This window comes from Nicotiana tomentosiformis, chromosome 4 (assembly GCF_000390325.3).
Source record: "Nicotiana tomentosiformis chromosome 4, ASM39032v3, whole genome shotgun sequence".
Lineage (NCBI taxonomy): Eukaryota > Viridiplantae > Streptophyta > Magnoliopsida > Solanales > Solanaceae > Nicotiana > Nicotiana tomentosiformis.
In genome coordinates this window covers 77,171,348-77,243,436 of record NC_090815.1, presented here as the reverse complement: position 1 = coordinate 77,243,436, position 72,089 = coordinate 77,171,348, and the positions used below count along the sequence as shown (strand labels likewise).

At 36.5% G+C, this 72,089-nt stretch overlaps 1 protein-coding gene and 1 long non-coding RNA gene across 2 annotated transcripts; one reads left to right on the top strand and one right to left on the bottom strand.

Moving 5' to 3' along the window:
- Window positions 1–42,193: 42,193 nt before the first annotated feature.
- Window positions 42,194–52,954, bottom strand: LOC138908987 (uncharacterized). Its single transcript, XR_011415475.1, has 2 exons — window positions 52,499–52,954; window positions 42,194–45,663 (listed from the first exon to the last, which is right to left on the bottom strand). It is a non-coding gene; the product is annotated as an uncharacterized lncRNA (long non-coding RNA).
- A 1,254-nt stretch (window positions 52,955–54,208) lies between these two features.
- On the top strand, window positions 54,209–57,543 carry LOC104118204 (probable eukaryotic translation initiation factor 5-1). The gene is made up of 2 exons (XM_009629403.4): window positions 54,209–54,348; window positions 55,516–57,543. The coding sequence occupies exon 2, from the start codon at window positions 55,828–55,830 to the stop codon at window positions 57,217–57,219; it is 1,392 nt and encodes a 463-aa protein (XP_009627698.1). The 5' UTR covers window positions 54,209–54,348; window positions 55,516–55,827; the 3' UTR covers window positions 57,220–57,543.
- The last annotated feature ends 14,546 nt before the right edge of the window (window positions 57,544–72,089 follow it).

Sequence of the window (72,089 nt, the reverse complement as noted above, 5' to 3'; positions counted from 1 at the left end):
TATTCACCATATGTTCAATCATTTTTTATAGCACTTCCATGCAAAGGATAAAAATATAGGGGGACATAGGGTCACCTATCTAATACCTCTAGATAGGCAAATGAGACGGATTTAGCTCCATTTACCAGTATGGTAAAGTTGGAGGAACTAACACAGGACATAATTAATTTGGTCATATTTGGAGAAAATTTAAAATATCTAAGGGTCCTATGTATGAAGGACCATTCTAATTTATCAAAAGCTTTTTCAAGTTCAATTTTAAGAATCATATTCGTGCATTTATTTTTAGAGCTCTTGAGGTAGTTTATAACTTTTTGGACTATTATTACATTATCATAGGCCCTTCTACCTTTGATAAAGCTAGCTTGCTGGGGGCTATTAACTTAATTAAGAAATAGTTTATCCTTCGGCAATTATCTTGGTAATAACCTTGTAAATAATGCTACATGGACTAATTGGTGTAAAAGTTTTTAGGTTATTGGCATTTAATTTAGGGATTAGGCAAATGTAGGTGTCGTTGATTTCTTTTGGTATTTCATTTTCTTGTAACACTTTATGACAAAAATCTTTAACTCTTAAACTAATAGTGTTCCAAAATTTCTAGAAGAAGAAAGAGTGTAATCCATCAGGACCAGGGGCCTTATAAGGTTTAAAGGAAAGATTGATTTTGTAATCTCAATATTCGATAATGGAGATTCTAGGCATGTGGGTCAATCGTGTGGAAATTTGGTGTATCACTTGTTTTGTTATGCCAAGTAGAATATGCGTGGAAGGTTTTGAACAAATTTTGGAAGAATTTGCATGTATGGGAAATAATAGATTTGTGGTCACCTAGCCAATTTCCCATGTCGTCTTTGAAATAGTTTATTTTATTAACTCTTCTCCTATTGATGGCCATTATATAAAAGAATTTAGTGTTTGCATCACCACCGTTAATCCACATGACTCTAGATCTAAGCTTTCAGTAACCTTCATCTAATTTAAGTATGTCATTATACTATTGTTGAAGGGATTCCTCTAGTTGTTGTAGGAATATACTATTGTGGTAATATGGGGAGTTTTGGATCCCTCCTAGCCTAGCCATGATTTGCCTTTTTTCTTATATATGTTGCCAAAGGTCTCCCTACTCCAAATTTTAACCTCATCCTTAAAGTTAGATGTTGCAATTAGCAGGTCATTGTTATTCCAACTACTTTTGATCATATTTATGAAATCAGGGTGGGTGCACCATATTGTTTTCAATCGAAAGGGTTTGTCTATGTTGACATTTGCATTACCCTTAAGTGTGACAAGAATTGGATTATGGTCCGAGTGGATTTTTGGTAGGTGCATTACTGAGGCATTGGGGTAAATATCTAACCATTGAACATTTGCATAAACTCTATCTAGGCGTTCCATGATCAGACCTTTTCCTTTTCTCATATGGTTTGACCAGGTGAATTTACACCCTTTGAACCTAGGTGGACTAACTTACAATAATTTAGGCTAGCCATTATTTTCTTAGCCATGGATTGATTATAGCCTTTCCTCTAAGTTTGTCTTGTGACATTATAACATCATTGAAGTCCCCTCCTACAAATCAGGAACCCTTGTAGCTATTATAGATATCTTAAATATTACGCTAGAGAATGTCTCTATTAGTCTTCTCTATGCTAGCATATATAAAACTAAAAAGCCAGTTTTTATGATTTGGTTTTACCTCAATCGTGGCGTAAATTTTTTGATTCCTCCTAGTGAAGTTGTTGATTGTTACCCTTGCATGGTTCCAAAGGATAACAAGACCTCCAGATTTTCCCTCTGCTGGTACCTCTATCATCTCTGTAAAGTCATATTCCTCAAGGATTGAGATGTGGTTTGCCATTCTGGTTTCTAGTAGAGCTACCATACTAGACCTATGTATATGTAAGTTCTCTAAAGTTCCTTTTGAAATTAACATTGTTAGCATCTCGTACGTTCCAAATGATAAAGTTAATGGGTTGATTTATCATTAATGGATTGGTTGTGTGGTGTTTGTTTCCTCTCATTGAAGGAACATTGTTCCTCCTGATTGAAGGTACTAGAATCACTATATTCTTTCCTTCGTTGGGTCGTGTGCTGCCTTATATCTATTGAGCACTTGAACAGTGTCAGTGGACAACTGATGATACATTTCTTGTCTAGCATCTTCTTGAAGATTAGTATTTTTACCTCACTTAGCTTTGAGAATGCCACCCTAAGCTCTCTATGGTGTGGTAGGATTTCCATATCTTCCTCCTCCTGGTTTTCTTCCTGGTTTTGCATGCATGTTTGTTATGCATGGGCTTCCATTAGTGTTGGAGAATTCTGTGAAACAATTTGTTGGGTTGGTGTCTGAGCTGCAACCCACCTGAAGAATATAGGGTTCGTTATGGATATCTCCTCCAGTGCAAAGAAGGGAAAGTCCAGTGGAATATTTTATGGCATCTGAGTATTGGGATTGCCCGCGACATTCCACATGTGTTGCATGGTGTGAGCGAGGTTCTGGTTCATGGAGGGAACTAGTGGTTGAAATATATTGTGCATCTACATCTAGTTGATGTATTTGTTCATAGCTAGATGCATTCTATCCGATATCAGTTGTGGTAAGTAGTTTGTGTTTTGGATTATTAGGATTGTGTCTTGTCCATTGATATCTAGGTTGAAGGATATTGCATGGCCATCAAACCCAGCTCTATCCATGATTGTGGCTAGTGATTCGGGGGACCTTGGTGGTTGTGCGTATATGACTGGTTGTGTTGGGAGGGGTAGAAGGTTGTCCATTGGGTATGGCCTTTGAAGATGGGGTAGTAGGACAAGCCTGCATCGCCTTGTCAACGTGAACGGGGCTCGTGGCATGGTTTGTACTGTGTTTATTTAATATAGGAATGTGTGTATTAGGGAGTGTGGCTCCGGATAGTGGAATATGGAGGTTTATAATGATGGAGTCTATTTTCACGGAGGAGGAATGGTCTTGCATGAAGGTTTTAACTTGAATTTCCATAGATAATATGTCCGACATTTGTTCATTAGTTTCTGCCAAGTGTTCCTCATGTGGGAGGTCATTTGATGGCATGCAAACTTGATTAGTATGATTTTCGAGGCAGGTCTTGGTAGTTAAGAGGGGATGTTATTGGGTGGGGACATTTGTTTTATTGTTAATTGATGGTAGGATATAGTCCTGTATTTTAGTCGCTTATTGCACTCTAATTCACTTCACTTTACTTGTGTTTGAGCTTTAACTAGTAGTGTTTTGTATTGATTATGTTTTTATGCTTCGTAGGAGATGATGCCAAGTTAAGAAGATGTTCTGGAGCTAAATCGAATAATTGAAGCTTTGAAGTCTGAGTAAAAGCCAAGGAACTAAACCGGGACCGCGTCCGGGGCTCGTGGACCGACGTAGCATACCAAAGTTGGAAGAAAGAGCAAGGGCTAGAGCAAAAAAGTACGTGCGCGTGGCATTAGGCATGGCATTAAGTGTCGCATTAGTACAAAATTTTGTCAGAAGTTTGAGAAGTTCTTATACTTGAAGTTTTTGGGTCTGACAGAAAAATACACTAATGTTAGGCATAGTGGCATAGTGCGTAGCATCAGTACAGAATTTTTTCAGACAAGCTAAGTTCAGAGAGTTTACAACCGAGTACATTGCACTAATGCTACGCACCTTGCGTAGCATCATGCGATGCATGAAGTGTAAAAAGTTTGTAGGTTTTCCCACTTCGGCTCAAAGAGGGTAGTTTCGTCCGGGTTCGTTCCTACTTGGTATAAATACACTAGAAACACATTTTTGAGAGGACTTTTGACATACTTTCGACCTAAGGAAGCTAAGGAGGAGTTGGAAGAACACAAGCACAAGGATTTCATCATTCCTTCCTCACTCAAGACCCGAGTTTAGATCGAATCTATGTTTTTCTATACTCTAATTATATTTGTGATGTATTTCTCCATGTCTATGGAGTAGTTCCCTTTAAGGTTTGATGGATTTGGTGTTAGGATTGTTTGTGGATTATAACTCTAGTTTTATGTATTGAATCATTTTGGAATATTTAATTATTGTATTTATATTCACTAGTTCATGTAATCGAGAGAGACATAACTTGTGATATTTTCGCATTATATTGTTGGTTGAGTTCATAGATTCTTCTAAGTAATCGAAAGAGGCTAGTTGAATTATTGATTAAACCTAGTTAGGATAATAATCGAAAGAGGTTTTTCTAAAGACCAATCCACGACGCATTCTTTCATATCTTTACAGTGCTTAATTTGGTTCGTCTCGTGAGGTTAAGGCTTAATCGAGAGAGGAGTTTCTGCTGAACGTTTGAACCAATAACTAAGTGAATTCGAGAGACTCACTTGAACACTAGAAGTGAATTATCTAGAGTTAGATCCCGAACAATTATCTTACACCTATCCTATCAAAACCCTACCTTCTCCCACTGATAACCTTATTTGTTTATTCCTTGTCTCGATAATCACTAGTCAATAGCTTTAGATTCTTAGTTAATTTTAATTATTAATCATTTAAATCTCAATTGTTGATCCGCCTGGATAGCAATCAAGCTAGAAACTATGAGAATACTGTTTAAATCCAATCCATGTGAATACAATATTATACTATACTATCTTTAATTAGCGAGCGTAATTTAAGTGTGTGTTTTACGCTCGCCATTAATGCTTTATTGTGAACCATTTAGTGATTGATTAAGCTCTTGCTTATTAGTGTTAAGAAGCTGATAAGTACTAGTAGAAGGGTTTTCTGTTATGGACACGTTAGTGCCACTTGTTTGAAAGGGGGAATTATTTTCATGCACACTATTGGTGGTATTGTTGGCACCACTATTTAGTGTTAAAACCGTATGCTCTTCAATTAGTTCCATAAAATTATTATCATTTTTGTTAATATTTTTGTTATTATCCTTAATTTGATCCAAAATAATTTTTTGGATAAGTTTTGGATTTTCTAAGTGTAACGACCCGACAAGTCATTTTGGATATTTGCATTCCATTCAAGTGTTTGAAATCTCGAGTAGCTTAATATGATGTATTATGACTTGTTTGAATCATCGATTTTAGTCTTTAGGTGATTCGAGATTGATTTGGAAGAATGATTCTCAACTAGGAAACTTTAAGTTGGACGAGTTGACCAAATTTGACTTTTATGTATTTGATCTCGGATTGGAGTTTTGATGGATCCGTTAGATCCGGATAGTGATTTTGGACTTGAACATATGCCCGGATTTACATTTGGATGTTTCTAGAACGTTCTGGCACTATTTGGCAATAGTTGGCAATTTAAAGCTTTGAAAAATTCATAGGTTTGACCGGGAGTTCATTTTGATGATATCGGGTTCAGATTGTGATTTCGGGGATTGGAATAGATTCTTTATGTCATTTAGGACTTGTATGAAAAAATTAAAATCACTCCGGGTTGCTTTGATATGGTTCGGCACGAATTTTAGAAATCGAAAGTTCAAAAGTTCATAAAATTTGATTTGAGGTGTCATTCGTGATTTTTATGTTGTTATGTGTGATTTGAGGCTTCGTGTAGGTCCTATTTATGTTTTGGGACTTGATGGTATGGTTGGACGAGGTCCCAAGGGACACGAGTGAGTTTCAGAGTAGAATCAGACCGTTTTTCCTTCATGTTTGATTGCTGGTGTGTTCTGGACTGCTGGTGATGTTTTTCCTTCTACGCTATCGCAGGTGGAGCAACGCGATAGCGATGTACAAAGTTGGTGCTGGGGCACTTTTCTCTAAGCGTTCGCTATTGGAGGACCGCTATCACGACCCGAAATTCTCACCATCGGGACCGTGATGGCGCCTAACATTTCACTTGCTAGGCAAGCCAATGTTAGAATAATATAAGTCATTTTAAAGCAATTTTAAATTTATTTATAACAAAGAAACAAATGCGGAAGTAAGGTCTGAAATGTAGTGAATAATCCATAAAAATAACGGAGTCTAAATACCATCCCAGAATTGGTGTCACAAGTGCACGAGCTTCTAGAAAAATACAAATAAAGGTCTGAATAAATAAAGTTGTCTGAAAACAAATATACAGCTAAAGTAAAGTAGACGGGGACTTCAGAACTGCGGACGCCGTGCAGTTATACCTCAAGTCTTCTCTGGTAGCTGAAATCCGAGCAAGTCTATGGTACGCCGCTAGGACTAACTCCGAAATCTGCACAAGAAGTGCAGAGTATAATATCAGTACAACCGACCCCATGTACTGGTAAGTGCTGAACCTAACCTCGATGAAGTAGTGACGACGTTAAGGCATGTTACTTACATTAACCTGTACGTAACATTAGTAATAACAACAATAGTAGAAATAAATCAAGTAACTCAATTTTTAATAGTTGAAGCCAACTCAATAGTCATAACAAATTATTATTTCAACCAATTTTTGTTGCAGCGTGCAAACCGCTCCCACAATATATTCATTTCAATCCTCCAATATATTTATTTTAATCAAGTGTGTGTGTATATATATATATATATATATATATATATATATATATATATAAACTTTTAAATAAGTCTGTTGCGGCGTGAAACCCCTGATCCCCCAATATGGACTTCTTAATAAGTCTGTTGCGGCGTGCAACCCGATCCCCCAATATGAACTTTTAATAAAGTCTATTGCGGTGTGCAACCCGATCCCCCAATATATTCATTTCAATCAATTCTGTTGCGGCATGCAACCCACTCCTACAATATATTTATTTACCAATTCTTATAGAAGAAATTGCCCCAATAAATGCAACCATTAATATAAAATTATAATACAACAAGCATATATTAATTATGATTTAATTATGAAACAAACAATGACAAATAGCAATTTATTATGGAAATCTAGGAGAAAATAGGCAGTTTAATATTTAATATGTTAAATATCAAGTAGCAATTAATGCACATAAATCAAATAAGCATGTAGCAATTATTGCAGGAATTCAAGAACTAATATTTGACAAAGAATAGGAGAGAAACAATTATTATAACAATTAATTCATGATTTAAAATGATTTATGATTTTTCAAGTAATTATTCAAACAATTAATCTGACGAAGTATAGACACTCGTCACCTCGCCTATACGTCGTTCACATGCATTTCACATAACAAATAGTTTAAGGGTTCTATTCTCTCAAGTCTAGGTTAACCACGACACTTACCTCGCTTTGCAAATTCCAATCAATTACTCGACCACACCTTTTCCTTTTGAATTTGTCTCCAAATGCTTCAAATCTATTCACAAACAATTCGATATACTCAATTCCGATGTCAAATGGACCTTCAAATCTTAAATTTTCGTTTTTGGAAGATTTTATAAAAATATGATTTTTCTCCCAAAATTTCACGGATTCATGATATAAATGAGTATGGAATCATAAAATATAATCAATATAGGATAAGGAACACTTACCCAAATATTTTTCAGTAAAAATCGCTCAAGAATCGCCTTACCCGAGCTCAAAAATGAAAAATGATTGAAAATGGGACGAATCCCATTTTCCAGAACTTAAGTTCTGTTTCTCGGATTTTTACCTTATACGATCGCGTACAATTCTTCGCGATCGCGAAACACATTTTTGGCTGCCCAGCTTTTTGCTCTACGCAAACGCGGAAGGGCTCATGCGAACGCGAAGCACAGGTTCTCAGCCTTCCGCGATCGCGGACCACCTTGTGCGATCGCATAGCACAAACTTTGTGCTTCAGCTTCTGCCTCATTCCTTCTACGCGAACGCGGCTTTTCCTACGCGTTCGCGATGCCTTAGCTTCCCTAACTGTGCGATTGCATACAATACTATGCGATCACATAGTACAAATTTTCATCAGTGTTCAACAAGCCTTCGTGATTGCCGATGTAGCCACGCGATCACATAGAAGGAAACCAGATGACAGTTGAAGCTCAAAAACTAGATTTTCTAAGTTCAAAATCATCTCGTAGCCTATCCGAAACTCACCCGAGCCCTCGGGGCTCCAAACTAAACATGCACACAAGTCCTAAAATATCATACGAACTTATTTGCGTGATCAAATCGCCAAAATAAGACCTAGAATCACGAATTGAACCCCAAATCGAATGAAATTTTCAAGAAAACTTTAAAACTTATATTTTCACAATCGGACGTCCGAATCACGTCAAATCAACTTCGATTCTGACCAAATTCAGCAGACAAGTCATAAATATTATAGTGGACCTATACCGGACTCCGGAACCAAAATACGAATCCGGTGTCAATAAATCCAACATCAGTAATTTCTTAAAAATCATTAAGCTTTCAAGCTTTTATTTTTTCATCAAAATTCTATATCGCGGGCTAGGGACCTCGGAATTCAATTTCGGGCATACGCTCAAGTCCTAAATCACGATACGGACCTACCGGAGCTGTCAAAACATCGATTCGAGTCCGTTTGCTCAAAATGTTGGCCGAAGTCAACTCAGATGAGTTTTAAGGCTCTATTTCACATTTTAATCCATTGTTCACATAAAAACTTTCCGAAAAATTATACGGACTGCGCACGCAAGTAGAGAAATAATAAATAGTGCTTTTCGAGGTCTTAGAACACATAATTAATAATTAAATTTAAAAATGACATTTTGGGTCATCACATTCTCCACCTCTAAAACAAATGTTCGTCCTCAAACGAAGTTAGAAAAACGTACCTGAGCTGGTGAATAAGTGTGGATATTTACTTCGCACGTTCCACTCGGACTCCCAGGTAGATGCCTCTACCGGCTGACCTCTCCAGTGCATCCTAACTGAAGGATAACTCTTAGACCTCAACTATCGGACCTGCCGGGCTAGAATAGCTACCAGCTCCTCCTCATAAGTCAAATCTTTGTCTAATTGGACTGAGCTGAAATCTAACACATAGGACGGATCACCATAATATTTTTGGAGCATAGACACATGGATCACCGGATGAACCGCTGATAAACTAGGTGGTAATGTAAGCATGTAGGCTACTTCACCCACCCTTGCAAGAATTTCAAAGGGTCCAATATACCTAGGGCTCAACTTGCCCTTCTTTCCGAACCTCATTACACCTTTCATAGATGAAACCCGGAGTAATATTCTTTCTCCAACCATGAATGCAATATCATGAACTTTACGGTCTGCATAACTCTTTTACCTAGACTGATCTGTACGAAGCCGACCCTGAATAACTTTGACCTTATCCAAAGCATCCTGTACCAAATCGGTACCCAACAACCGAGCCTCTCCCGGTTCAAACCAACCAACTGGCGATCAGCATCGCCTTCCGTATAATGCCTCATATGGAGCCATACGAATGCTTGACTGGTAGCTATTATAATAAGCAAACTCAGCAAGTGGCAAGAATTGATCCCATGAACCTCCAAAGTCTATAACATAAGCACGAAGCACATCTTCCAATATCTGAATGGTGCGCTCCGACTGTCCGCCTGTCTGTGGATGAAATGTTGTACTCAACTCAACCCGCGTGCCTAACTCACATTGTACAGCTCTCCATAAGTGTGAGGTAAACTGCGTACCTCGATCTGAAATAATAGAAACGGGAACACCATGAAGACGGACAATCTCACGAATGTAAATTTCAGCTAATCTCTCTGAAAAATAGGTAACTGCCACTGGAATGAAATGTGCTAAAATTTACATTCGTGAGATTGTCTGCCATCATGGTGTGCCCGTGTCTATTATTTCATATCGAGGTACCCGAAATTCCCACCATCGGGACCGTGATGGCGCCTAACATTTCACTTGCTAGGCAAGCCAATGTTAGATTAATATAAGCCATTTTAAAACTATTTTAAATTTATTAATAACAAAGCAATAAATGCGGAAGTAAGGTATGAAATATAGTGAATAATCCATAAAAATAATAGAGTCTAAATACCATCCCAGAATTGGTGTCATAAGTGTACGAGCTTCTAGAATAATACAAATAAAGGTCTGAATAAAATAAAATTGTCTGGAAACAAACACATAGCTAAAGTAAAGAAGACGGGGACTTCAAAACTGCAGACACCGTGCAGTTATACCTCAAGTCTCCTCTAGTAGCTGAAATCCGAACAAGTCTATGGTATGCCGCTAGGACCAACTTCGAAATCTGCACAAGAAGTGCAGAGTATAGTATCAGTACAACTGATCCCATGTATTGGTAAGTGTTGAGCCTAACCTCGACGAAGTAGTGACGAGGCTAAGGCAGGTCACTTACATTAACATGTACGCAATATTAGTAACAATAACAATAATAGAAATAAATCAAGTAACTCAATTTCTAATAGTTAAAGCTAACTCAGCAGTCATACATAACCAATTATTATTTCAATCAATTTCCGTTGCAGCGTGCAAATCGCTCCCACAATTTTCAATCCTCCAATATATTTATTTTAATCAAGTATATATATAGACTTTTAAATAAGTCTGTTGTGGTGTGCAACTCGATCCCCCGATATGGACTTCTTAATAAGTCTGTTGCGGCGTGCAACCCGATCTCCCAATATGGACTTTTAATAAAGTCTGTTGCGGCGTGTAACCCGATCCCCCAATATATTCATTTCAATCAATTCTGTTGCGGCATGCAACCCGCTCTTCCAATATATTCATTTACCAATTCTTATAGAAGAAATTGCCCCAAAATGCAACCATTAATATAAAATTATAATACAACAAGCATACATTAATTATGATTTAATTATGAAACAAACAATGACAAATAGAAATTTATTATGAAAATCAGGGAGAAAATAGGCAGTTTAATATTTAATATGTTAAATGTCAAATAGCAATTAATGCACATAAATCAAATAAGCATGTAGCAATTATTGGAGGAATTCAAGAGCCTAGTATTTGACAAAGAATATGAGAGAAATAATTATTATAACAATTAATTCATGATTTAAAATGATTTATGATTTTTTAAGTAATTATTCAAACAATTAATGTGACGAAGTATAGACACTCGTCACCTCGCCTATACGTCGTTCACATGCATTTCACATAACAAATAGTTTAAGGGTTCTATTCCCTCAAGTCTAGGTTAACCACGACACTTACCTCGCTTTGCAAATTCCAATCAATTACTCGACCACACCTTTTCCTTTTGAATTTGTATCCAAAAGCTTCGAATCTATTCATAAATAATTCGATATACTCAATACGAATCATAGGAATAAATTCCATATGAATTTACTAATTTTCCAGATAAAAATCCAAAATTCACTTTAAAAATTGACAGTGGGCCCATGTCTCGAATCTCGAAAAAACTTATGAAATCCGAACACCCACTCCGATACGAGTTCAACCATATAAAATTTATCCAATTCTGATGTCAAATGGACCTTCAAATCTTAAATTTTTGTTTTTGGAAAATTTTATAAAAATCTGATTTTTCTCCCAAAATTTTACGGATTCATGATATAAATGAGTATGGAATCATGAAATATAATCAATATAGGATAAGGAAAACTTACCCCAATAGTTTTCCGTGAAAATCGCCCAAGAATCGCCTTACCCGAGCTCAAAAATGAAAAATAGTTGAAAGTGGGACGAATCCCATTTTCTAGAACTTAAGTTCTGTTTCTCGGATTTTTACTTTATGCGATCGTGTACAATGCTTCGTGATCGCAAAGCACATTTTTGGCTGCCTAGCTTTATGCTCTACGCGAACGCGGAAGGGCTTATGCAAACGCGAAGCACAGTTTCTCAGCCTTCCGCGATCGCGGACCACCTTGTGCGATCGCATAGCACAAACTTTGTGCTTCAGCTTCTACCTCATTCCTTCTACGCGAATGTGGCTTTGCCCACACATTCGCGATGCCTTAGCTTTTCCAACTGTATGATCGCGTACAATACTATACGATCGCATAGTAAAAATTTCCATCAGTGTTCAACAAGCTTTTGCGATCGCCGATGTAGCCACGCAATCGCATAGAAGGAAACCAAATGACAGCTGAAGCTCAAAAACCAGATTTTCTAAGTTTAAAATTATCCTGTAGCCTATCCGAAACTCACCCGAACCCTCGGGGCTCAAAACCAAACATGCACATAAGTCCTAAAACATCATACAAACTTGCTTGCGCAATCAAATTGCCAAAATAACACCTAGAACTACGAATTGAACCCCAAATCGAATGAAATTTTTAAGAAAACTTTAAAACTTATATTTTCATAACCGGACATCTGAATCACATCAAATCAACTCCGATTCTCACCAAATTCAGCAGACAAGTCATAAATATTATAGTGGACCTATACCGGGCTCTAAAACTAAAATACGGACCCGTGTCAATAAATCCAACATCAATAATTTCTTAAAAATCATTAAGCTTTCAAGCTTTTAATGTTTCATCAAAATTTCATATCTCCGGCTAGGGACCTCAGAATTCAATTCCGGGCATACGCCCAAGTCCTAAATCATGATACAAATCTATCGGAACTATGAAAATGCCGATCCAAGTCTGTTTGCTCAAAATATTGACCGAAGTCAACTCAGTTGAGTTTTAAGGCTCTATTTCACATTTTAATCCATTTTTCACATAAAAACTTTCCGAAAAATTATACGGACTGCGCACGCAAGTTGAGGAATAATAAATAGTGCTTTTTAAGGTCTTAGAACATAGAATTAATAATTAAATTTAAAGATGACATTTTGGGTCATCAGAACCGCGTTCGCGGAGTTTGAGGGGTTTGTATATCGCGGTCGCGTGAGTGGGATCGCGATTGCGGATCAGCGTGGGTGCTGGGCGAAGGTTTCTTTTCGTCCGCCTGTATCTAGGTGCGTTCGGATTGTTTCGCAAACGTGATGAGTATTTTGAGCAGTGCCATTTTATCTTCTTCGCGATCGCGTGGATTGTTCTGCGATCGCGATGCATATGATTGTCCAGTGATTATAAGCACTCTATTTCGAAGGTTTCAGACATTTTATCATATATTGAGCTATAGATCTTGGATTGGGGCGATTTTGGAGGGAACATTAACCTCATGGATTGGGATAATTATTTTCTACTCGATTTTGATTATATTTCATGAATCTATCTTCGATTTTGGCATTAGGATTATGAATTTTTAAGAGAAAATGAGGGGTTTTGTCTAAACTTTCCTAAAGTGAATTTTAAGTTTTGAACATCGATTCGGAGTCGGATTTCAGTCAAATTAGTCTGGTTGGACTCGTAATTGAATGTGTTATCGAAATTTATAAGTTTTGACGGGTTTTGAGGTGCAAACCTAGGTTTGACTTTTTGATTGACTTTGAGTAATTAATCAAAGATTCGATCTTTATCATTTGGGTTGGTCTCATACGGCATTATTTGATATTTTTTAATTGCATTTGGCTAGTTTCGAGTTGTTCGTAGGTCAATTTGTGCAGCTTATAGTGTATTGTTTGGCTTGCTCGGTATTTGATTTGGCTTGTTGAGGTAAGTATCTTATCTAGACTTGGTTGAAGCACTAGTTTCATGAATTATATGTGATAGCTACGTGCTATGGGTGCACATATGTGTGGGGTTTGAGTCTATGTGTGAGCACTGAGGTATTTATCCATGATCGGGTTATGCTTAGGCTATGATATGCCTAGAATTGGTTGTTAAGCTTTTAGCTATGATGTTTCTCATATTTGTAACATTATTGTGAACTATTTGAGCCATGTTTGAGGCTACATAGAGGTTAAATCCCTAGATGAACTTGATAAATGCTATTCTGTAATAAAATTGACGATTTGAGCTATGATAGCACACTTTGCACATGCCTACACTTTAGCATGTCATTTATACCAGTCCAAGAGCATGAGATCTGTTTTTCATTCACCACATACATGTGTTCTTGTTTATTTTCTCCTGTGTGATATGATTGGACTGGATGCCTTTGACCACGCCGGGTGGACTGTGTTGTTATGCATATGACCATGCCGTATAGATTGTGTTGTTATGCATGTGACCATGCTTGGCGGATTGTGTTGTTGTGCATGTGACCACGGGGGGCGGACTGTGTTGTTATGCATGTGACCATGCCGGGCGGATTGTGTTGTTCTACCTATGACCACGCCAGGTGGATTGTGTTATTGTACATGTGACCACGCCGTACGTATTGTGTTGTTGAGCCTATGACCACGTTGGACGGATAGTGAGTATCAACACTTGAGTTGTCCGTGCAGCACATGGGTTGTCCATGCGGATCTAGATACTGATATTATGGTATGTGAGTTATCTATGTAGCACTTGAGTTGTCCGTGCAGTTTAAATTAAGCATGAGACCACACCTGGCAGTTTATAACTTTGAGCTTGCGACCACGCCGGGCGGGTAGGACGTTGAATTGGCCGTGCTTGCGTTTGGATACGTGTCACGACCCAAACCAATGGGCTGCGACGGGAACCCGGTGCCTTACCTAACCGAGCACCAACGTAACGTATCTTTCTTATCATACCATCATGGGTAAAAGGGCCAGAAGGGCCGTCATGATATAACTAGAATAAAACATAAGGGAATACTCGACATAGGGTTATCCAACATGATATACAAACTTATACATATGACATACGAGCCTATAAAGCCGACATGATCATTTGTACACTCAAAACATAGGCCGACAAGGCCATACAAGTATCCATATATATGAGATATGTCTACAAGCCTCTAAGAGTACATAAAAGTCATAATGGTCGGGACAAGGGACCGCCATACCAATCAATACATGTCCAAATCATACTGACCAAATAGGCAATTCCGGAGCAAGTGGAGTGCACCAACACCTTCCGTTGAGCTGATAGCCTACTAGGAGGACTCTCAACCTATCTATCGGGACCTGCGGGCATGAAATGCATCGTCCCCATGCAAAAGGAACGTCAATACAAATAAAGTACCGAGTATTTAAGGCATGAAAGTAGTATATAAAAGACATGAAAGAAACATGGAGTAAAGAACTCAACCTGTAATTCTGAATAGTTCTTTGAATCATGAAAAATTTATAATGTCATGCATGTGCGTATAAATGTCATACCATGCATAGGTATATGCGTACATAAAATCATCAAGCCTCCGAGGGCATCCCATCATATCATCTCGGCCTCTGTGGGCAAAATCATCAACGTAGACCAGTTGCTCAGGTGGTGGTGCGTATATAACGCCATAACCTTTTCCCATATCCCATATATATATAATATACGTGTATATAACGCCATCTGGTCATGGGTCAATGTACATGTATAAATGAATACAATTCATAATGAAGTAAGTCAATAAGATCTCTCAGAATGTCATGATACCCATCAACAGATGATATGATAGCAGGATATATGGGGAATTAAGAACATAGGCAACCCTAGTACTTCTAGGAATAGAATCATTTGTGAAAGTTGCATGCTTGCTCGTTTCGTTGTATCATATGGATCATGCCAAAAGAAAAGAAGGGATAGCCATAACATACCTTAAATCCATTGAGTCCTTAATACCTTCAAAGCAATTCTTCAAACAACTCAACTCAATCTACCATAGCATAAGGAGATTCAAAATCAGTGTTGAGTAAAGGCTAAGTCCGCAACTTAAGCTAGTAGCAGGTTTACGTAAATTTGGCCAGCATCTCCCCGTAAAACGAGCCTCCTCCAATACTATATACCAACAACAATGAGCAGATCAATCCAGAAATACATAATTATTAATAACAAGACACCATATAACAACAACAAGTCACAACCACTTCACGACGAGCGGCAAGCTCCAATTGGAATCCGTATACCCCATATCACCCCTTATAAACTTTTTACTTTAATTTAATAGTATTATTAATATGATAATAAAGTCATTCATCAATTATTCCAGCCTTATATCATATATTTATAACAAAGAAAATAATCCACAACTCCAACTATCCTCAATTAGCAACTTTATTCACTAGTTCATGTTTAGTCCATTCATTTAACTTAATCAATGACAAGATAACCTTAAACACATACAATAACATAATATACATACCTCCTACAGTAGCTTTAAGTCTAAATCCAATTTACATTTAGCTTATAACATCTCTCAATGTCAATACAACACCATAGAAGTGACTTAAGCTAATCTTCACTTGCAATCTCAAGTTTCATATGTTTCTTTCATCAATTCACGTGATCAACATATATACATGCATAACAACAGAAACCATATCATAATAAAATTATTTTCACCATTTTCCAGCCATAACAACATATATATATATATATATATATATATATATATATATATATATATATATATATATATATATGAGAGAGAGAGAGAGAGAGAGAGAGAGAGAGAGAGAGCCTTAAAACAACCCAACAAAAGATAACAACATCTCTTCTCCTTTCAAGTGTTATCTTGTAATCTTCATCCAAATAACTTAGCCAACACATAGATAAGATTAATCCCAAGAAATAGGGTGTTATACATACCTTAAATAATCTGTAAAACCTCGAACCAAAGCTTCCCTTAGCTTACAAGCACCCTTAATCATATCACAACACCACAGAGACTCTCTTCTTCACATAGGCTAACTTTGATGTTTGATTATGGTGTATTTCTTTGTAATTTATTTGGAGCCTTGGGGAATTGTTTGGAGGGTTTGGAGAGTGTGAGGATATAAGGAGGACGAAAACTGAGCAAAGCTCATCCCAAAAACGAGATAAGAATAAGTGAAGATCGGGCCCCGACCAAGTGGATCCCATAGAGGCTTCCTACGCAGTCTCGCAAAAAATGCAAATATCTCTCTACACCTATGTCGTATTGACAAACGGTTTGCAGAGTTAGAAACTAGATACATGGAAATTTAATTCCATATAAAGATCTCCCAGTAACTCTCAATATATTGGGAGAAAACTACCTCGCAACCTGGCCTATAAAACTGTTAGTTTCTCCGAAGTGCGGCGACGTGACTTGGCGACCCTACTTTAAAAATCTATATTTCTCTACCCCTATATCGTATAAATAAATGGTTTAGACCGTTGAAAATTAGGTTCAAATACCTTAATTTTGGTATGATATATGTCCCCAAATGACATCATAAAACTCACGAATTTAATTTCTCAAAACGGCTCGTTACATGGCAAATCTTAGCTCGATTTTTCCGCAACTTAAATCCGATTTTTTCCAAACTTTATATTTATATCCAAACATCATATATGTTAATATCATGAATTTAAACTCATTTAAATTATGATTAAAAAGTTTCTTATTCATCTTAACTTACTTAAGACTTCGGTAAACCTTTCTTATCCTTTTAGAAGGATTTCGTCCTTTTTGAGTTTACATTAGATAATCCTATAATAACAGTGACGTCTGAAGTACAGGGTGTAACAACATTAAATAACTTTATATACTTTCAAAGAGGATCTCATTTTCGAGCTTACATCAATTGACTTACGACGTACTTTCATGTACAAAAACATGGGGTGTAACATCATTCCCCCCTTTAGAACATTCGTCCTCGAATGTTGACTGATGTGCTTATCAGTCTCATAACCTATAGATATTGAGAATAATTTAATATTGTCCTTACCATCTAGGCAATTGTTCTATGAATAAATTCAAAGACCGGGGCATTCCCCCCTTTAGGCCTCTTCCCACATCACGACTTGTGGCCGGAATTCTTCCAATCTTGTAACTTTGACTACCTTCTGTGATGCAACTTATATGACTCTTTTCTTTTATGCACGGATGTTCTCTCTTTTTTTCCTCCAGCTTTTTGCCAATCTCTTGGCCTCACTTTGTGAACATATACAGAGCTATGACAAGATGTCCCTCGGGGCATATATATGTGTATTGAAGTTCTTTGCGTGGTACTTTGCTGAACTTACGACTATTGCTATATTTCGTTTCATAGCCTCGGTTATCTATGCTTATGGATTTACTACATCTAAGTAGGTTATACTATACCATAACACTTACTTCGGTTTATTACTACCTAGGTCTGCTACCCAACTCCAGGTTACTCTCTCGCTGCTTATCCTATATGTATAAATCTAAGTCCTTTAGTTCTTCCTCATTACTGTTCATCTTAAGAATGACGGCCTAATCTCAACTCATACTTTGTAGCTTTTATTCATCCATTATTGATTCACCTTAATGTTGATCCATAATCTACCACTGATAACTTGAAACTTCTTACATAATACATTGTCATTAAGGCTCACGTCTCATCGGGGAACATTTGAAGTGATTTGCCTGATCCACCCAGGGACGATACTATACTTCAATAACCGTATTTCACAACATCCCAACGTGATTCATCATATTGGTTTTAATCTCGTGAAACTCATGAAATCCATTTTCTCAAAATTTTTACTCAATCAAAGGCCTAAACGTCATCCTCTTATTTATCACCATTACACCCTTATTCTACTACCAGGGCAACATTCCATCTCTTCTAACTACTACTCATCTTAGACTCTTTTGCATTCATTAAGGCTATACTGAGCTTTATATAACTTACGGAAACCATCAACTCTCTTGTTTTGATGGGCTTAATCTCGAGGCCTTACCTGTTCTCGTCACCTTCTCATTCACCTTTTCATATCCTTACTCTTATCTACCTAAAACCTTGTCGCTTTATCATACTTTAGCTTGCGACCTACACATATCTATTTATATTACTCGCAATCTTCCTTTAAATTGCTAGCACTATAGATTTCCTTTCGTGCCTTCTCAGTTGCCTTTAAACATAAGCAATTACTTTTTCTGGTCGTTCTGTCACTTGTTGCATGAATACATGGCTTATCTTATTGCCCACGGATGTTGGAATTTCCTGTAACTCATATGATCTCAAATATCACCTTTTGATTTTTTTATTCTTCCCGTTCATTAGCCACGATAGGTGCCAATTTCTTATGGAGTACATAGAATGTTGTAGTGAGACTGTTGTTACAAGACCATTTCTTCTTTATGTCACTATGCTTAAGTTGAAACATTCTTCCTTCTTTCCTCAGCTAGTCTTTATTTGTAGTACTTAAGGGAGACCCTTTGACTCCTGTAAAGCTGCGAGCTTATTACATCGTATACCCGAAAGAATTTTTGATGTTCTTACTCGCCTATAATTATCTTTAGTTACTTACTTGTGCTTGTAGGGTTGCTTTTGAACTGAAATTTTTGATTGTCTTCTCAGTGGCACCGTCTTTTATTTTCGTAACACTTATACGGTACCTTTAACAACCCCAACTCCTATCTGAATATTTCCCAAGGATCACGATGTCATCATATTTGCGAGATCGAATTTCCTATGTTGGGTTTCACTATGTTTATCTTGCACAATCTGCTGATTTGTCTGTATCTTCTAGTCTAGACCTAACTAGACTCTTCGTGAATCAACTACTAACTACTCGTTGGTCTATTCTCATATCTATATTTCGTGTTATCTCCCTTGGAATATGTCCTTTGTTTGAACTTACCTCTCGCATTGGCTCCTTATGTATCAAGTGTTTATTCACACTTATTTATCAATAACATCGGGTGCGTAACCCTTACTGCTTCTCCCCGGCGTCATGTTTGCATAATGTTCTGAAATTATATCATATTTGTAGGGTCTGAATAAATGCAATCTCATTCTTTTAACATTTTTACCGCATTCTTCCTTTACTATTCCATAGTTACCTCTTCATCTTTGGCATTTATTTTTCATATATTCACTAACATCTTACTCGCCTTGAGGTAACCCTTCTATGCCAGGGATAATTAAATTTCTTACGCACAAGGGTGAGAATTAGTGTAACTGGCACACTTAGTCCCTTAAGCTTAACTATGCTCACCGTGCTTGCTTTTGGAAAGCGTCTTCCTGAATGAACTTTAAAAGTTATTCTTTTGTCGTCCATTCTATTATTGTCGGAATGCTATCTCTAAAATTCTCACCATGCCGACTATTATAAAATCCTTCGGTCCCTAATTCATGTTCAGTTTATCTTTTTCACCGGCCCATACTGATTTCTATTACTTTGGGGGTCTAACTTTTCCTTTTGGTAATCACGTTGGAGTCACCAACTCATTTCTCGAAATGGGGATATGACTTTATGGCTTATACTCTTTTATTGCCTCAAGGCCTGTCACCTCTTGTCTTTTCCTTCACTTGACTATACACTCTATCATCCTGTCATATTTTGATTTACTGTTATCCCTCATTTATCACATCTTACTCATGATGCTTCATTTACTCTCTTCTTATTCTCCGGCTAATATTTTTGTCCATCACTTTATTATGAAAACTTCAACAAAATGTTCTTTCACTTTTAGCTCCCCTTGCTTCATCTCACTGGCTCTTCGGGATGCCTAACCTTCTTCTTTTTTTTACTAGGGGCTGGAGTCATACTAAGGTAAATATTTATCGCTTCTAAGATTCCACCGCCTATCTTCTGAAATTTCTGAACATTCTGATATTTATATCTGATTATACAATTCTAGAGTGCACCATCTGGATGTCTCACAAGGAAAACTATTACCACATTTGCAATATCCTTTGGAAATGTAAGCTAATGATAACAATCCATCCATAATTTTGGGTTACTCTAACCCCAGCTAGATCCTGATATCCCATCCTTCTCTTAAACTATATCTGTTAGCCACCGTAGGGCATAACTAAGAAGGGTGTTGTCAAGTGTATATACTCTATTACTGTTGAAAGTAACTCATAATACTTATATTTCTCTATTTGAATTGTAAATACGGAGAATCTTCACTAACTGGGTACCTCGTATCCTTTTTCACTTTGCTTCTTTTACTTGTTGAAACTTGTATCTACCTTCTGATTCTCTCTTTGCTTTTTACCATAGAGGTGGATAGATATTCATGCCTTAGTGTTCTTTTTCAAGAAGCTTACACATCTTAGTACACGCATGATCAGCCGAATACCTTACATTTACTCATCATAAGCATGATGCAAAATCGAGTTCCTCTTACTCAACTCTTCCATAGCCATATTCAATCTCTTACCAACTATCTTTCTGGATGTAGGTATCGTTGTATTACAAATAAAATTTAGGAATTTGAATTCTTACAACCGAGCTCTACCACACGATCTAGAGTAAGAAGAAAGAGTGACAGTACTAAATGTCCTGTAGCCTCCTGCTTATAAGTGTGGTGCACAACACACCTAAAAACAAGACTCTACTAGACACGGCTTGTAGACACCTTAGGACACTACTACTCTGATACTACTTTTGTCACGACCCAAACCGATGGGCCGCGACGGGTACCCGGTGCCTTACCTAACCGAGCACCAACGTAACGTATCTTTCTTATCATACCATCATGGGTAAAAGGGCCAGAAGGGCCGTCATGATATAACTAGAATAAAACATAAGGGAATACTCGACATAGGGTTATCCAACATGATATACAAACTTATACATATGACATACGGGCCTATAAAGCCGACATGATCATTTGTACACTCAAAACATAGGCCGACAAGGCCATACAAATATATATGAGATATGTCTACAAGCCTCTAAGAGTAGATAAAAGTCATAATGGTCGGGACAAGGGACCGCTATACCAATCAATACATGTCCAAATCATACTGACCAAATAGGCAACTCCGGAGCAAGTGGAGTGCACCAACACCTTCCGTTGAGCTGATAGCCTACTAGGAGGACTCTCAACCTATCTATCGGGACCTGCGGGCATGAAACGCATCATCCCCATGCAAAAGGAACGTCAATACAAATAAAGTATCGAGTATTTAAGGCATGAAAGTAGTATATAAAAGATATGAAAGAAACATAGAGTAAAGAACTCAACCTGTAATTCTGAATAGCTCTTTGAATCATGAAAAATTTATAATGTCATGCATGTGCGTATAAATGTCATACCATGCATAGGTATATGCGTACATTAAATCATCAAGCCTCCGAGAGCATCCCATCATATCATCTCGCCGTCTGTGGGCAAAATCATCAACGTAGACCAGCTGCTCAGGTGGTGGTGCGTATATAACGCTATAACCTTTTCCCATATCCCATATATATATAATATACGCGTATATAACGCCATCTGGTCATGGGTCAATGTACATGTATAAATGAATGCAATTCATAATGAAGTAAGTCAATAAGATCTCTCAGAATGTCATGATACCTATCAACAGATGATATGATAGCAGGATATATGGGGAATTAAGAACATAGGCAACCCTAGTACTTCTAGGAATAGAATCATTTATGAAAGTTGCGTGCTTGCTCGTTTCGTTTTATCATATGGATCATGCCAAAAGAAAAGAAGGGATAGCCATAACATACCTTAACTCCATTGAGTCCTTAATACCTTCAAAGCAATTCTTCAAACAACTCAACTCAATCTACCATAGCATAAGGAGATTCAAAATCAGTATTGAGTAAAGGCTAAGTCCGCAACTTAAGCTAGTAGCTTGTTTACGTAAATTTGGCCAGCATCTCCACGTAAAACGAGCCTCCTCCAATACTATATACCAACAACAATGAGCAGATCAATCCAGCAATACATAATTATCAATAACAAGGCACCATATAACAACAACAAGTCACAACTATTTCACGACGAGCGGCAAGCTCCAATTGGAATCCGTATACCCCATATCACCCCTTATAGACTTCTTACTTTAATTTAATAGTATCATTAATATGATAATGAAGTCATTCATCAATTATTCCAGCCTTATACCATATATTTATAACAAAAAAAATAATCCACAACTCCAACTATCCTCAATTAGCAACTTTATTCACTAGTTCATGTTTAGTCCATTCATTTAACTTAATCAATGACAAGATAACCTTAAACACATACAATAACATAATATACATACCTCCTACAGTAGATTCAAGTCTAAATCCAATTTACATTTAGCTTATAACATCTCTCAATGTTAATACAACACCATAGAAGTGACTTAAGCTAATCTTCACTTGCAATCTCAAGTTTCATATGTTTCTTTCATCAATTCACGTGATCAACATATATACATGCATAACAACATAAACCATATCATAATAAAATTATTTTCACCATTTTCCAGCCATAACAATATATATATATATATATATATATATATATATATATATATATATATATATATATACACATACATATACATACATAGCCTTAAAACAACCCAACAAAAGATAACAACATCTCTTCCCCTTTCAAGTGTTATCTTGTAATCTTCATCCAAATAACTTAGCCAACACATAGATAATATTAATCCCAAGAAATAGGGTGTTATATATACCTTAAATAATCTGGAAAACCTCGAACCAAAGCTTCCCTTAGCTTACAAGCACCCTTAATCACATCACAACACCATAGGGACTCTCTTCTTCACTTAGGCTAACTTTGATGTTTGATTATGGTGCATTTCTTTGGAATATATTTGGAGCCATTGGGCAACTATTTGGGAGGGTTTGGAGAGTGTGAGGCTGGAAGGAGGATGAAAACTAATCAAAGCTCATCCCAAAAATGAGATAAGAATAAGTGAAGATCGGGCCCCGACCAAGTGGGTCCCATAGGGGCTTTCTACGCAGTCTCGCAAAAACGCAAATATCTCTCTACACCGATATTGTATTGACAAATGATTTGTAGTGTTAGAAACTAAATACATGGGTATTTAATTCTATATAAAGATCTCCCAATAACTCTCAATATATTGGGAGAAAACTGCCTCGCAACCTGGCCTATAAACCTGTCAGTTTCTCCGAAGTGCGGCGATGTGACTTGGCGACCCTACTTTAAAAATCTATATTTCTCTACCCCAATATCGTATAAATAAATGGTTTGGAATGTTGAAAATTAGGTTCAAATACCTTCATTTTGGTAGATATATATCATTTGGAATGTTGGAATGGTCATATAATGACTTTAAACGCATTTAAATTATGATTAAAAAGTCTCTTTTTCATCTTAACTTACTTAAGACTTCGGTAAACCTTTCTTATCATTGTAGAAAGATTTCGTCCTTTTTAAGCTTACATTAGATAATTTTATAATGACAGTGACGTCTGAAGTACGGGGTGTAACAATATTAAATAACTTCATATACTTTCAAAGAGGATCTCATTTTCGAGCTTACATCAATTGACTTACGACGTACTTTCACGTACAAAAGTGTAACAATATGGATTCATCCCCCTAGGGTCACCCTCTCATGTTTTTTTCTTGATGGTGTACATGCGGATTGTGAGAAACCGATGGGTTTCTGGTTGATGTGAGCTTTGGGAGAGCTAGTTACTGTTATTGGATAGGGTTGCGCACCACAACGGGCTATAATTTGGTTATTGCATTTCATCCTTACTTGCAATTTCCTTGACTGTTTACCTGCTTTACTTGCACATCTTCTTTATATGTTGGATTGTTGACTGAGTAGAACACTTTAAAACAAAGAATTGTGAGCATCAAAGTGGTTTTACTTGAGATTTCCTAATTTGATCACATATATGCTTTATCCTTGTTGTAATTATGAAATGTACATGTATTAGTGAGCATCATTTATAGTTCTTGCTTCTTTTACCTCGCCGAGGTTAGTTAGGATAATTATTGAGTACATCAAGTCAGTTGTACCTATACTACACTTCTGCACCATTGTGTGCAAATCTTGGATCTGATGTTGCGGTACATGGCGGGAGCTGGCTTTGCAGATGTACCCGTTGTCCGGACATGGCTACCACTTGTTCTTGGTAGTCTTAGATTTGAGATATGTTAATGTATATTCAAATAAATATTGTTTTACTTTATACCAGCTTTGTAAATCTAAGTCGTAGTGGCTCGTGACTTGTACTACTAGCCCTTGGGTTATTGTATAATAATTCAGTTATTTCATCATCTATTACATGTTAATTTCATTTGGATTGTGTTTATGGATAATTGGCTTACCTAGCGGGTTGGGTTAGGTGTCTTCACGGCTAGTAGTATTTTGGTTCGTGACAAGTTGGTATCAGAGCCCTTGGTTTATAGGTTCTACGAGTCATGAGCAAATGTCTAGTAAAGTGTTTCCAATCAGTATGATGACGTCCATACCTATCTTTGAGAGGCTACAAGACATCTAGGATAAAACTTCCTATCTTTCATTCCTTATAGTGTGGCATTGATTCAGCTTGAAATGTATCTCTTTGAATTCTTTCCTTTCACTCGTGTGTTGTGTTGAGTGCTCGGTATTAGCTGCACATCGACGGCATGCGATTCCATGGATGAGGTGTGAGATGTGCACTCAGTTTGGTGGTTTTGGTCCACTCTGGAGGACTTAAGGCCGGGTTTTAACCACAGCTTGGGGCTTAGTGGTTTCAATTTTGTGAGTATGTGATTTTGGACTTCTATGTTCGGTAGTGACCCTAGCAGTGGGGCTTATGGCTTGGTGAGTGGTTGGATGGTTATATGATGAGTGTGATATGACTGCAGAATATGTTAAGATGGCTTGGATGTGACGAGAATAGTTTTCTTGAGATGTGGGGAGGACCATTGGGTGCTTGATTTCTGTCTTGATGTATTGTACAACTCTGAGTTGTGAGAATGTTGAGAGATCTTTCATATGTACATTTGTGGAATGAAGGAGATTCTCATGTCTGGTTGACGAGTTGAGACTCGAAAAGATTAAGTGATTGCAGAGTAGTTGTGGCCGTGAAAGGGCATAGAGATATGTCAGTTTGAGGTTAAGCAGGTGGGTTACCAGCGGTGGGGTAATCCACGGATGTGTGATCCTTATGATGTTGTGTGGAGAGTTTCTTTCTACTAGTGGGTTATATGTGTTGCGATTTGAGTTTGGATCGGTTGAGAAAGTTGAGTTAACCGTCACGGGGATGAATGCGAGCTTCGCAGATGATTTGAGGTATTTTATGATTTGTGTTACATGAGCTTATAAAGGATTTAGTTGAATTTCAGTGCGGGATTATGACAGTAATAGAGTATGGTATTATGAGTTGTCGAATGTTTTGTTCTATGACTTTGATCCAAGTGGGGGAGTCTGCTATCGACGATTTGATTGCATGATTATAGGTTGTATTGGCTTCGATCTGAGGCATACTTGTGGATCGGTAATGACTTGCAGAGGTTGGTTTCGAGGGACTTAAGCAAGGAAAATTTTGGATGCATGATGTATTACACCTTATGGATATATGGAAGTCCTGGAATAGATTGGGTTTTCTATTCATGATGGATGTAATGTACTACGAAAAGGGATTCACTCGGTTGCTTAGAGGTGCGGGCCCGAGTTTGATTTTTTGGTTGACTTTGAGTAATTGAGAAAAGTTCGATCTTTATCATTTGGCTTTGTCTCCTATGACATTATTTGATGGTTTTGAGTTTCTTTTGGCTAGTTTCGAGTCGTTCGGAGGTCAATTTCTTTTGACTTTGAGTAATTGAGTTTGTTTGGCTTGCTCGATATTTGATTTGGCTTGTTGAGGTAAGCATCTTATCTAAACTTGGTTGAAGCACTAGTTGCCTGAAATATTTGTGATAGCTATGTGCTATGGGTGTGCATATGTGCGTGGTTTGAGCCCATGTATGAGCATCGGGGTATTTATCCATGCTCGGGTTATGCTTAGGCTATGATATGCCTACAATTGATTGTTAAATTTTTATCTATGGTATTTCTCATATTTGTATCATTGTTGTAAAGTATTTGAGTCATGTTTGAGGCTACATAAAGTTTAAATCCCTGGATGAACTTGATAAATGCTATTCTATGATGAAATTGTCAATTTGAGCTATGATAGCACACTTTGCACATGCATACACTTTAGCATGTAATTTTTACTAGTCCAGGAGCATGAGATCTTTATTCATTCACCATATACATGTATTCTTGTTTATTTGCTCATGTGTGATATGATTGGACTGGATGCCTATGACGACGTTGGGCGAACTGTGTTGTTATGTATATGACCACGCCGGGTGGATTGTATTGTTATGCATGTGACCACGCAGGGAGAATTGTATTTTTGTGCTTGTGACCATGCCCGAGCGGACTGTGTTGTTATACCTGTGAGCACGCCATGCGGATTGTGTTGTTATGTCTATGACCACGCCAGGTAGATTGTGTTGTTTTGCCTATGACCACACTGGGCGGATTGTGTTGTTATGCATGTGGCCACGCCGGGCGGATTGTGATGTTGAGCCTGTGACCACGCTGGGTGGATTGTGAGTATCGACATGTGAGTTATATGTGCAACACATGAGTTATTCGTGCGGATCCAAACACTAATATTATGGCATATGAGTTATCCGTGTAACACGTGAGTTGTTTGTGTGGTTGATATTGAGCCTGTGACCACACCGGGTGGTTTATGATATTGAGCCTGTGACCACGCCGGGCTGGTAGCACATTGAATTTTCCATGCTTACGTATGGATACGAATCCATCCCGTTAGGTTCATCCTCTCATGTTTATCTCTTAATGGTGTACACGCAGATTGTGAGAAACCGACGAGTTTCTGGTTGATGTGAGCTCTAGGAGAGCTGGTTACTGTTATTTGATCGAGTTGCACTGTAACGGACTGTTATTTTGTTATTGCATTTCACTCTTACTTGCAATTTTCTTGACTGTTTACTTGTTTTACTTGTATATCTTCTTTATATGCTGGATTGTTGACTGAGTAGAACACTTTAAAACAAAGAATTGTAAGCATCAAAGTGGTTTTACGTGAAATTTCCTGATTTGATCACATATATGTTCTATCCTTGTTGAAATTATGAATTGTACATGTGTTAATGAGAATCATTTATAGTTCTTTCTTTTTTTACCTCGCCGAGGTTAGTTAGTATACTTATTGAGTATATGGGGTGGGTTGTACTCATACTATACTTCTGCACCATTGCGTGCAGATCTTGGAGTTGATGTTGCGGTACATGGCGGGAGCTGGCATTGGAGATGTACTCGTTGTCCGGACATGGCTACCACTTATTCTTGGTAATCTTAGATTTGAGTTCTGTTTATGTATATTCAAACAGATGTTGTATTACTTCATACCAGCTTTGTAAATCTAAGTCTTAGTGGCACATGACTTGTACTACTAGCCCTTGGGTTATTGTATAATAATTTAGTTATTTATGTTAATTTCATTTGGATTATGTTTATGGATAGTTGGCTTACCTAGCTAGTTGGGTTAGGTTCCATCACGACTAGTTGGATTTTGGATCGTGATACTAGGGTTTGGCTTACCTGTGGACTCATAAAATATTTTGACATTTATACTTGTGGCTTTTGTTGATCCAGTTCCTACCTGACCTTTGTGTGGTGGACTTGATTTCTTTTGCTTGGGAAAGGATACAGTACGTTATTCACCATCGCTATCTTCCTTCTGTAGTGTGACATGATCTTTTTCATTAGCCATATGTTGGGCTAGTAGGATTGGATAGGGACATTTTAGGGATGTATGCCTCAATCGGTCACACATATTACATAAAATATTTTCACTTTCGTAAACTATAACTTGTTTATGTGAGCCAATGAGGACATGGGTTGCACTTATTGCTCCAGTGGTAACTGAACACATAACCTTGCAAAGCGGCCTCTAATGGTGAAAGACGTGCATGCATCAATCTTAAGTAATCTGTCGATGGTGTTCCCTATCTTGGACAGTATGATCCCATCATAAAATTTAGTTGGGAGTTCTGGCTATCGAATCCAGATTGTTGTATATCATTGTCCTGCTATCCTCACCAAGGTCTATTAGAGGGGAGTTTTCTGTAGACCTCCATAAGTCTTGTATTTTCTTTTTAAGGTAGTGATGGAGAACTCTGTTGCCTATTAATTTGACTATGACAGAAAATTTTCATGGTTCATAGATACGTTAGATATCTTGCTCCTGTAACGACTTGACTGGTCATTTTTCTTTCTAGATTCCCGTTCCCCTAAATAAGACTCCTCATATGTGCTTTTATAATTTTATGACTTGCGGGGATGGCTAGTTCGGATTTGGAAGGGTTCGGGTTGAAATCAGAATACTTAGTTCCTTAATAGTGGCTTAAAATGGTTAAGTTTGACTTGAGTTAATATTTTGAGTAAACGGTCTCGGAACCAGGATTTGATGATCCCAAAAAGTTAGTATGATGATTTTGGACTTAGGCATATGTTTGGATCGGGTTTCAAATGACCCCGGAGCGTTTCGGCGCATGATGTCGAAAGTTGGCGCATTAAAGGTTTTCAAGTTCATTAAATTTGGTTTGAAGTAGGTTTTGGTGTTATTGAGGTCCGTTTTGGATTCCGAGCCTAGAATACTTCCGTTTGGTGATTTATGACTTGTACGCAAAATTTGGTGTCATTCCGAGAAGTTTAGGTGTGTTTCGGCACATTCGGGGTGAGTTGAAAGAACATGAAGTTCATAAGTTGATTTGATTTGGTTTGGGGTTCGATTCTTAGTTTTGATGTTGTTTTACGCATTCGGAGGGTTCGAGCGAGTCCATTTTATGTTTACGAACTTGTTGGTATGTTTGGACGAGGCCCCGGGGGCCTCAGGTGCTATTAGGACGATGCGCGAAACTTGGTTGGACTTGGAGCTATGGCTGAAGCAGTAGCAGTTTCTAGTGTCTTCATACCTGCGAGGAGCTAGCCGCAGGTGCAAGTCAGTGAGCGCAGGTGCGGATGAGAGTGGACTGGGCAGTGTCCGCAAAAGTGAAGTTTCTTCCGCAGAAGCGGACACGCTTCTGTGATGAGGGGATCGCAGGCACGGAGGGGGGCATGTATGAGCAAGGTCGCAGGTGCGCGAGGGGAACCGCAGAAGCGGGATCGCAGGTGCGGTATCCTTTCGTAGGTGCGCCCAGTGATGGATTGTATGTGTTCCTAATAAGAGGACCTTTGCCCGCAGTAGCGGCATCGCGGGTGCGACCCAAGGTCCGCAGAAGCGTAATTGCTGGAGGCAGTGAGGGCTTTTAATGTCCGGACTTGGCTATTTTGGTTCATTGCTTTCACTTCTTGGACAATTTTAGAGCTCTTTGAAGAGGGGTTTTTACCTAGCACGTTGAGGTAAGTAATTTATATACAAGATGAGTTTAATACATGCATTTTGGGTAGATTCTTAGCACATAAATTGTAGAAAATGTGGGTTTAGTTGGAAAAAACCTAGGTTTTGATAAAAACAAAATGGGATTTAACCAAGAAAATGATTATAGAATTGGGTAGATATTATATATTTGAGTTCGTGAGGTTATGGGTAACATTTATCCTAAAAAAAATTTGAAATCCGGGCACGTGGGCCCGGGGATAAATTTTAGGGATCTTCCAATTTGGGTTGGGTAATTTCTCAACTGGCTAAATTATGAACTTGTGAGTGTGTATTAATTAATTTATATAAAATTTGGCTAGTTTTGGATTGATTGGCACCAAGTTGAGGCTTTAGAGCGGCTTTGTGGAGCGGAAGTGAGCTTGAGAACGAGGTAAGTCTCTTGCTTAACCTTGTAAGAGGGAACTCATCCCCTTAGGTGTACCTTTGCTGTATATTACTTGTATGGAGAGCTACGTACGCACGAGGTGATGAGAGTCCGTGCGTAGCTATATTCCATGATATGTCCGGGCAGTCTTAGATCCACATCATGCTTTAATTGTACTGTTGTATTTATTATGCATATTAATTGTCTTGAATAGAGCTGAGACTAGGGACTTTAAAGTTGCATATTTTCAATTTAAATTTCTTATTTTGGGAAGATTTGAGGAATACATAATAACTCTGAGAAATCTATGTCCTCTTTCTTCGTAAGTACATCCCCGAGCGAGGTAAACTTCTCTACTCTCATGAGAGCGGGACGTTCGTCTCGGCAGTATAATAGATGCATCTATGATTTGTGTCGTTCAACCTTCGGCAGTGCACACAGTATTTTGGATCGGGTCGTACGTCCTCGACATAAATCGTGTGTGATAATACTCGGAGCCAGAATACACTTGATATTATTTTTATGACTTGAGAGGTTATAATTTATTTAATGGCCTGAAATTGTTGAAGTTAGCATGTGTCAATTGGAGATTTTTAAATTGACTATCAGTTAAAGAACCATTTAATCATTGTTGGTTATTGTGTTATTTTTATTATTCATGTATTCCATGCCTATGTAGAATTTCTATATTTATATTATTGGTCTGTAGTAAGTGTCGATGTCGACCCCTCGTCACTACTTCTTCTAGATTAGACTGGATACTTACTGGGTACATGTTTTTTATGTACTCACGCTACACTTCTGCACTAATCGTACAGGATCTGAGACAGGTGCATCTGACAGTCATCCAGGCGCGCACCCCTATTACCCCGAGGCATAATGATGAGCTGCTTTCTAAGTCCGTTCTGCAGCACCCGCAGTCTCTCTTTTGTATTTACTTTCTGTCTATCTCATTTTAGACAGCAGCATAGGTGTTTTGTATATTCTACTTGTTGCTCATACACTTGTAATATCGGGTCTTGGAAACATGCTAGGAGACACTTTATGGCTTTGAGTATTTAATTCATCGTATCTGCTCTTTCATTAGTTTACGCTTTACCTTATTAATTTTTTTTTCACTTATTACTTACTTAATAAATAAAAATCAACTACTTTGAAATTATTAAAAAGAATAAGTACATGACTAGTTCTGCGTTGGCTTGCCTAGCGGAGATGTTGGGCGTCATCACGGCCTATTGGGGAATTGGGTCGTGACAACATAGTATCAGAGCACTAGGTTCACGTAGGTCTCACAAGTTATGAGTAGGCCTAATAGAGTCTTGCGGATCGATACGGAAACGTCCGTACTTATCTTCGAGAGACTATAGGGTGTTAGGAAACTTCTCTTTCTTCATCTCCTATAGTGCAGTTGATGTTGTGCTAAGTATCTTTCTCTTATTCTCTCACAGATGGTGAGAACACGCGCAACAGATGTACCCAACCGCGGAGGAGCTACTCCCCCTATTGCTAGAGGCCGAGGGAGGGCTCCAGCTCGTGGTAGAGGATGAGGGTGTCCTAGAGTTGCACAGACCCCTACCGCTCAGGCTCTAGGGCATGCAACTACCATATATCAGACCCCGGGCGCACTACCCGTAGGCGGAGCACATCCAATTGCAGTGGCTATACCAAATCCTAGACCAGCTGCGGCCGGTGAGCCGCATAAACTATTGGATAAGTGGACCATGCTACATCTTCCTGTCTTTGGAGGTGAGCGACATTAGGACCCCCATGACTTTATTGATCATTGTAGGGCTTTCCGGACTAGATATGGTCACTATGAGTTTTGAGTAATGTCCTTCGGTTTGACCAACACCCTGACGGCATTTATGAATTTGATTAAGCGGGTGTTCATGCCATATATTGACTCGTTTGTCATTGTCTTCATTGATGACATATTGATATACTCGTGTAGCATGGAGGAGCACGAGCAGCACTTAAGAGTGGTGCTTCAGACCCTGCGGGAACATGAGCTATATGTTAAGTTCTCCAAGTGCGAGTTCTGGTTAGATTCTGTGGCATTCTTGGGGCATGTTGTATCAGGCGAAGTTATTAAGGTAGATCCCAGGAAGATCGAGGTAGTTCAGAGTTGGCCTCGTCCTACCACAGCGACCAAGATCAAGAGTTTCTTCGGGTTAGCGAGTTATTATCGCCGGTTTGTGGAGGGCTTCTCATCTACTGCAGCATATTTGACTAGATTGACCCTAAAGGGTGTCCCGTTCTGATGATCCGATGATTGTGAGGCAAGCTTTCAGAAGCTCAAGACCGCATTGACTTCAACATCGGTGTTAGTGTTGCCTTCTGGTTCTAGGATGTATACAGTGTATTACGACACTTCACGCATTGACATGGGTTGTGTATTGATGCATGAGGGGCGAGTTATTGCATATGCTTCATGTCAGCTGAAGACTCACGAGAAGAATTACCATGTACATGATTTGGAGTTGGCCGCGATAGTTCATACTCTCAAGATCTGGAGGCATTATCTTTATGGGGTGTCCTGTGAAGTTTACACCGATCATCGCAGCTTGCAGCATTTGTTCAAGCAGAGGGATCTCAACTTGAGGTAGTGCAAGTGGCTTGAGTTACTAAAGGATTATGATATCACCAGTTTTTATCATCTGGGCAGGGCGAATGTGGTTGCGGATGCCTTGAGCAGAAAGGCTGAGAGTATGGGTAGTTTAAGAAGTCGCAATGTCTCTAAAGTGTCACAGTCATTGGTTCATCTAATTTATCCGATATTGCATACTAATGTATTTTAAATAACTACATTCATCATATGCATGCACATTTTTTGAAAACTTTATTTTATGAAATAGCCAGATGCTACCCATGGTAACTCGAGCAGGATTTTGATGTAGAGCGAGGCAAAGCAAGAAGGCGGAGGCCCGAACCAACCTTCCCCCGCAAAACTCACGATTGTCCTTTGGATGCAGGAACAAGAAATATTCTCAAATTCGGACACACCTCAGAATCACAATCTTCATAACGACAAAGCTGCCAAGCGCAAACACATTTCCAGCTAAGAAATACTCTGCTATCACTCATTTCCTTTTCCTGCTTAAGTCTAAATATTGTCTTTCCTTGCATAAAGCTAAGCTATGCCTTTCCATTGCACGAGACTAAGCATTGTATCCATCTTGCATGAGGCTAAGCCCTGCCTCCTTAATTGCATAAGACTATGCACTGTCTCCTATTTTGCATGAGGCTAAGCCTTGCTTCCTCAACTGCATGAGACTGGCCATTGGCTTGGGACATTCAGTCCTTGGCTAATAGACTTTTGAGGTTGGATATTTCAGAGCCCAGCTGAATTATTGCATGCGCCATCGCCAGTCTTCATTATTCGAGCAGATCAAGGCTCGTCAGTACGACGATCTGCACTTGTTGGTTCTTAAAGAGATGGTACTACAGGATGGTGCCAAGGAGGTTGTTATCGGTGATGATGGTGTTCTGCGGCTCCAGGGTCGCCTATGTGTTCCTAATGTTGATGGCTTGAGGGAGAAGATTCTAGAAGAGGCACGCAGTTCTTGGTATTCTATTCATCCAGGGCTACGAAGATGTATCACGATCTAAGGCAACATTATCAGTGGTGGCAGATGAAGAAAGACATAGTTGAGTATGTGGAGAGATGTCTAAATTTCCAGCAGGTCAAGTATGAGCATCAAAGACCAGGTGGCCTACTTCGGCAGATGGTTATACTTGAGTGGAAATAAGAGCGCATCACTATGGACTTCGTAGTTGGGTTGCCGCAGACCTTGAGGAAGTTTGATGCAGTTTGGGTCATTGTAGATAGGTTAACCAAGTCGGCACACTTCATTCCGGTTGTGACTATGTATTCTTCAAAGAGATTGGCCCTGATTTACATTCAGGAGATTTTTTAGTTGCATGGTGTGCCTGTTTCTATCATATCAGATAGAGGCCCTCAGTTTACTTCGCATTTCTGGAGGGTAGTACAGAGTGAGTTGGGGACTCGAGTAGAGCTCAGCACAGCCTTTTATCCACAGACCGACAGGCAGTCGGAGTAGAGGGTTAAGATCTTGGAGGATATGCTCAGAGCATATGTGATTGACTTCGGGGGGTAATGGGATCGATTCTTGCCTTTGGCCGAGTTTGCTTATAACAACAGTTATCAGTCCAGCATTGAGATGGCTCCAACAGTTATCGGATGGTTCGAGCTCGGTGAGTCTAGGTTATATGGTACCGATTTGGTGAAGTATGCCTTGGATAAGGTGAAGTTAATTCAGAAGCAACTTCGTGCAGCACAGTCTAGACAGAAAAGTTGCGCGAATTAGAAAGCGCGTGATTTATCATTTATGGTGGGCGATAAGGTTCTCTTGAAAGTCTAGGCAATGAAGGGAAGCATGAGGTTCGGGAAGAAGGGAAAGTTGAGCCCAAGGTTTATAGGTCCATTTGAGGTGTTTGAGGCGAGTTGGGAAGGTTGCTTATGAGCTTGGCTTGCCTCCCAATATATCGAGACTTCATCTAGTTTTCCAGGTGTCTATGCTTCGGAAGTATCATGCCGATAGTTCGCATGTGTTAGACTACAACACGGTTCAGCTAGATGAGAGCCTAAGTTATGAAGAGGAGCCAGTTGCCGTTATTGACAGGCAGGTTCGCCAGTTGAGATCCAAGAAAATTTATGCGGTAAAGGCTTAGTGGAGGGGTCAAGCAATCGAGGAGGAGACTTGGGAGACCGAGGAGGGCATGCAGAGCAGATATCCACACCTATTCGGCACTTCAAGTATGATCTTAGACCCATTCGAGGACGAATGTTTGTTTAAGAGGTGAAGAATGTAACGACCCGACTAGTCGTTTTGCTTTCTAGATCCCCATTCCCCAAAATAAGACTCCTCGTATGTGCTTTTACTGTTTTATGACTTGCGGGGATGGTTAGTTCGGGTTTGGAAGGGTTCAGGTTGAAATCATAATACTTAGTTCCTTAATAGTGGCTTAAAATGGTTAAGTTTGACTTGAATTAGCGTTTTGAGTAACCGACCTTGGAACCTGAATTTGACAGTCCCAATAGGTTCGTATGATGATTTTGGACTTAGGCGTATGTTCGGATCGGGGTTCGGATGACCCCGGGAGCGTTTCAGCGCATGATGTTGAAAGTTGGCGCATTGAAGGTTTTCAAGTTCATTAAATTTGGTTTGAAGTAGGTTTTGGTGTTATCGAGGTCTGTTTGGGATTCTGAGCCTGGGAATAGTTCCGTATGGTTATTTTTTACTTGTACGCAAAATTTGGTGTCATTTCGAGAAGTTTAGGTGTGTTTCGGTGCATTCGGGAGTAAGTTGGAAGAACTTGAAGTCCATAAGTTGATTTGATTTGGTTTGGGGTTCAATTCTTAGTTTTGATATTGTTTTACAAATTTCGAGGGTTCGAGCGAGTCCGTTTTATGTTTACGAACTTATTCGTATGTTTGGGCGAGGCCCCGGGGGCCTCGGGTGCTATTCGGACGATGCGCGGAACTTAATTGAACTTGGAGCCATGGCTGATGCAAACAACAGTTTCTGGTGCATTCGCACCTACGAGGAGCTAGCCGCAGGTGTGAGCTCGCATGTGCAAGCCAGTGAGCGCAGGTGTGGATGGGAGTGGACTGGGTAGTGTTCATAGAAGTGGACTCGCTTTTGCGATGAGGGGATCACAGACGTGGATGGGGGCCTGTGTGGGCAAGGTCGCAGGTGCGCGAGGCGAGCCGTAGAAGCGGGCTCGTAGGTGCGGTGTCCTTCCGCAGGTGCACCCAGTGTTGGGTTGTGTGTGTTCCGCATATGCGGACCTTTGCCTGCAGAAGCGGCGTCGCTGGTGCAACCCAAGGTTCACAGAAGCAGAATCGCTGGAGGCAGTGAGGGCTTTTAATGTCCGGACTTAGCCTATTTTGGTTCATTTCTTTCACTTCTTGGACGATTTTAGAGCTCTTTGAAGAGGCGTTTTCACCTAGCACGTTGAAGTAAGTAATTTCTATACAATATGAGTTTAATACATGCATTTTGGGTTGATTCTTAACACATAAATTGTAGAAAATATAGGTTTAGTTGAAAATAACCTAGGTTTTGATTAAAAAAGGGATTTAACCACGAAAATAATTATGGAATTTGGTAAAAATTATATATTTGAGTTCGTGAGGTTATGGGGAATATTTATCCTCAAAAATTTCTGGAATCCGAAAATGTGGGCCCAAGGATAAATTTTAGGGATCTTCCAATTTGGGTTGGGTAATTTCTCAAATGACTAAATTATGAACTTGTGAGTGTGTATTAATTAATTTATATAACATTTGGCTAGTTTCAGATTGATTGACACCAAGTCGAGGCTTTTGAGCGGATTTATGGACCGAAAGTGAGCTTGAGAGTGAGGTAAGTCTCTTGGCTAACATTGTAAGAGGGAACTCATCCCCTTAGATGTACCTTTGTTGTGTATTACTTGTGTTAGGAGCTATGTACGCACGGGGTGACAAAAGTTCATGTGTAGCTATATTCCATGATATGTCTGAGTAGTCTTAGATCCACATCATGCTTTAATTGTACTGTTGTATTTATTATGCATATTAATTGTCTTGAATAGAGCTGAGACTAGGGACTTTAAAGTTACAAATTTTCAATTTAAATTTCTTATTTTGGGAAGAATTGAGGAATACATAATAACTCTAAGAAATCCATATCCTCTCGCGTCGCAAGTACTTCAGCGAGCGAGGTAAACTTCTCTACTCTCATGGGAGCGGGTCGTTTGCCTCGGCAGTATAATAGATTCATCTATGGTTCGTGTCGTTCGACCCAGGCAGTGCACACAATATTTTGGATCGGGTCGTACGACCTCGGCATAAATCGTGCGTGATAATTCTCGAAACCCGAATACACTTGATATTATTTTTATGACTTGAGAGGTTATAATTTATTTAATGGCCTGAAATTGTTGAAGTTAGCATGTGTCAATTGGAGACTTTTAAATTGACTATCAGTTAAAGAACCATTTATTCATTACTGGTTATTGTGTTATTTTTATTATTCATGTATTCCATGCTTATGTAGAATTTTTGTATTTATATTATTGGCCCGTAGTAAGTGTCGATGTCGACCACTCGTCACTGCTTCTTCGAGGTTAGACTGGATACTTACTGGGTGCATGTTGTTTATGTACTCACGCTATACTTCTGCACTAATCGTGCAGGATCTGAGGCAGGTGCATCTGGCAGTCATCCAGGCGCACACCCCGTAACCCTGAGGCATAGTGGTGAGCTGCTTTCTGAGTCCGTTCTGCAGCAACCCCAATCTCTCTTTTGTATTTACTTTCTGTCTATCTCATTTCGGACAGTAGCATAGGTGTTTTGTATATTCTACTAGTTGCTCATACACTTTGACATCGGGTCTTGGAAACATGCTAGTAGACACTTTATGGTTTTGAGTATTTATTTCATCGTATCTGCTCTTTCATTAGTTTGAGCTTTACCTTATTAATTTTTTTTTCACTTCTCACTTACTTAATTAAAAAAAATCAACTACTTTGAAATTATTAAAAAGAAAATACGTACATGACTAGTTTCGCGTTAGCTTGCCTAGCGGCGACGTTGGGCGCCATCACAGCCTATAGAGGAATTGGGTCGTGACAACTTCGTTAGGTGGATCTGTTTTATTGTTTCTTGTATGCTTTAACTTGTTAATTTTCTTATACTCGAGCTCAATTGTTGCTTTAATATTTTTACTGTTTTTCTTAGAATTTTAGGAACTAACTAGGACACTCCTCAAACTCTGAATGAATTTAAAGAATGATTTCACCTTAGAATCTTCCTGCAACAGAAATTCCATACAGTTTAATAAATAAATTTCATCTGTATCAAATTAATTATTCTATACAACGGATTTAACGATACGATACATTAAAATTTAAGTAACAATTAAAATAAATATCTATTTAAAAAATACGATACAATACAACAAGTAACAGCTATCCAAACTAGCTGTAAATAAACTAAGCAATTCTGTTATTGACTATTTTAGCCAAATATTTTTTCCTATGATGCATCTTCCTCATTAACTTCCTCTCAACTTATTATTTACGGCAGCAGTATATCACATCTTGGTAGAGAGAAACAACAAGAGATTCCAGCAAACCAGGCGAGAGATCTGTGACAGACTCAGACAAATAGCACTACAAGTACATATTGTAAGGCATCGATAGAATAAATGGAAGTAAATCTTAGAGAGGCTAAATAGTTACCCATGCTAATGTTCTAGCCATTGGAGGCAACTATTATGCTTAGACCCTTCCTAGAAGGTGAGACGTACAATAGCTAGTCAGTGACAGTACGAAGACATAGTCGTTTTATTTGGTTATTCTTTAATGGACTTGACTCTAGAATCCAATGAGCAAGTGGTGTATATTGATACTTTGATTTATAAAATTTTAGTTTCTAACCAAAAAAAATTGTATACCCAATATTCTTGGTATAATATGCATTGGTATACCATGTTAGTATTGAATTATAGTATACTTTATTTGAGTACAGATATCAAATGGTATACTCATCAATCTTGGTTTACTACACATTGGTATACCATAATTACTATTGAATCATGATATCTCATATTCTTGATATACTACATATTGGTATACCATGATTAGTGTAGTATATCAAATTATTCGCCGATTTAATTATAACGAACAAAAAAAAGTTAAAAATATTGGCAACTTTTTTATTATAAAAAAACCTAAATTTTCTCACAAATTAAAAAAATATCTACAAATATAAATTTAAAAATTCAAAAATAAAACTAAAAATGAGTGACATGGTAACTCTTGATAATTATAATCTATTAATGATTGTATAGAAAGTGTCCCAATACTAATTTTGGAACTCCGTTATTTATCTAGAAAGCACAAAAGCAAAATAAAACTGGAATACAGTGATAAAAATTTTGACGGAGGAATTTTACTGAAAAAATAACTGAAAAACTAAGATGAAAAATAATATAATAAGGGAAAATAATGAGATATATTTCTGACGAAGAGATTTTACTTAAAGAATAAAATTCAATAAAGAATAAGATAAAAAAAATAAAGTGAAGAAGAGCGAGGGATTGTTACTGAAAAGAGCCAAAAAATTTAAAATAAAAAGTAACTACAAAAAAGAAAAAAAAAATTAAAAAAAAAACTAAAATGAGAGCAGAATTTATTACAAAAAGGTAAAAACAAAAAAAATGACAAATATTTTGGACGAAGATATTTTACTGAAAAGGACAAAATTAAAAAATAAAATAAATACAACAAAAAATCATAATAAATTGAAACAAGAAAAAAATAAAGTGAAAAAGAGTGAGTGATTGTTACTAGAAAAAACAAAAACAAAAAAAATTAAAAAGGAGTGCAATATTTTATTAGAAAGAAGAAATAAAGTGAAAAAATAACAACAAAATAGAAAAAAAGATAAAAGAAAGGAAAAGGGACCAAAAAGTGAATAAACAAAAAAAGATAAGGAAAAAAAAAAAAAAAAGGGAGGGCTTTGGTGGAGCTCGGGCAAAACAAGGTAGAGGCATTCAGGTAATAAAATCTTTAAAAGGAGCATATTTTATCATTTTCAATAAAAGAGAATATTTTAGTCATTAAGTTTTTAAAAGGGGCTCTTAGTATGTTTTTGGCATTTTATACCCCATCACAATGTCTTTGTTTAATTTGCTTAAGTTGCGATTATGTTTTACAATAAGAAATTATTTAGATCCTCTCGAACAGTTAGTTTAACTTTATCTTGATAGTGTAGAAATTTTTTCTTTTCAACGTGTAGTTCTTCTATTACTAAAGATGAGCATGTTGAAATCTTCAAATTTCATACTATTAGCTTAAAAAATCGAGAATTTCGGTTGTACCATTTTACATCTTGCCTAGGCACCAATTTTCACAAGTTGACTTGATTTATGTATTTCTGGAATAATGAAAGAAACGTCAAAGTAGTTATAAATAGTTAATTTTATTTAAACATAGGAAAATAGTCAAAATTATATACAGTCAAACCTCTCTATAACATCCTCATTTGTTCCGAATATTTTTGGATGTTATAGCGAAGTGCCGTTATATAGAATATATATTATAACATAACATGAAAATTAGTTCCGAAAAAGCTTGACTTTTATAGTGAAGTGTTGTTATATAGAGATGTTGCTATAGAAAGGTTTAATGTATATGATATACAAAATGATCTAGTTTACCCTCCATTTTGGATCCATTAAAAAACTCCATCGTTCGTGAGAAGGGAACCATTTCTTAACGATGGAGGTATGATGAGATTAAAAGTGTAATAGATGACAAAATTGCTCAATTTGAATAGTATACGAGCCATTTTGACTTTTTTCTCAAATATAAAAATGTATTTTCTTTCCACGTACATTTTAAGATTTAGTGGATGGTTCCTAAAATTTGATAGTTTTGAAACTTTTGAACATGAAGGCAGTAAATTGCATAACTTGTGTTTTATTGAAGATCTAATGAGTTATATTTTTTTTTCCTAGCGATGATAATGAATTTGGTCGGCTTAGTTTTAAGTATCTTGTAATTGTAAATCTACTTGTATGACTTGGAGCTTATTAGTTAATTACTTAGATTTGGTAAGTAACATTATTCAATACTTAGCAGAGAGACTTTTAACAGAGTCCGGATTCGAAATGGTGCAGAAAATTATTTTCATAATAAAAATAGATAGTAAAATCCAAATATAATATAAATGGGTAAAACACATGAAAAATCTGAGTTATGTTAGCCCAAACTTAACTTTACAATTTCATCGAAAGGAAAAAACTTGAGCTTAGTAGCAAACTAGAATTGTTTAGCACGGGCTCAACATCCTGTGCATATTCAACGTTTTAGGAACACTTTGAGAAAAACTTGAGAGAATAGCAGAATCAGGAACAAATAATATGGAGAAATTTGAAGTCTCGAAATGTTGCTGGCAAAGTAAGAGCAAAAGTTTGAATGCAGTAGACACGAATGTTCACAACATCATATTTGTATAAGAAGAGAATTTTGTTATAATTCTGTATTGCTGTAATAAACAATTAAATTTTCTGAAAAAACAAAACAGAAAGTTAGTAATACTTGTTTAACGAAATAGATTCTGGAAAACAAAAAACAGTATAGGAATAAATCGAGCCCACTGAATACACAATGTGTTCTTAAGGAAATTATTCCCCTCAAGTACCCGAAGTGCTCGAATATATCCTCCCAAGATAGAACGATTTAACTCACCAGTGTATTGGTACCAAAAACTCTGATGAACTGCCAACCACTCAATGATCGTAAAACACACTGAAAAATATTGTGCAGAAGAAGAAGAAGAAGCTCAGAAAATTTCGTAAGGAAAGATTCTAGGATTCAAACTCTATTTATAGAGTTGCTGACATTGTTTCTGAAAAGGTTTGCAATCTTTCAGAAACAGCCATGGCTGTTTGGAAAAGGGGTGTTTGAAATATTGCGAGAAAAATATATTTAAAATAATCCGGGAAAGAAAACGGGCTTGACCGAACCGGGTCGCGGGTCATGGGTTATTTCAGATTGAATTTTTCGTTAATTATTTAATTAAATAATTGAAAGGAATTTTGTCCAAAAAGATTAATCAATCAATCTTTGACCAAATCCGAAACCGAAGCCGAGCCGAGCGAGCGACGATGGCGGCGCGAGTCTTGTCTTTTTCTTAACTCTTTAAGAGCTAGAAGAAGAGCAATTATATATATACCCATCAAAAGCGTTTTCTTCCTCCGATATGGGACAATGTCCCTTTCCCAAGGAAAACTCAAATATTTCATTTTCCCTCCATTTCTCATTCACCTTCTTTAAGCTACACAAGCTTAAAATCACAACAAATTTTAGAGTATAGTTGTTGAACAACACTAATTTGCTCTTGTGAACTGTACTTATTAAACACTATTAAAGTTCCACTACTCATTCAAGGAATTCAGCAAACCAAAAGACTTATAGAGTTAAACTATATATCCAAGGGATTATAAGCTATTAACTTATGTTTCCTTTAATTCTTTCTCTCACAAACATCAGAAGCTTTTTTCAGACAGTGCACCAAAGCCACCTATAGAGTTGCTTTCATGCTCCATCAGCATTGAACGTCAACTTTCCTGCCATAGGATTTAAAATCAAATAAGCCATGACCTACAAAGGTATTTAAAATTTCATAAGAATTGAGGCACACTCTAGATATTAGAACTTCCAAATATCAAATGAAAGAGGAAAAGGTAATTGGATAATTACATTACTCCCTTTAAAGTAGAGAAAATCACTTTAGGAGTAGTGTCATTCCAAATGATGTCACCATGTTCTAGATCTCTTAGCCATCTCACAGTGAAGAAGTATGTGATTTACTGTTTTCTCCTTTCTTTCACACATCAAATGGCAGAGTTGCTCCATAGGCTGCTCCAACTGAAGAAAGCTAAAAAATGACAATTTTTCTTTGTCTACTTTACAAACATATATAACTTTTTTGATTTCCAACTACATCAAAGAAAAAATGCTCTGTAAACACCAAAAAGTCACTATTATAAATGTTGCCAGAATTTGTTAAAAGCAATCATTGTTATACTCATGAGTCAGCGAAAGATAAAATCCTGAAAACTATTCTAAGGAACCTCAAGTACATCCTTGAAATATGAGCATGAGAAAAAGTTAAGCTCGAAATAACACATAGGAAACGTGAAAAGGCAATTTACAGAATGTACAAGGGGAAGAGACCTATTACCAGTTTACCACCCTATGCAGAAGTACATTCACTGTACATAAATACAAACCAAGAGTTAAATATGATGGTATGGAAGAAACCTTCCAATTAAACAAACTTGTAAAAGAAATTTGATGGACCCACATTCTCCATTAACACTTAAGTGAAAGGAGGCAAATTCTTGCCATTTTAGCCTGGAAAATCAATCTGGAAGAAGCTTAACGCAAATGAATCACTGACTTCAAGATGAAGAACAAATTAATAATAGAAACATAGAAAAATACCATCACCTCAAATGAAAAATAAGAAGAAATATATTTTTAGATATAAAGTATATTGGTAACAGTAATGCATAAGAAATCAAAAGAAGTCCAAGCTTGTAGCATTCCAATTCCAAAGGAAAAATAATAAGGCTGATGCGAGTATTGTATCATTCGTACTTTTTAAAGTATTTTCAGTATAAATATGCTCCTCAATTTTTCTCAAGTGAATTATTTAAATTTATAAGAATAAAAATGGGACCAATAACGGTAGTGGACAAAGCCACACCAGATGATTCGTGCACTCTTACTATTCTGCAATTTCAAAAAAAAAGGTAGTAACAGCCTCCCAAACAAAGCAAAAAGAGAATATATCAATAACATGTAACTTAAAATCATACCTTGCATCTTTAGTGTGTGGACGACGGTAACAACCAAATGGTGACCTTAAGTCTTGAATAGTAGCCCCACAGTGATCAAATTAAGATAAATTGACTTTTTTCTGGAAGATTTCTTGCTCAGTTGCTCCTAGAGATTTCACTGTCTGCATCCAAAATAGGAGGTGGACACAACAGTATACTCCCGATAAGATGACTTAGACATATCATCAAATACCATGGCTGCAAGCTCCATTTCAAAATTACAGTCACTTCTGATACCTTGAAGTTTTGGTAACAAAGACAAAATACATCAAAGAGACAATGCACGTGTAAATCAGGTATGATTACTAACATGTAATAGAAATTAGCTAAAATTTATATTCAAAAGAATTTATCAATAGCAATACTGCAAGACTGTGAAAACCGAAGCAGTGCTCATAGGAGTCGTCCTGAATATTGGAGGTGCGATACACACGTGTGTGCCGACCAATTTTTCAAAAACAGCATGTAGCAACTCTTTTTCAGAGAGAAAAGTAACAGAAACAGAAACCACAGAGTAAGAAGAAAGAAAGAGATCGGGAAATAGAAGAGAAGTGCAGGCCAGATATCCCAAATAAGTAGACATGTGTCGTCCAAGGAAGAGAAATATATGATTGCAAAAATTAGAATCGCTTGTCCACCCCCGAGGATAAATAAATTCAATCGCCAATGACAAAGGTCCAAATCCACAGTACAATCTCGATTACTATGTGTACAATAATTTAATGTAGTGTTCGTACACCCTGCTCTCACTTATATATATACCAAGTATTTCATCAATCTCGATTACTATGTGTACAATAAATTAGTGTTTGCTTCGTTGCTGAAAAGAGAAACTCAAACATGGGGTTGATGCACTTTAACGCTTCCAAGGCTTGTTGGTATATGAAAATTGTTAACATGAAAAAGGTAAGAATCATTCTTATACTTAACACTATAAAATTAATTCTTTCTAATTAATTTTATTAGTGCTTAACACAAATAGGTTGAACTTTTCTTCAAACATGAAGAGTTAACAACCATTTATCAAATCCACAGGAATCACACACAGGATATAAGGGACATATACAAATATACTCTAACCAACCATTTATCTTAGACTTAATTACTTGTATAACCACACATATTTTCTATGAATTTAAACAAAAAGCTCTACTTCAAAAGTATTACGCAAAAAAACAACCACATAACCAGAAATTGACTATGTTTCCCTCAAAAGAAATCGAAAACTTAGAATCAAATATTTGGGAAGAATTCTTTAGGAGATAAGAATCTTACAACAAAAAAGTAAAACTGAAGCTTATGCACCTTCTTCATCTACTATTGTATTTAACTAAATGGAACCGTCATGAATTTCTTATTTCTTGGTTATTGCCAGATCCGATATGACATTAAAGTCTGTATCCTTTTCAAGGGATGTATCATTTTCACTTGTTTTACAATTTCACTGACCAATCAAATTGTTAAATTGTTCAGTTGTGGCAGGCATAACATCGAGCGCCTTAGTTGCATCAGTAGTTGTAGTTTAAATCCATCATGTTAAGTAAACAACGAAAATATCAAATAACTAGAAAAACAAAGTAAAGGAAAGCAAAAAGTCATATTGATGGAAGCTGTCACTGATCATAAAATACAACATGTACAGATAGAGAACATTATGAAAGTAAAAGTTTTCATATATACAGATATCGTCAAGAAAGAAATTTTTATAAAAGTAGTAAAGTCGGGGAAGAACAATTTAAAAGTCAAATATAGAGCAAATGAATAGACCCAATCTCGCAACAACAATTTTGATACTTCAGGTTATTACAGAAATTGAATTGCATCAAACTTACCAAAAGTAAAATAACATAAGTTGTTAACCTGAAAAAGAGCTAATCATGCCCACCCAGAAAAGTTCAAGGACTATTGGAAGTGCACTAAATCCAACTAGTCGTGATGACACCTAACCCAATTCATTAGGTAAGCCAATTAACAACTATCGAATTTAATGAGATTTATTAAGAAAAGAAATGATAACACAACTGTTTTTATACAAGAATTTCTCAAGAACTGGTAGTACAAATCATGAGCTTCTAAGATATAGAGTTTACAAAGATGGTTTAAAATAAATTACATCATCTGTTTGAAATATACATAAACAGATCTGAAATACTAAAGCTACCAAGATCAAGAGGCAGTTATGACTGGAATGCAGGTACATCTTCAGATCCAACTCCCGCAGTACGCAGCTACATTGGCATCCAACATCTGCACGCAAGGTGCAGAAATGCAGTACGAGTACAACCGACCCCATGTATTCAATAAATAACAAATCTAACCTTAGGTTGAAAGTAGTGACGAGTTGGGACAAGAGTAAGAGTCCAACACCAATAGCCAACAAACAACTCATAACAATATAATAAAAGTGGTACATGAAATAGCTCGGAGATATTGTCACGACCCAAACTAACCCTCCGTAAGTTGTCGTGATGGCACCTAGTCTTTACGACTAGGTAAGCCTAATATTACAAAAAATATAAAGAAAACACAACATTTTTAAGATAACACAGCATATTATGAATAGCCAAGAGTAGTACCACTCGGCATATACAAAATAGTTTTCCAAGACCCAGAATATCACTAAGTCACAAGCTGCTATAATCTATGTAGCTCTATACAAAAGTCTAAAGATAATAAAGAAAGTCTATAGGCGAGGGAGTATAAAGGGACTCCGAAGATCTGCGGACGCAAGCAGAAGTACCTTGAAGTCTCCTAGAATCAGCAGCACGCACTAACCTCGAGGCTGATAGCTCGCACCTGGATCTGCACACGAAAACATGTGCAGGAAAGGGCATGAGTACACCACAATGGTACCCAGTAAGTGTCACGCCTAACCTCGGTCGAGTAGTGACGAGGTCAGGTCAAGGCCCTACCGAAGTAAATATAATAAATTAAACAGTAAAAGATATAAGTAAAATTTATGGCAACACAGTTAAAGAGATTCTCAAAAAAAAAATTTAACAGTTAAGGGATCCCTCGGCTCATAACAAGGTAAACACGGTGGGAAATCTCCCATAGTTTCGAATGAATATACAGTACAGGGGGATCTCCCGGAATACGTCCGTAGTTCCAAAGTAAATATGCAGTGCTGGGGGATCTCCCGGAATACGTCCGTAGTCCCAAAGTAAATATGCATTGCTGGGGGATCTCCTGGAATACGCCTGTAGTCCCAAAGTAAATATGCAGTGCTGGGGGATCTCCCGGAATATGTCCGTAGTCCCAAAGTAAATATGCAAGACAGGGGAATCTCCCGGAATACGTCCGTAGTCCCAATTTAAATATACAACGCAAGATGAAATGGCAGGTATGACATCGAGTTATACAGTTTATACTGAACACAGATAAGGAAAAATAGGGATTTAATTAGATATGGCGCACAAAATGTCAAATAGGTATTTAAAATACGTAAGCATGCTTTTCTAGTCTAAACTAAACAATTAAGCATATTAGTGCAATTTAATAAGAGAAATAATTTATGATTTAAAGGGGATAAACGGGATTTTTGCAATAACAGCCCATGTACGCACTCGTCACCTCACGTACACGACGCTCACACACCAAATAATATCGAAATATCCTAATAGGAAAGTCCCCAATACAAGGGTAGGCAAGCCACTTACCTCGAACCGCTCAAATCAACTCGATATCACGTTCTTGCCACGAGTATCCGACTCCAAATGGCCCGAATCTATTCAAAGTAATTGCATAATGTAAATATAACTACAAGTAACTAATTTAACTAATTAATTCGAAACTAAAACGTGAATTTAGGAAAAACATCCAAAAAGTCTCCCCGGGCCCGCGTCTCGTAATCGGGTAAAAATTATAAATTATGAACACTCATTCACTCACGAGTTCATTCGAACAAAAATCATCTAAATCTGACGTCAAATTCCCATTCAAATCTCAGATTTTCAATTGGGGAACCTTTTCCCCGATTTTCAAACTTTTACCCTCAAATTCCTTAATTAGACTAGGAAAACAACAATAGATTATTGTATTATGATCAAAGTAGAGTTATAATTTGGTACCCAATAGTTCTCCTTCAAAATCCCTCGAGAAATCGTCTCCCACCGAGCTCCAAATCGAATTTTGTGTTATGAAATTTCAAACCCTCGAAATTCCCTTTTCTGCCCAGCGATTTTCGTATCTGCGCTCATGGGGCCGCATCTGCGGTCTCGCACCTGCGGAACAATCAACGCAGGTACGGAAGTCACTTATTGGGATGGGTCCGCATCTGCGACCCCTGGGCCGCATCTGCGGCTCCACTTCTGCGGACGACCAGCCGCACCTGCGAGCCCAGCATGCCCTGTCCATTTTCGCATCTGCGAACACTCAAGCGCACCTGCGTACTCCCCTCCGCAGGTGCGAAACACTAGAACCAGCAATGCACCAGATTTTCCTAAGTCCAAATTTCTTCCCGTTAAGCATCCGAAACACACCCGAGGCCTTCGGGACCTCAATCAAACATACCAACCAATCCTAAAATACCATACGAACTTAGTCGAGCCTTCAAACCACGTCGAACAACACCAAAATCATGAATTAAGCACGGATTCAAGCCTAAGAATTTAAAAATTTTCAAATGCTACAAACGACGCCGAACCACATCAAATCTAGTCCGAATGACCTCAAAATTTACACACAGGTCACAACTGACACTACGAACCTACATCCACTTTCGAAATTCCATTTCAAGGTCGATATCAAAATTTCCACTATCGGCAGAAATCGCCGAAAAATTAACTTTCGCCAATTCAAGCCTAAATCTACTATAGACCTCCAAAACACATTTTGGACGCGCTCATAACCCCAAAATCACTCAACGGAGCTAACTAAGTCAACGAAATTCCATTCCGAATCCATCTTCACAGTTCCGACTACGGTCCAAACTCTAAGGCTTAAACTCATAACTATGGACTAAGTGTCCCAAAACTCTCTGAATTCCATAACCAATCACTTCGGCAAGTCCCAAAAGTAGAAACAAATATGGAAAAAGCAGATATTAGGGGATCGAGGCTCTAATTCTCAAAACGATTGGCCGGGTCGTTACAGATATAATGTTCAACTCATTCACAGTTCCGGAAAATAGGCATGCTTTTCAAGTTTAACACTGAAAATCCATATCTTTTTACCGAAAGCACCAAATTTGAGTAAGTTTGTAAAATCGTGAATTTCTTTCCAAAACTTTTCAACACGTAAATGTTTCATTATTAGATGGCATGAGGAAAAGGTACATCTCCATCCCTACATGTCAATGTGTATGAGAAGTCACGAATGACGTGATACCGTATAACATGAGAAAAAATGCATCTTTATGCATGTATGTCAAGTGTGCATGTCGAATGTAGTACAACATAGTGAATAACCATATGCATACTCTAGGAGTATCAATCCACTCAGTCCTCCCAATCACTCGGCACTCGTACTTGCACTCAATAGGTACCTGAGCTCATTGTGGGTGTGCAGACTCCGAAGGGGCTCCTTCATCTTAAGTGCTATAATGAGCCAATCATGGCATGAATCCGCACGGACAACTCATGTGCTGCACGGACAACTCACGTGCCATAGTATCAATATCTGGATTCGCACGGATAACTCACGTGTTGCACGAATAACTCACGTGCCATAGTATCAATAACCTCACAATCAGGCCCTCGGCCTCACTCATTCATCAATCTCTCCAGTCTCTCGGGCTCACAATGTCATGAAACTAGCCCAAAATAATGATATGATGTATCAATAAATAACAACAAAGACTAAGATATGATATGCAGTGAATGTATATGACTAAGTACGAGATTACAATTTAACATATAATTGGACAAGGTGGGTTGTTCTGATGGTAAGCACCCTCCACTTCCATCCAAGAGGTTATGAGTTCGAGTCACCCCAAGAGCAAGGTGGGGAGTTCTTGGAGGGAAGGATACCGAGGGTCATTTGGAAACAGCCTCTCTACCCCAGGGTAGGGGTAAGGTCTGCGTACACACTACCCTCCCTAGACCCCACTAGTGGGATTATACTGGGTTGTTGTTGTTGTTGTTGTTGTTAATTCGATAATAGAAATGACCTCAGTGGGTCCCAATAATACCAGCAATTGCCTAAGAATGATTTCTAACATGAGTCAAAGCTCAGTTTCTCTAACACATGAAAAATGCATGGAAAAATATAAGTTAATTGACTACACAACTATACGGAATCGATTGAGTCTCAATTTCTACGGTGCACGCCTACACGCATGTCACTTAGCATGTGCGTCACCTCTAAACAAATTACATAGCACGTATAATCAGGGTTCATACCCTCAGCTCCAAGTTTAGAAGTGTTACTTACCTCGGACAAGCCAAATCAAATACTGAGCAAGCCAAGCGATGCTCCAAAAATGCCATCCCACGCGTACTGACCTCCGAACAGCTCGAAACTAGCCAAAAGCAACTCAGATACATCAAATAATGCCAAAAGAAACAAACTCAATCGATAAAAGTCGAATCTTTAGTCAAAAGTTTAAAATCAACCCAAAAGTCCAACCCGGGCCCGCACCTCGAAACTCGACAAAACTTATAAAATTCGACAACCCATTCAATTACAAGTCCAACCATACTAGTTTTACCCAATTCCGACTCCAAATCGATGTTCAAAACTCAAAAACTCACTCTATGAAATTTTAGGCTAAAACCCCCAATTTCTCTTTAAAATTCATAATCTAAATGCCAAAACGAGAATAGATTCATGAAATATAATAAAAAATGAGTAGATAACACTTACCCCAATCCACATGGTGAAACTTCTCCCCAAGGTCGCACAAACCGAGCTCTAAAATCCCAAAAATATGAAAAGAAAACGACCAAGTCTCGAAATATAATCTGCCTAGCTTCATCGCATTTGCGATCAAATCGTAGCTTCATCGCATTTGCGATCAAATCGTCGCATCTGCAACCCCCCTTTCTGCGGTAAATATTTTGCTTTTGCGAAGAATCCTGGAGCAGCAGCCATCGCTTCTGCGATCTTCTACCCGCTTCTGCGATTGCGCTTCTACGCATACTGAACCGCATCAGCGGTCACGCATATGCGCCCATGCACCCGCACCTGCAACCCTCACGCCCATCTATCCCTTTTCGTTTCTGCGAAGAAGACCCCGCAACTGCGACCAATTGTCTGCAGATGCGGCCACACTAGAACCAACGGCCTTAGCCAAATGATACATGCGACGAAATGGTCTGAACCTCATCCGAAACTCACCTCGAGCCCCTCGGGATCCCGTCCAAATATACCAACAAGTCCCATAACATAACATGGACCTAGCCGAGGCCTCAAATCACGCATAACAACATCGAAATGATGAATCGCGCCACAAATCAAAAGTAATGAACTTAGAACTTTCAAATTCCAAAACTCGCACCGAAACATATCCAATCAACTCGGAATGAACTCAAATTTTACGCACAAGTCCCAAATAATATAACGAAGCTATTTTAATTTCCAGAACTACAATCCGAATCCGATATCCACAAAGTCAACTTTCGGTCAAACTTATGAACTTTTCAATCCTTCAACTTTCCAATTTTGACAATTAGTGATCCTTCTATATATATCCAAATGCAAATTCGGGCATACGTCCGAATCCAAAATCACCATCCGGACCTAACAGAACCATCCAAACTTCGTTCCGGGGTCAAATTCACAAAAGTCAAACATAATCACCTCTTCCAACTTAAAGCTTCACTAATGAAATTCATTCTTCCAAATCGATTGTGAATAATCTGAAAATCAAAATCGACGATTCACACAAGTTATAACACATTATACGGAACCACTCATACCCTCAAACTACCGAGTGAAGTGCAATTGCTCGAAACGACCGGTCAAGTCGTTACAGAAAACTCCGAAAATCAATCTGTAAAAGACATGCATAAAGAATATTAGAAACCCAAAAAGTAACACAAGCAGGAAACATGGAAAAATAAAATAAGAATCGACATGCATTAAGAAATATATTCTCTTAACCAATTGAAGAAAGTCAAGTAAACAAAAAAGACACAAAGAGGTATACAAATGCATATATTCCAACCAATAATGAGAAATAGGTAGTGTGCGGTAAATAAAGAATAAAAGAAAAAAAAACTTACCGCAATTCAAAAATACAAAAACACGATAGACAAACTCGACTTAGAGAAATCTGAAAAAGATGACCCATAGCGATGGCCAGAAGCGGAGCAGCAAAGGAAACAAAATGCAGAGAGAGTAGATCTCTGGAGTGATCTCTGGAGTGGATTCTAGAATCTATCGATAAGGAGAGAAAAATGTATACATACATGTAGAGCCAAACGTATACATACATGTATTACATAGAAGTAATTTTAGTTGCAAATGCCCAAAAAAAAGAACTTGAAATCACATTTTCCCCCCTGTTCGTCCACCTCAAAATCCCATTTGTTCGTCCACCTCCAACTGTCGTTTCTAAATATTAGTAACAAGGAGAATTCGAGAGGCAATATGACGATTGTAGATCAATATTAAAAAAAATAGAATCATATGTTTAAATGCCCATCAAGAAATAACAGATAAAAACTAAGTAAAATGAAGAATAACCAGAAAAACCTAACCAAAATATAGAAATTTTGAAATGAAACCAAAATCCAAGGCCAAAAGGAGGAGCAAACAAAATAAATGCATAATATGGGTAAGAGAAAGAGTAAAATAGTTGTTCAAGATGGAGACTTACTTTGTCTCTTGCCCATCTTCTCCATGTGCATGCGTAAAATCGGTTAAAATGAGAGTCAAAGCCACAGGAATTTCTAGAATAGTTATAAGAAAATCTGGTAACTTTTTAAGAAGTCAGTAGTAAAACGACAAACATCAATGGAAGATGAATTGACAGAGCTAAATCTCTAAAAACAACATGGAACTGCGCCTCTCTCAGATAACTAAACGTCGAGACATCTTAGAGAATCCAGTCAGTTGAACCACTGTTGGAAAAATTTGTGCATAATCGAATAAAAATCATTGGCAATAGAAATTTCTAGACTACAATATACGCCGATGAGAAGAAATTGGAGAAAAACTAAAGGAGTCATGTAAGGTAGGTGGGAGAGTAGAACTTTTACACAGTAAAATTGCAGTACACGTGTTTACACAATGTAGTACGCGTGTTTTCCTAAAAATGATTGCTGACTTAATTACCAATTTATCCCTAAATAAATTCATAATTACCAAAGTACCCCTATTCGTCCCCGGTTCGTGCACCCAACTGTCGTTTCTAAGGACCCGTTTGGCCATAGATTTTGCCAAAATAAATTTGGGTTTTATTTGTCAAACACATATTTGGCCATAGATTTTGCTTATATTTTGGCAAAATCCCAAATCCCAAAACCAGCTCAATAGCTGGTTTTGGGCCAAATCCCTAATAATACACATGTTTTTCCAAAATAAATTTAGAAAATATGTTTTGAAAACGTATGTCCAAACACATTTTCATTTTCAAGCCAAACTTCACCAAAAATAGATTTTTCAAAACAAATTTGGGAATTTATGGCAAAACGCTAGCTAAATATTAGTAATATCAAAATTATGAATATAAAGAAGGAGGTGAAAAAAAGGATATAAAGAAGGAAGTCATGCAAAATAAAACAAAAAGTACATGAAATTCTCTATAAGAAAATTTACGTATCATAAAATGCAAAAGAAAACAAGAATAACAACAAAAGAAAAAAAATGAAATAGATAATCCCAACTTTCATGAGTAAATGATGGAGTAATAAAGAAGTTAGAAACTCTTGGCATGTTGAGCGACATCAATAAGAAATGTAATAAAATTCGTTGATAATACATAAGAAATTAAAGTGCATCATGATTCATGCAAGTGTGAGAATAAGACTTTTTATGACAAAACGAAGCATATAAAAAAGATACAATATTTCAAAAGATAAATTACATATAACTCGTGAGGGTAACAACAAATAACTCCACTCATCTCGGAGCAAAATTGGAAATTATTTGAAATTTTAGAAGGAATAAAACATTTAAGAGCCCGTTTGGACAAATTTTTTTTTTTACTTTTTCGATTTTTTTAAATTTATTTTTGAAATCAGTGTTTGGCCATAAAATTTATAATTTTCACTTGAACATGAATTTTAAAATTTTTCAAAAATTTGAAAAACTCCAAAAAGCTATTTTTCAAAATTTTCACTCAGATCACTCTCAAAACTTCAAAAACAATCCAAAATTATATTCATATCTAAACACTACTCTAATTTTCAAATACCATTTTCACTTAAATTTTTTTTTTCTTTTTATATAGAATTTTACCATTCTAATGTCCAAACAACCACTAAATGTAAAGAAAAATAACAGGAAAAAAGAATAAATAAAAGGAGAGGAAAAATCAAAATTTGAAAGTGTTACCCAAATGACCTAATCCTTGAGGCGTAGGGTTTTCTCTCTCCCTATATATCTCCTCTCCTTTTCTTTCTCCATCTGTAGACGCAACTTACAGTTACAGCCACAGAATTGAGAATACCAAATCTTCCTTCTCCATCGCCACCTCTCTTCCTTTCTCCCTCTTCTTCATTCAAGGTATATATCCACTTTATTCTGAAATCCCAGTTTTTTTTTCTTCTTCTATTGATTGCTATTCTTTGTTTTTGTTTTATATATTGATTTTGTGTTTAGATCTAATTTTCGTTATCTGGGTTTTCTTTGTTTTGACCATAGAGCTCTTTTAAAGTTAGACTCAGTTTTGATTTTTCGGTTTTTTTCATAGATCGGTTGCTGCTATTAATTGTATGTTGGGGGTGAGGGAATGTTTTCTGTTTTTTTATTTGTATTAGGTTTTTTCTTACATATCTAATTGGTCAGATATTGAATATTGGGAATTCATATTTGGATTTAATTTAGTTTTTATTTTGTTGAAATTTACCTACATAGCAACAGTATGGTCAGATGTACATCCTTTTTTTTTGCGAGTTCTCCAAAATGTGTTATTTAGTTTTCTTTGTTAAAATTACCATAGTTGTTGTTGTTTAGTATGTGCTTATTAGTCCATTGTGTTTTATTCTATTAATAATACCCAGGAAACTGGAAGCAACTTGTTAGTTTTGTGTTGGATGAGGAAACTTTTTGTAACTTGTTCAAAATGTATCTAACTTTACTGTTTTTGAGATTGTTTTTCCTAGTTCACATATCAACGTCTTTTTGTTCTAAATTTGTAGTTTAATTAATTATACGGGCTATTCAATATCTAGTAAAGGTTAATTGAATGGAAGCCCATCTATCAAGGGTGCCCAACAATTAGTTTAATCAATTGATCAATATAACACCTTAGTGTTACTCCTTAGTAAAGCTTAATTGAATGGAGATTACCACATAAAAAAGATTTTCTTTAACTAATATAAAATTTTTACACATTGATGGATGATAGCTATTTTATAGTTTCGGATATCAAAGTTGAATGCAATTTTATTGTGATTGAAAGTCAATGAAAGTACGATTGGAGGTATTGTATTGCTATTTGTTCTTTGGCCTTTGCCTCACTAAGGAGAAGATTCTTGCATCATTAAAATAGCACCTGTCTGTTGGTGTTTTTCTGCTTCATTTAATTTGTTATTTGATGTTGCAGTTTGAACTGTGTATTGGTGTACAGCATTTCTCCTCAATATATGATAATGTTGGTCCAAAAAATTAAGTTTTGTGCTTCAATTATCCTGAAATTCATGCAGTTAACTCTTCATTGTTGTGTTTCAGAATTCTTCAGGTATTAACTGCATTATCTGCAGTTAGCAAAAGTGGAGAGTGTTAAGCTTGAAACTTCTTTTATGTCTGAAAGAGCTTCTCTCTTTCTGTCATCAATTGGGCTGCTTGGAGAGTACTGTCCTCCATCTAGACTCTCTCATAAAGTTGGCTGCATGCATCTGGAGTCATCACAAGCACACAAGCACTATCGTAAGGATCATTTTATACAGCCTGCCCCATCTATAGACCAAGAAATACTCATCGATTTAGGCTCCTTGTACCACTTCTGATAAAAGCTAAAAGAGCAAATATTGTGAAATTAAAATGGCTTTGCAAAACATTGGTGCCGGAAACAAGGATGATGCCTTTTACAGGTACAAGATGCCAAGAATGATTACAAAGATAGAAGGTCGTGGAAATGGCATCAAGACTAATGTGGTGAACATGGTTGACATTGCCAAGGCATTGGGCAGGCCAGCATCATACACCACAAAGTATTTTGGCTGTGAACTCGGAGCTCAGTCTAAATTTGATGAGAAAACAGGTACCTCTCATGTTAATGGTGCCCATGACACTGCAAAGCTTGCTGGACTTCTTGAGAACTTCATCAAGAAATATGTTCAATGCTATGGCTGCAGGAATCCTGAAACTGAGATTTTGATCACAAAATCACAGATGTTAACCCTTAAGTGTGCTGCGTGTGGCTTTATCTCTGATGTTGATATGAGGGACAAGCTCACCACATTTATTCTCAAGAACCCTCCTGAGCAGAAGAAGGGATCTAAAGATAAAAAGGCAATGAGGAGGGCTGAAAAAGAACGCCTCAAAGAAGGGGAAGCAGCAGATGAGGAGGCAAAGAAACTCAAGAAAGAGGCTGCAAAGAAAAAAGGTTCCTCAAAGGATGGTTCGTCAAAAATATCTAAGAAAAAGGCCAATGTGTCAGATGAGGAGCACTCTCCCACTGGTAGCCAAGCTGATCAGACCGAAGCGCCACCTGCTGACAGTGATGATGATGTTGAATGGCAGACGGACACCTCCATGGCAGCAGCCCAGCAGCGAATTCAGGAGCAGCTGAATGCTGTTACTGCTAGCATGGTTATGCTTTCGGCAACTGAAGAGAAGTCTGGCAAAAGCTCACCAGCACGTGAGGAGAAGCTCAAGGCCAACGGGCAAGGCACTGGTGTTAGTAATTCCAAAGAGTCGCTTGTTGCACAGACCAATGGTGTTAAGCGTAGCAATTCCAAGGAGAAGCTTGTTGATGCTAAAGAGAGTCTTGCTGATGAAATCAAGGAACACCTGAATAAGGGTTCATCTGTGGCTCAGCTGAAGTCCTTCTTGGGCTCTATTTCTGGAACTCATCAAGACATTGTTGATGCATTGTTTGAAGCTCTTTTTGGTGGAGTTGGAAAAGGTTTTTCCAAGGAGGTGACCAAGAAAAAAATTTATCTTGCAGCTGTTCTACAGGAAGATGGTTCGCAGCTAGCTCTACTACATGCTATTGAGTCATTTTGTGGAAAATCAAGCTCAGAAGCTGTAAAGGAGGTTGCGTTGGTTCTGAAAGCACTTTATGACGTTGATATGCTGGAAGAGGAGCTTATTGTGGAGTGGTATGAGAAGGGATCGAAAAGTAGCAACAAACTCTCCCCAATCTGGAAGAATGTTAAGCCATTTGTTGAGTGGCTGCAGAGTGCCGAGTCTGAAACTGAGGATGAGTAACTTAATGCATGCATGGTTCTTTTTCCCTTTGATCTATTTATGATATGGTCTCTAGTGCAGTTGTGTCCGTTTACGTCAACCAATAATGTTGTTTTTGATAGTCAAGTTATATAGGTTTTTGAAACTAGATGTCCAATGCTTTTGGTGCTGCAAAATAAAGCAGTAATTTGCTGGTGTCGTACTCTTCTGTTTAGAGACCTGGTCATTGTTGTGTGTGTTTGCTTATTTGGTCAAAGCGCTGTATTTGCTTTCTGCGTCCTATGTTTCTGTGCTGTCTCTGCAGTTGTGGCTCTTCAATGAATATTAATGGTTTGTTGCGTCTTCTGGCTATCTCTTCATGTATTATTTTGTTTGAAACATTGTTCGTTGAGTCTTTTGGTTATCTCTTCATGCTTTGATGTATGAGTCTAGCGATCCTGTTTCAAGTGATATTTCAAGGCTTTAAATTGCAAAATCATCCATCTCTGTGCATTAGGTGCTAAAGGAAACAGATTACAACCCATCTTTTCCTTTTAATTAAGTGTATGAGCTAATGCATGCACTAATTATGTTGGTATGAAATATCAAAACTTTTTGAGAGAAGTGGTTGTGCAATTGCAGTTTATTCTGTGGAATAACTAGCTTTGTTATAGGATCGATTTGCCCTTAGAACTAGAAGTTCTAATTTGCGGGACATCCATATGCGAGGTGTTTGTATTAAACGATTAATGTCGAACTCTTTTCACATCAGTATAGAGTTCGAGGTAAAAATTTATTTGCTTTTTGGTGAAAAGCACTTTTTCTATTACAATGATAAAAATATCCTTGAATCTATTAAAATTATAAATTAGCTAATTACTGCAAGATTTTATTCTAATTGAAAATTAATTCAAATACATATTATGTCCTAATTGACTTTATAATAATTACATAATAATTAGACTAAAATATATATTAACCTGTAAGCTAGGGGTGGGCATCGGTCGATTCGGTTCGGTTGTGAATGTTATCGGTTTGGCATATCGGTCATCGTTTATAAATATGCTAAACCTATAATCGTACCCATAAGATATCAGTTATCGATCTTTATCGATTCGTTTATCGGTTTACCCGATAAAAATAAAAAATATTCAAAAATTTCACCTTTTTATTATAGAAATCGTGATCATACTGTTAAGAGAAATGAACTGAATTTTTATTTTAAAAAAAAGTGGGAATAAATTTCAACTTCAGAAAAAGACACTTTCTTTGCATTTGAAAATCCTAATAAATGATCTCAATTTATAAAGTTATAAGTTAGTAGGAGTAAGGAATAAGATATTCAACAATCTAATCTTACTAACTATCTCACTGCTGGTGGGCATAATTCACAGAAAATTATAAAATGCTAATTTTATGAATACTAAAGAATCAATGCAACAAAAGAAACAAATAGAAAACTAAAAATCTGAACACACTCTCTCTCTCTCTCTCTCTCTCTCTCTCTATATATATATATATATATATATATATATATATATATATATATATATATATATATATATATATATATATATATATAATTGGCATTGTGATTAAGCCAAGTGGCAAGCAAATAAATGCCACTATTATATGATAACTTTATTCTATATTTTACTATGTTAGACAAATAGAAATATATATATATATATATATATATATATGTGTGTGTGTGTGTGTGTGTGTGTGTGTGTGTGTGTGTGTGTGAATTTGAATTAAAAGATAATTTTAAATTTAAAGATAAAGTTTTTAAAATCTATATATATATTAAAGGAATAAAGTTATCATATATAATTGGCATTGTGGTTAAGCCAAGTGGTAGGTTAATAAATGCTAATATTATATGGTAACTAACTGAATTCGAATTAAAAGATAATTTTAATTTAAAGAAAAAGTTTTTAAAATTTGAATTAAAATAAAAAAGAAATTTATCTTTTGTTATCATGTTATCATACTTAATTAAGTTAATGATCATATGCAATCTTATTAGGAACTTTTATTATCTTTTTTAATTATTTAAATGCTATTTCGCCTCTAGAAAAAAACAACAACTGCATATAACTATAAAATCATTTCACATTTAAAACCCTATAATTATAGTTCTTTAAAACACTATAGCTAGATTTGAATAAATTGAATTTCTTTTAAAATAAATATAATATATAGGCTACACGTCTATGTTTATGCAGATAAAAAAAAGAGTTTAAAAATCGAATAAAAGTTTACTTACATATATAATAAAGTAAACCTACATGTTGGAGAAAGAAACATCACAAAAATCAGTCAATATTCAAAGAAAAAAAAAACTTTTTGAAGAATGTTTGTTTGAAGAGTCAATTTGTATAAATGGACATTAAACAAAAAACAAAACTTTGGCTATACAATTGCAATCATATATTTTAATTTAGCACCTTCAGGAAATTGAAGGGTATAAGTTGAAACCTCTTCATTTAGCTATAGTCAAGCCAACATTGCAAGGGTATAATATTTTTTTTACTCTTTCCTAACTGACATTTTCTTCTCTGGACTAAGTTTCCCCCGGTGTCGTTGAAGAATATTAGTTTTGAATCATTAGATTATGTGAAAGTTTTTTTTATTCTCGAATTCAGCAAGAGAGATATTGGTTTTCTAATTGATAGTTTCTATAACGAAGTGTAACAAAAAGTATATTTAAAAAACAAAATGGTATGACGTGATTTTTTTAAAAAAAATGTAAATAAATTATTTCGAAATGGGATTAATTTTAAAATATAATGTAATTTAAAATTAAAAAATAAGATATTTTTTAATTTTAGTAGAGAGTTTTTACAATTATTATAATAGAAGTCATATCATGGATAAAATCAAAAAATAAAATCTTATGGAATATTTACATAAATATCCGGACAGATTAATTATTTATTTTTTATAGCTAATATACCTAGATGATATACCGACAACACACGATTATACACATATTATATGTAGATTATATATAAATTACACATCCTTCAATTTTTTAATTTAAGTGATTGGGCGAGCACCTATTTAAGTTGATTAGATAAAGCCAAAAGAAAAATATGAAAGAATTTCAACCAAAGACTAAAATATAAATAAAGTAATTATGTACATAATTTCAATTAAAACTCATCCTTTTATAGCGAAATAAATTATTTTTTTTGTAACAAAAGAAAGAAAGAATAAAAAATAAGATAAAAGAAAAAAAATATAGGAAAAAAAATATGAAAAATTTAAAAGCCAGAAATAAGAGATGACAACACATTTCTTCTTCTGTCTCATCTTTATTGAGTATAATAAATTTGGAAGCTGATCTCATCGATTTCAAATATTTTTTTCAACTCAAATACATAGATTATAAGATAAGGATATCCTACAATATTTTTTTTTAATTTACATTGTGTGTTATTTTTAAAAAATCACTACTACTAATAAACTTCTATGATATTCGAATTTGAATTTAAATGCAATTTGAGTAGTTTGCATTGAGGTTAAGCCAAGTATGGTGTCGAAAAAAAATTACTTGGCAATTTTAAGACAATATATGCAATGTTATATAATAATAATCAACTAATTTAACATTTAATGATTCAAAGAACAAAAAAATATGTATATATAGGGTATTCAAAATTCAAAATCTGTGGCTAGAGATATCGATAAACTAAAAATGGAGTCATACTGAAATAAAGTTTCACCAGCAATCATTTAAATTTTTAGATAGTCTATTAAAGTGAATTTTAAATTAAGGATAATATCTTGGCTTGCATCATTATAAAGATAATCATTATTGAAATATATATAAAGTTTTAGAAATTAAAATTTCAAAATAGAAATACTTTAAAAAAAAAATAATAACATACCAAATAAGAGTTCAAGTCGTAGTAAAAGAGTCGCGTCGTAACCAAAGAATCTTTCATATTGTGTCAACCTTTGTGCTTTGCCATAAATACGAGTTATTATTTCTCTTTGTGGAATTTTTAGGTTCCAATGACACCAATAAAAATGGTGTAAAAATAAATTATCAATACGAGATTAGAAAAAATGTTAGTCCTTTTTCATGTAGTGTTTCTTAATTAATATCTAACGATTATCTATAATTATCTAGAAGGTTTAAATTTTAAGGTTATTTACATATAATTCAAATAATTTTGATATTTATAGAATAGGAAACGGAAAAGGGCCAAATGTACCTCCGTATTATCATAAAAGGTTTAAATGTATCCATCGTTATACTTTGAGTTCATATATACCCCTATCGTTATACTATTGATTCAAGTATACCTTTTTCGTTAAGTTTGTCCAAAGTAGACATCCAATCTTATGTGACACTGACATTTAACGAGGTGTATGTCACATGGCTTACCACCTCAGTGTCCCTAACCCATTTTACCCTTCTCTTCAATTTTTTTTCTACCACTAAAATTTCTTTCCCCTCCACCACTATTGCCACCATTACCGCTACATGAATAATATTGTATTTCAAATTTTAGTCTTTTATATATGGATTAGGGGCGCTAAGGTGGCATGCCACGTGGCACCCATCTCATCAAATATCAGTGTCACGTATGATTGAATATCCACCTTGAACCAATAGTATGACGATAGAGATATATTTGGACCCAAAGTATAATGAAAGATATATTTAAACCTTTTCTCACAATACATAGGTATATTTGGCCCTTTCCCGAATAGGAAACAGTAGAAGGAATTAAGGAAAGACAATTAGGACTATTGGTAGTGAGGGCTATTTTTGAGATTATAAGAAAAAGTAAAGAAAAACTTTATGTCTTCAGCTAAAAAGTAGTGCCAGTTCAGCAATTCGACATACGTGATCTTAAAAATAGACAATGTTTTTGTTGCCACTTTAAATTATAATAACTAATCTTATGATACGATTAAATAAAACTAAAGGAAAAAGTTTAATAACTTTATGATTGTTGTTGCTATTTAGCAATTCAATAGAGGAAGAAACTCTACACCATAAGTACTCAGATTTAATTACTTCAATTTCACAAGTTATTATGTATTCTTTTAAGTTTAATACATAACCTTTGAATATTTAAGTTTTTTTCTTCTTCTTGAAAGCTATATATTCTCAAGTTCGTTCTAGAAAACAAAAACTGGATCATCTAACTGATATGTGACACTTTCTTTTTTCTCACAAACAAAATGTAAATGTTCTATTTCTTTAATTAATAAGAAATATTATGAAATTTGTTTCCTACATATTTGAAAAGAATACATCATTATCACAAAGATAAAAAAGATCTTCTTTGAATAGAACCAAATGAAACATCGTAGTTTAAATGGTTTAGTAATTTTAATTTTTAAAAATTGTGAAATTTTAAATACAATTGGATTAGATGGTTGGATCTATTACCATGTCAAGGAATGGTGGATGTGCTTGGAAAACCTTATTATTTATATAGTATAATTTTAGTACAAATTCTTGTGGTTTGGTGTTGGGATGCTTTTGCATTATTTAAAAAAAAATGATTTTGTGGTTTAGTTGTTGATTGGGCTGTCGATGGCTTTCCTTTTTTCTTTAGCAAATATTATAAGGTAAAAATTTAATGATTTTAAAATCCTATACTAAAACTTCCAACCTATATCAAATAAGAAATAGTTTTATTGCAAAAATTATAGTCATCTTTGACGTCCTAAATAGTAGAAAAATAATAAATTAATTGTTTATCAGATGTAAATTTTATATTTAAAGAGTAAAAAAGGCAAACGATATTTTATTAAAAGAGCTTTTAATATAATATAAATAGATATAAGGAATTTTTTCGTATATATACCATATTTTAAACTTATTTACCTAGTTTATCTAAGTTCTCATATTTACAGAAAGTAACTAAAGTTTATTACAAAATATATACAAATTCGGTCAAAATCTACAATTTATCTACAACTTAATCCGATCAAAAATGATAATTTACATACAATTTATATACAATTATGTTAGTTGTACATAATTTATATGCCATTTCTACACCTAACATATAAAATATATACAATTTGTTTATATCTTCTTCTTTGAGTTTCAATCTGAAATTCCAACCAAAATCACCTTGAATCTTCACCAAATTCTCTCAAAATTGAGATATAAACTCCAAAGAATACTCCCAATCATTTACAACAAAACCCAATCCAAATAAATAATAATTTCGCAAAATTCGATTTTCGATTTCTAATAGTTAATGTTGCAACCACATCAATTTTAAGTAAATGAACTCTTAAGCCAGGGCTTCGAATTCACAAGACAACTCCCAACGTTGTCATGTCGTTGGCTGCAAAGTTTGTTTTAGAAAACACAGGACTACAAATTTTTATTTCCGAACAAACTATTGTTTCATTTTAGCTTTTGTATTTTTTAACTTCATAGCTCACGACAGATTCTTGGATGGAGAAAAAAAATTTAAATATAGAGCCTAAGGCTATTCTTACGACAGAGAGTATACGTAATAAAATTGAATTTCAGTCCATTCAACACCTATGTGAGAGAGAGCCTAAAATAGTTAAGATTGGTGTCTAATATATTATTTTTGTCACGATTCGAAATTCTCATTTTTGGGATCGTGATGACGCCTAACATTTCACTTGTTAGGCAAGCCAACGTTAGAATAATTTAATCCATTTTAAAATAATTTTTAAATTTATTTATAACAAAGAAATAAATGCGGAAGTAAAGTCTAAAATGTAGTGAATAATCCATAAAAATAACGGAGTCTAAATACCATTACAGAATTGGTGTCACAAGTGTACGAACTTCTAGAATAATACAAATAAAGGTCTGAATAAAATAAAGCTGTCTGAAAACAAACACACAGCTAAAGTAAAGTAGAAGGTGACTTCAGAACTGCGGACGCCGTGCAGCTATACCTCAAGTTTTCTCTGGTAGCTGATTCGTGTCTTAGAACAATTTATGATTTTCAAATAATTATGCAAACAATTAATTTGACGACGTATAGACACTCGTCACCTCGCCAATACGTAGTTCACATGCATTTCACATAACAAATAATTTAAGGGTTTTATTCCCTCAAGTCAAGGTTAACCACGACACTTACCTCGCTTTGCAATTTCAATCAATTACTCGACCACAACTTTTCCTTTTGAATTTATTTTCAAAAGCGTCAAATCTATTCACAAACAATTTGATATACTCAATATGAATCATAGGAATTAATTCCATATGAATTTACTAATTTTCCGGATAAAATTCGAAATTCACTTTTAAAAATTGGCAGTGGGCCCCACGTCTCAAATCTCAGAAAAACTTACGAAATCCGAACACCCATTCCGAGACGAGTCTAATATATATAAAAATTATCAAATTCCGATGTCAAATGAACCTTCAAATCTTAAATTTTCGTTTTTGGAAGATTTTTTAGAAATCTGATTTTTCTCCCAAAATTTTACGGATTTATGATATAAATATAAATGAGTATGAAATCATGAAATATAATCAATATAGGATAATGAACACTTATCCAAATATTTTTCCGTGAAAATCGCCCAAGAATCGTCTTACCCGAGCTCAAAAATGGAAAATGATTGAAAAAGGGACGAATCCCATTTTCCAGAACTTAAGTTATGTTTTCTCGAATTTTTACCCTTCCCGAATGCGGTCAGTACCTCGCGTTCGCGAAGCACAAATTTCTGTTGTCCAATTTTATTCTTCCCGAATGCGATGCTTGTCTGGCTTGGCATTCGCGAACGCGAACGCGAGGCTTCGATCGCGAACACGAAACTTTGCATTTCGACCCTTCGTGAATGCGTTCCCTCTGTCGCGAACGTGAAGCACAATTCCGTCTGTCTCCAGTTTCTTCTTCGCGAACTCGAAGAAGGATACGAGAAGCAGATTTCTGCTGTTTTTCTAAGTCCAAAAATGATCTGTTAGCCACCCAAAACCAACCCGAGCCCTCGGGGCTCCAAACCAAATATGCACCCAAGTCCAAAAACCTCATACGAACTTGCTCGCACGATCAAAAACCAATTTAACACCTAGAATTACGAATCAGACACCAAATCAAATGAAATTTTTAAGAAAAATTTGAAACTTATATTTTCATAACTGGATGTCCGAATCACGTCAAATCAACTCCGTTTCTCACCAAATTTTACAGAAAATTCATAAATATTATAGTGGACCTATACCATATTCCGAAATCAAAATACGGACCCGATGTCAATAAATCCAATATTAGTAAATTCTTAAAAATCATTAAGCTTTCAAACTTTTAATTTTTCATCAAAATTCCATATCTCGGGCTAGGGACCTCAGAATTTGATTTCGGGCATACGCCCAAGTCCCAAATCACGATACGGACCTATCAGAACTGTTAAAATACCGATCCGAGTCTATTTGCTCAAAATATTGATCAAAGTCAACTCAGTTGAGTTTTAAAGTTATATTTCATATTTTAATCCATTTTTTCACACAAAAACTTTTCAGAAAATTATACGGACTGCGCACGCAAGTCGAGAAATGATAAATAGTACTTTTCGTGGTCTTAGAATACAGAATTAATTATTAAATTTAAAAGTGACATTTTGGGTCATCACAATTTTAATATAAATGATAAATTGTATATACTAATATAATTAAATGATAGCCTCACTAAGAGAGTAAATAAGTTTATAATGTATTATAGATAGGTAAAAATTTCTAGATATAAATAGATAAATAAATATAGAATTATAGATAGATATTATAAAGTATGATAAGTGATACTTGAACAAACGAGAGTTTTACGTAGTTGACAATTATATTACTGATGTTATTTGTAAAGTCTATAATATCTAATATGTCCCAACAAAGTACTACTCCTAAATTATAGGTTAACAGGAACTAACTTAACAAAACATACATTGCAATCCCAAGATGGTAATTCGGTGCCGATATTGCCAACAGAAGAAGTACTTTTCATTTTCAAATACCTAAAATTCAGGTCTACTGGAATTTTATCCGTGATAATAATTCCCTTCGTTCTTTGGTAAACCGGTTTATTAGAATTTACTTTACCGACCGTGTTCGTAAACTAAGACAACCTTCTAGCAGAATGTCCAATTAAACTTGAAAATTTGAAACGTAAGGAGTATAATGTTTTCAAAATAAAATGTGGATGAATATGCTTAGAATTTTTGAAAAGTATAACACTAAGAATTCTGCTAAGATAGATATAATATGATAAGTTAGTCTTAAGAATTCTGCTAAGATAGATATAATATGATAAGTTAGTCCTTAATAAGAGGTTTTGGGTTCGATATATGAGTATAGAAAATATCCTAATACAGAGTGCTGGCGAGCGCAAAACACAACACGAAATTTATGCTCGCTAGTAAAAGATAGTATAGTTTAATTATCGTCTCCACATGGACTGGATTTAAACAGTATTCAAATAATCTTTAGTTAATTACTATCTAAGAAAATTGACACTTGATTGGAATGATTATCAACTACAATTAACTACTGAAATTTAAGCAATTATTAATTGATCACGGAAGACAAAAGTTGAGCAACACAGAAATATAAGTTAGAGAAATAAGGTAAATGACTAGACAGGTGGAATATAATTGACCGTGGATCCAATTCTTGAATTAGTTCACTTTATAATACTGCTGATTCTCACGAATTCACCAAATAATTAGATTAAACTTGCAATTAAGGTTCCTCTTTCGATTAAACTTTAATTTCAAGAAATAATCCAATTGAAGCACGGTGAACAACGAGAATGAATATAATAATGGTTTTAGTCTAATGGGTCACTTCTCACGAATATTTCCCTATTTTCTAGTTCGATTAACAATTCAAGAAGCTCTTTCGATTACCTAGTTGAATCATGAATTTAAGCTAGAGTATCAAATGTCCTCTTTCAATTAAATCAAATAATGAATAACTTCGCAATACAATTCAAAACTCCATCAATTAAATCAAGCGATTGTCAAGAATCGACTCCCTAATCAAATTAGCAATACATAGTGTCTGTCAATACCCTAAGAAATATTACTCCATAGCAACGGAAAAACTCATCGCAAGAAGGTTTAAAGACATATAAAATATCAATGCTAATGATTCGATACAAACTCCCGAGTTACACTGACTGTTGGTTGAAATCTTGATGATTTCTTGTGTCTTCTTGCTTTAGTTGCTTCTTCAATCTTTCGTAGGTCAAAAGTCCTTTTAAAAATGTATTTTTGGTGTATTTATACTGCGTAGAAGCGAGACCGAATGGAACTACCCTTTACAAGCTGAAGTGAGAAATTACTCTAAGAAAAATGGATAGGCGCAGCGCGCCTCGCGTCGTCCCAAGCGCCGCGCCAGTGGCAATCTTCAGAGGGCTGTTACTTTCAGCAAGAATCTTCACATGCACTGCCGCGTCGCACCATGCGGCGCCCCACGCGGCGCTGCCGTGTTTTTTTCTCATAGTGATTTTTTTTTCAATTTTTGCTATCCAAACTTGGTCATCGACCCCCGAACGCAATTCCGGTTTAAATTACTGAATTTTTACTTAGACTCCAAAGCTCCAACTTATTCGATTTAGCTACAATTTATCTTTTTTACTCGGAATCATTTCTTGCAGGGCATAAAATACATAATAAGTCCAAATCACCATCATTTAAACCCAAACACAAGTAAAGTACAGTAATTAGAGTACAAAATACGGCTAAAATACTGGTTTATAGCCTCCCTTCAACACACCACAATTAAATCATTGTTCGTACTCGAGCAATCAAACTACACTTCACATACAGATGACCTTTTCATCAAACAACTTTCCTAACCCATCATGTCAAGAATATTTAAAGCAGATTAAGCATCATACCATAATATCCTAGCCTCAAGACTCGACTCAAAAGCACCACGCATGTTTCAAAACCTTCCTACTTACTCTAATACAGATGCCAAAGACTTTACATTTCCTTCGCAAATTATGTGCCCTCACATCAAAAATAAAGAGTAGTTTAACACATAATAAAATTCAAAACTAAATAGAAACTCAAGTTAGAAAGAATTCACTCACTCTCAGAATTAAAATTCATATACCACAGAAGACGTACCATAGACTTGGCCATAGTGTAATATCTACTAATTGAGCTTGTTCAGTCAAAGATCAAGTAGGACTTTATTTTGGTTATAATGTAGGCTGCAGAATGGGTAGGATACAATTTGGATAAGAGTGACTACACCTCAATCAACACTTTAATACATACAATTTCACATTTTAAAACCCACCACTTGTGTTGTACCAAACCCCAACCTTCACAATATAATAACATCAACTCCTAATTTCTTTAATCACAAATAAGATGAGAACTATCACTAGCAAGGAATCAGATTTATTTTCTAATACATATACATACTTTTTTTCCCAAGCAACTTCATTTTTGTTTCCTTCAATTCCTTACAAGTGGCTCTCACAAATTTTTCAAACAATGCACCTATCTTCATATTTCTCATCTGATTTATTGATGAACGTCTTCATTAGATCCTCTAGACTCGAATGGTTAAGCAGTGGAGGCTGGTACTATTACTTTTGCTGATTTTAAAAACCAGGAGGTCCTTGCCCTGGTGCTCTAGGATTTTGTTATTGCCATGAATTTAGACTACCACTTGAAGAGCTCCTTGAGAAACCTGGATATCTCTGTCCCATGGAGTTGAACTTATTACCTCCTTGGTAGTTACCTCTGCTGAAGTTTCCCACTACATTCACTTCTTTCTCTGCAGCAGAGGTTTGACACTCATGTGTTGGGTGTCCCATTTCACAGATATCACATCCTGCATGTGGTTGACTCTGCATCTGGGGTAGTGTTAACTTTTTGATGTCCTTAGCCATAGCTGCTATCTCGGTCTGCATTGCAACAATCGATTCTACTTGGTGCACACCTGCTGACCTTCTTCGTTCACCTTGGTCAGTAGGCCATTGATCTGTATCTTCAGATATTCATTCAAAAGAGTGACAATCTCTTCTTGAGTTTTCTTCATAAGGGGGCCTCCCACTGCACTATTTAGTACCCTTCTTGATGGAGGAGCTAATCCATCCCAGAAATCCTAGAGTTACATCCATTGCTCCATCCCATTATGTGGATATTTTCGTAGAAGCTCCTTAAACTGTTCCCAAGCCTCAAACACAGTTTCTCCTTCACCTTGACAGAAATTGTGTGTCACGACCCAAAATCCATTGAAGGTCGTGATGGCGCCGGACACCGCTGTCAGACAAGCCAAAATAAATACTTAATTGGGTTCTCATTTTTAATATTTTTGAAATCATATTTTATTCAATTAAATAGTAAAAGGTGGAATTTACAGAGTAAATAATAATATTATTAACAATTTCAATACAGGGCAACCCAAATCACCCCAAAATCAGGTGTCACAAGTACATGAGCCTCAACTAGAAATGTAAAATAAAATACAACATCTGTCCGGAATACAAATTCGGACAGAAAAAATATAATTACTCTGAAGGAGACTCTGTTGGTTGCGGACTCACAACGTGGAATGCAACTCGCCTAAATTTTCGCAATAACCGCGCCTCTGAACCCACAGGGCCACTAGACATATATGCGCATGCACAAAAATGTGCAGCAAGTATAGTATGAGTATATAAATCAACGCGTACCTAGTAAGTATCCTGCCTCACCTCGAAGAAGTAGTGACGAGGGGTTGACTTCGACACTTACTATGGGTTATAAATAAAATGTCAATGATATAATTAAGCATGAATTACGTAGAACGGCTATAAGCTCAATATCAGGAAATAAGTAAAAACATTCTTTTGTTCATAAGAAATTTTCAAATTTATTTTCGTCATTTAACATTTTTGTATCTGAGGCCAATGAAAGCAATGTCAATTATTATCAATTCCAGAAATATATCATGCACAAATCATACCGAGGTCGTATGGCCCGATCCAACATAATATTTAAATTGTGCATTGCCGAGGGTCGAACGACACGAACCATAAATGCATCTATCTACTACCGAGGCATTTGACCCACTCCACAAAAGAGAAAACACATTAAACAACCAATTCAAGATTTATTAAGGGGCAAATATTTCAAAATTTTCAAATTCCCATTTAACGGTCAAGTAAATGAAGTTTAACGTTTTTACAATTCCTTTATCGAGTTTCTAAATGTTTTAAACAATTAATTTAACACGTAGGGTACAACATCGCAGGTACAACATGATATGGGTCCTAGACTACCCAGACATAAGCGTAATAGTAGCTACGCACGGACTCTCGTCACCTCATGCGTACGTAGCCCCCACAAATAGAAGCACGTAATGATTTGATTCACCTATGGGGTTAATTCCCTCTTACAAGATTCGAAGGAGATTTACCTCGCTCCGAAATTCCACAACCTGCTCCCAAGCCCTTCCAAAAACTCAAACAGACACCCAATGCTCCAAAACTAGTCAATAAAGGTGCAAATCCATAAATATATACTCTAACACTCATAATAATTTAATTCACAACAATTTCCAACTCCGCTCGAAAAGTCGATAAAAATCACCCTCGGGCTTACGTGCCCGGATTTCAAAAAATTTCGAAGATAAACATTACCCATAACATTACGAACTCAAAGATATGATTTATTCTCAATTCCATGCCCAAATTCATGGTCAAAATCCAAAAATACTAATTTCTAGGTTTTTCTTCAAAATTTCAAATTTCTACAAATTTTCATGTCTAAATCCATGTATAAACCTTGTATTTAACTCACAACTAGTAGAAATCACTTACCTCATGATTGATGGTGAAAATAGTGCTCCAAAATCGCTCCTAGGCCGGCTCCCATGGAGGAAATGAGATAAAAATGACCTAAAACCCGCTCTTAAAAGAGCACACTGCCCAGTGACATCTCGTATCTGCGGTCACTTGACTGCTTCTGCGGTCCCGCAGGTGCGGCCCAAATACCGCTTTTGCAGTCCTCCTTCAGGCCCCTCAACTCCGCATCTGCGGCCCCATACGCGCTTTTGCGCCTTCGTTTCTGCGGCTCCACGTGCGCAGGTGCGGTCTCGCTTCTGCGGAACTCAAAAGCATCTGCGGTCCGAGTCTTCCTCAGCCAGAACTGCTTCTGCGACCCTCTTCGCTGCTTCTGCGGCTCCGCACTTGCCGCCAAAACCCCGCAGGTGCGGTTACACTAGAAGACAGATGCTTTAGCTTTCCTTCCAAGTCCAAACTCGATCCGTCAATCATCCGGAATCCACCCGAGGCCCTCGGGACCTCAACAATCATACCAACACGTCCCAAAACACATTACAAACTTAGTTGGGCCTTTAAATCACATCCAACAATATCAAAATGACGAATCACCCTCCAATTCAAACTTAATGAACTTTAGAACTTCAAATGCCTACAATCGATGCCGAAACCTATCAAATCAAGTCGGATTGACCTCAAATTTTGCACACAAGGCATAATTGGCATTATTGATCTATTCCAACTTCCGGAATCAGAATCCAACCCTGATATCAAAAGTCCACTCCCGGTCAAACTTCTCAAAAATCATTCATATTCCAACTTTCGCCAAAAGACCTCAAAATAACCTACGGACCTCCAAATCCATATCCGGAAGTGCTCCCAATACCAGAATTACCATACAGAGCTATTCCCAGGCTCGGAATCCCAAACGGACACTGATAACATTGAAATGCACTTCAACTCAAATTTATGAAATTATTCCAAAATTCCAACTTCCATAATAGGCGTCGAAACCCCTCCCAGGTCATCAAAACTCGATCCGTACATACACCCAAGTCCAAAAATCATCATACGAACCTGTTAGAACCTTCAAATCCCGATTCCGAGGTCGTTTACTCAAAAATCACACCTTAGTCAATCTTTCCAACTTAAAGCTTC

Coding starts and splice junctions, on each gene's coding strand:
- LOC104118204 (XM_009629403.4), top strand. CDS start 55,828: ATGGCTTTGCAAAACATTGGTGCCGGAAACAAGGATGATGCCTTTTAC.